Source organism: Camellia sinensis, chromosome 12 (assembly GCF_055761805.1).
Source record: "Camellia sinensis isolate YWXY chromosome 12, ASM5576180v1, whole genome shotgun sequence".
Lineage (NCBI taxonomy): Eukaryota > Viridiplantae > Streptophyta > Magnoliopsida > Ericales > Theaceae > Camellia > Camellia sinensis.
In genome coordinates, this window is record NC_138972.1 from 52766492 (window position 1) to 52838580 (window position 72089).

The 72089-nt window shown below is 41.3% G+C and overlaps 1 protein-coding gene across 4 annotated transcripts; it reads right to left on the minus strand.

The window, feature by feature from the left end:
• Nucleotides 1-20356: 20356 nt before the first annotated feature.
• On the minus strand, nt 20357-26043 carry LOC114311406 (protein RICE SALT SENSITIVE 3). 4 transcript variants are annotated; one of them, XM_082898590.1, is made up of 11 exons: nt 25653-26043; nt 24458-24547; nt 24063-24150; nt 23758-23799; nt 23474-23533; nt 22197-22638; nt 21500-21562; nt 21300-21413; nt 20967-21150; nt 20827-20876; nt 20357-20704 (listed from the first exon to the last, which is right to left on the minus strand). In XM_082898590.1, the coding sequence occupies exons 1-7, from the start codon at nt 25760-25762 to the stop codon at nt 21558-21560; spliced, it is 837 nt and encodes a 278-aa protein (XP_082754716.1). In that variant the 5' UTR covers nt 25763-26043; the 3' UTR covers nt 20357-20704; nt 20827-20876; nt 20967-21150; nt 21300-21413; nt 21500-21557. The 4 variants fall into 4 exon arrangements, with proteins under 4 accessions (XP_082754716.1, XP_082754715.1, XP_082754713.1 ...); XM_082898589.1 differs by having other exon boundaries at nt 21500-21615; XM_082898587.1 differs by having other exon boundaries at nt 21500-22638.
• Between the last annotated feature and the right edge of the window lie 46046 nt (nt 26044-72089).

Here is a 72089-nt window from a genome sequence, read left to right on the forward strand (position 1 = left end):
AAGTGCATGGCTAAAGAGTGGTTGGCTGGAATAAACCAACTCTTGTTACTCTTCAGCCGAAGTAAGTGCAAGGCTGAAGAGTGGTTGGCTGGAATAAACCAACTCTTGTCACTCTTCAGCCGAAGTAAGTGTATGGCTGAAGAGTGGTTGGCTGGAATAAACCAACACTTGTTACTCTTCAGCCGAAGTAAGTGCATGGCTGAAGAGTGGTTGGCTGGAATAAACCAACTCTTGTTACTCTTCAGCCGAAGTAAGTGCATGGCTGACGAGTGGTTGGCTGGAATAAACCAACTCTTGTCACTCTTCAGCCGAAGTAAGTGCATGGCTGAAGAGTGGTTGGCTGGAATAAACCAACTCTTGTTACTCTTCAGCCGAAGTAAGTGCATGGCTGAAGAGTGGTTGGCTGGAATAAACCAACTCTTGTCACTCTTCAGCCGAAGTAAGTGCATGGCTGAAGAGTGGTTGGCTGGAATAAACCAACTCTTGTTACTCTTCAGCCGAAGTAAGGGTATAATAAAAGACATTACAAGTGCAAACATACACATCAAAACCGGAGTAAGAGTTGCGTAAAATTTTCATTCAGAGAAAAGTCATTACAAGGGGGCTTAGTTCGGTTACAAAGAAAACAAAAAGTACAAAATCAAGAAAAAAGATCTTCGATTTCGGCGTCGAAGGCAGCATCGCCGTCGACCTGAAGACCGGTTTCGGGCGCGAGGACGTTTTCAGTCGGAAGAGTGGTTTCGGCCGGAACCACGGTTTCACTTGGTCGATCAACAGTTAGATCTTCCACCATGGGCTCCGACCGAACTACCTGGTCTACATTCACAACCGGGGTATCCTCAGTGGCAGAGTCTTCATCTGAGCCTGAGTCCTCAAGGAATTGCTGCTGCATCGCATTGGCGTATTCCAGCAGGGAGTTCGGTATAAAGTAGGCTGGAGGGTCGAAAACCTCGGTCTGAGGATCATGACCGAGCTTCTCAACGGCTCCCCTCCAGCCGCACTTAAAGAAAAGCTCCTTGGAAGCATTGCATTGTTGGGCGTAAGCATCCTCTGCCCTCTTGAAGCCTTGTTTTTCAGCTTCCTTTGCCCTTTCCTTTATTTCGACATCCTTCTTTCTTTCAAGTTTTAACAGCTCGCGCAAATACTTGTCCTTCAGAGCAATGGCAGTCTTTTGTTTTTCAGCTTCGGCCGAACTAACCATTCCGGTCAGTCGGCCGACCTCACCTCGGAGTTCGGTCAGTTCCTTTCTGGCCTCTTCCAGTTCGGCCGATTTCGCCTCTGCCTCTGCCGCTGCTTGCCTAGTCACTTTCCTCAGCTCCAGTACTTTCCTATGGGTGATTTGGTTTTTCTGAATGGCCTGACAAAGCAACAACTTCCCTTTAGCCAAAGAAAAAGTTGAAAAGAAAAAGAAACATAAACAGAAAAGTGACCGAAGTTACTAACCAGAATCATGGATTTAGTCGCAGACCGGATGGACTTGAGCTCGGTGGTTAACTGTTTTTGGTGATGCTCCATGTCTTTGGGCAGACACACACTCTTGGCCAGATTGATGGCCAACAGGTGGTCTTTCTCAGCAACAACCGAGTCTGTATCTAGAATGTCTCGGTCGTTGAAAGTAAGTTTTGGTGCCCAGCTGTCGATGGTTCGGTCGGAAGACTCCGGTTGGGGGCTTGGTGGTAAGCTCGGCTGAATAGCAGGTTCTTCTTCATCAACCAAAACTTGTTCGGTTTCGGCAGTTCGGGCACGTTTGGTTCGGCGGGAAGAGGATGGCTGTTGAGAAGGGAGGGCCACAATAGCAGGTTGCGATTGACTGGGAGGCGTTACTTCGGGCCTAGTTGTTTCGGTGAGAAGGGCCCTAACTCTGCTCCTCTTCACCATCTCTTCTTCAGCGGTTAGTGGGACAAGTCTTATTTCGGGCAAAGTTGGGTCCGGTTCAGGTGCTTCTTCAAGAAGGAAGTCAGTCACTCTTGCTTTTCGGCGACCGCTGTACCGGTAGGTCGGCTCAAAGTTCAGAAGCTTTGCCCAACTTCTTTCTTTAATTCGTAGTGCGGCTCGCAAAATTTCAAGGTTTGGATAACTATATAAGGAATGAAGATGGGCGAAATCTGCGAAAAAAAAAAAAAAAGAGAAGTGTTAGTTCGGTCAGTAGACTAAAAAACCGAGATAACATACAAGGAAGAAGACCGAAGTTAAATTACCAGGCTCTCCCTTTTTCCAGTTTATAGGTCGGCCAGGAATTTGGGCTTGAAAATCCTCAAAATTCCCAGAGACCCAGAAGAAGTCATCATCATTAAGGTCTTTGTCCGGTGTGTGCTTAACTATCTTCTCTCGGCGGCGGCGGATCCTAAGGTAATAGACCCACCCAGCATCTTTCGAGCCGATGGAATATTGATGGAATATTTCGGCAAGGCCAAGGTTTAAACCGGTTTGGTGGTTTAGTGCGGCTATTCCCATAATAATACGGTATGTATTGGTGGACAGTTGGGTGGGGCATAACCTAGTCTGCCTAAGGAACTCACAGATCAATGGTTGGACAGGAAACCGTAGTCCGGTTTCTATTATGGATTGAAGAGTAAAGGGGACGAAGCCTTCATTATCCCAGGGTGTGATGTCTTTTTCGGCCAAAACCAGCTGGACGTCGTCAGGTATTTGGTAATCTTTCCTGAATTCGGCTAGGCCGCCCGGGGTCTCAACTAGATACCTATACTTACCCATCTGATGTATAATTTACTTATAAGTTATATCGGTGCAAAAATCGTGCTCAGTAGCTCGGTTGAGCGCACACAGGAGTGCCTGGGAAACCTAAGTCTGCAAAGTAAAAAAAACAGAGGGGGGTTAAAGCACTGATCAACGGACCGTGCTACAATCTAAAAAGCAAGGTATAAAAGCCCTACTTCGGCCTCAAAAGACTAGTTCTATCTCGGTTCATCAAAAGGGTTGGTAGCTCGGCTTGAGCAGATTGCTCGTTAGACCGGTTTATCGTCTAGGGGCAGCTTTCTGAGTTCGGTCTAAACAACTAAGAAAGCTGGTTTAGCCCCAAGGCCTAAATCGGTTGTAGTGTGCGTATAGTTACTTCGGTTAAGCCTCTAGGGGCGGCTTTCTGAGATCGGTTTAGGAACCAAGAAAGCCGGCTTGGCCCCAAAAGCTTAGTTCGGTTGAAAACCGAGGTTCCTAGTTTGATATGTTCAAAACTCGGTGATCTTATTTCGGCTAGAGTGAAGTGAGACGTTAATGACTCTTTGAGCCTTTCAAGTTCTAGTTCGGTTATTGGCTGGAGTGATCTACTAATATTGGACAAACAGTATCCTAGTCCGGTTGCTATGTGATTTTGGATCTAAGACTGGTTTTTCTACATAATAGTTCTTACACATGAGTTCTTACTAAATTTTTCATAAGAGTACAAGAAGCAAAGCAGAAATGGAGGAAAACTGTTTTGCAAAAACATATAAAGTAAGAAACAAATACATAGAACATATACGAAAGCAAAAACAAGGAAGGAAAAAAGATTTACTTACCAGATTGGAGAGAAGAGGACTAGAAATGAAGACAGTGGCTGCAAGAGAAGAACAAAAACGCAGGTTGAAAAGGCAGAGGCACGAAGAGAGAAGAATGTGAAAAGTGTGAGTGAATGATTCGAGATGAAGGGATGTTTTGTGAAAAGGACGACGGCAAAAAGTGGCGGGAACTGTTCAAAATTCACGAAGTACGAAAGACGGCGTGACAGCCGTCTCAACCCATCAGAATCTGCCACGTGTCATTGGAAGGGGAAGCGTTACAGTCGCTATGATTGAAGAGACGTTTTGACCGGACATAGTGAAGCTCGAAGTAAAATTAGCTCGGTTGGAGAGCCCGAGGGTTTTTCGCTCGGCCGGAGAGGCTAAAGGGTTTTTAACTCGGCTGGAAAGGCTTAATAAACTCTAGCTCGGCCAGTAGACTGATAATCCCAATCATGTTGCACAGATGGAATTAAGGGGCAATTGAGAGGGTAATTTTTGGGAAAAATTGGGCCGAGCTGCGAGTTGGGCTTTGAGGCCCAAAACGCGAAGGACTAAGTAAAAAGGCCGTAAAGGATACTCCGGCCCAGGAGAGCAAGGTTACTCCGGCAAAGTTACTCCGGCCCAAGGAGGTGAAATTACTTCGGCTCACAAGTGATAAAGTTACTTCGGTTAGAGGATTGTAAATGTACTTCGGTCTGGGAGCAACTTGAAGTTAGACCGGCCTTGAAGTTAGTCCGGTCGCAGTATGTTCTGGGTAGGCCGGTTTCAGAATTAGTCCGGTGGCAGTTTGAAGTAAGTCCAACCTTGCATTTAGTCCGGTCGTAACATACTATGGGTAGGTCGGTCAGAACTTACTACTTGGAAGTTTGATCTAAACACACCAAGGTTGAACAGGGGCAGCCGAGGTAAGAAGTTAGAGGAGAAGACCGAGCTAAGGACAGTTCGGCCCTTTGTGGCTCGGCATAGCCAATTTTACTTCGGTCACATGGAAGTTCGGCCATGGAGAAAACCATCCCACTTGGTTTAAGCAGTGGGGGAGGGTGTAAAAGGATAAGCATTATCCTTAGGAGTATGAATCCTAGGAGGACTTTGCATGGAGAAATACAAGTCCTACTAGGATTGTGCCACGAAAAACTTATAAAAGCCCACAAACATCACCTTGGATGAGGTAATTGAACATAATTCTTTCTGAGAACATAGAGCTTTGTCTATTTGTCAAGTTTTCTGACTTAGCCATCGGAGAGGTTTCCGGCACACACCCGCCGGCTAGCTCACGTTTGTGTTTTCAGGTGACAAAGCGACGTCGTACGGAGGAGCGTGAACTTGGTCAACAGGATTATACGAGGAGAATTATTTCCTCCCCGTACAGATATAATATGTTCTCACCACAAAATATATTTCGTTTAATGGTACACACCATAAAATCAACTATCAAATATTTATTATAATCCTATATAATAAATAATAACAACTCCCAAGGTGGTTATTACTAATCACATTTTAAAAAAATCAAACAGTTAAACGTGAGTCATTAAACAAACTCATTTTAAATTAAATTTAAATCATGGGTCTCACCCATAAGTCAAATATGGTCCAATTATATACCAAAATAGACCCAACAAATTTATCTCAAATCATGGTCCGAACACCCAAAACTCAATTTTAAATTCTGCTATAAATTAAATTGAATACCAACCAGTCCGTGAATTTTCATAAAATAAATAATCATCATTAAATTTTGAAATTTTTATCCAACGTGCTAGACTCATATGGGAACAACATATAAAAATTTCATAATTTTCTGAGAACGGGAACTATTTTTAAAAAATACAAGATCAAACTATTTTCGCACATAATTTACACGGCAGTCAAATTCGAAAATTTGCTGAATTAAATTGTGCGTTGGTTATTTAAAAAAAAAAAAAAAAAAAAAAAAAAAAAAAAAAATTGGGTCATTACACAATCTTCAGTTTGGTGCCCCCCTTCGTCGTGATAAGTGCAACGGTACTTTTCATCATAGCCCCTCTGTGCCTCACCCAACTTAGCTAGCTACCGAACGTATGGCTCGTCTCGAATTTCACTAAGGATATGGTAGATGCGCTTCTTGAATACCATAGCGATGGCAGTGCGAGCTTTCAACTTTCTTGCCTTATCCTCTTCATCATTGAAACGTGGACTAGCCTGATTATTGTTATTGTAATTCTTGTTGTAGTTTCTGCCTTTTTTTTTTCCATTCTTTCCAACTGTGTTGATTTTGGCTGAAGTTTTTTTTGTCCGGCACTGCTGTGCAGACCTTTGCCTTTGTGCGAGCAACATCTTCTTCAACCCTTATGTGCTGGTTAACCCTTTTCATAAGAGCCTCCATGGTCAGGGAAGGCATCATTATTAGTGAGTCTCTCAATCTAAGTCCAGTTGGCATATCCCATTTATACTGGGCAATAACTAGGTTAGAATGATACTCGCCAATTTCATTGAATGTGTCCTAATATATGTTGTTATATGACTTCAAAGTCAAAGCCCCATGTCAAAAGCCAGTAAGTGATTAACCTCCTTGGGCGTCTTGTTGTTTGTTTTGAATCTTGTAACAAACGCCTCTGCAAGCTGCACCCAAAAGGCAATGCTACCTTCAAGCAGTTTTTCAAACCAAGTCAAGCCTAAATCCCATTGGCTTAATGGAAATAGGATGCACATCAAAACATCGTTTTCCCTGTGAATAGTTATGACTTGTCAAAAATGGCTAAGGTGCATGCAAGGATCTAACTTTTCATCGTAGATAGAAAACTTCAATTGGTTGAAGCCCACTAGAAAGGGTACATTCTCGATCTCTAGTGAGAACAATGTATTATACAATCTCGCTAGCTCCTTGTTTGCTGGCATATGAACAACGCGTGGCATTGGCATTGCCACCTCGATGCTGCCATACGTCTTGGAAGTCAACCTCTGCAAAGTTGGTACCCTTCGGGGATGGTTCGCTTGGGCTACATACCTTCTTTGCGCCCTTTCATCGAGGACAGTCCTCAAGTCCTCTAATATGGGCAACTTCGAGTAATAGGATAATGTTTGATGAGAATGTGAGAGGCGATAGCTACTCTCCTGTGAATAGGATCTCCCTGTCCTAGATCTCTCAAACCTTGAGTAATACGAACGTGACCTCAGAGAACGCAACAGAGATTCACCTGTCTTGTGGCTTCTCCTGCTACCAAAAAGCATTAGCGTAGGATGTCTATTATGGTCTCCAAAATAATGAGATTGGGTACGCTCATCACGGATTTTGACCCCGATGACACCTTTTCCCCTCACCTAGCGCCTCAGAAGCTCCATATCTTCTCCCATCATCCTTATTGTCTCGTCTTGCTCCTTGATTCTGTTCTCGAAACCTTAGGCATCAGACATTCTTCGCCACTGATGTTTTCTGGGGTTGGAGAACGTAGAGGAGAATGAAGGTGCTTCTCACACGCTTCTTTATGAGGTCCCTTTTTAGGTTGAGCGCCCAGATCTTGCATTGGATCAATAGGCGACAAATCTTTGCGCCTCTTGTTGGCCTTAGGAGTCTAGCGATCAACGGTGGAGGGTGGAAGATCTTCATTGTTCGCCATTAAAATCTTTTAGAAGAGCTTGATCAAAAGGTTTCTTTTGTGTATTTCCCATAGACAAAGCCAATTATACAAGAATGAAATAATCGTCGCTTGTATAATCCTCGTAATCAAGCTTGCACTCCTCCAAACAATGTCATATGACCTGAAACACGACCACTGGTGAGCTATCTAGCTGGTGTTTGTCGGAAAACCCCTCTGATGCCTAAATTACTTCAAGGAATCAAAGTAGGGAAAAGCTTTGTGAATTCGTGAATAAAGATTGCGATACCTAGATTAGGTTAATTCTAAGCTTTTATGCCTTCCAGAAGGTAGAATCCTAGTACGACTCTAATTCCTCCGCATAGAGTCCTACTAGCAATCTATTTCCTAAAGTATAATGTCCATCATTTAACACCCCTGATCACTACAAACCAAGTGAAATAACCTAACTCTTAGCCTGACAACCAGGCCAAGAACACCATTCTGGTTAATCAAGGACCAAGCAACACCGTACTGAATGAACCTTGCTTGTCTTTAAGACTACCGAACTACATGTTATGTCGTGCTAACTTTGAGTGGTGCGCCTCCATGCCAAACCACATATTTAGACACAAGAGTTAGCGCGGTTGTTTGGCGCGCTCACACAACCAATTCTACCTTGTCATAACCCACTAACTATTTGCCTGGTCTTCTAAAGATAGCTCCATCCTAAATCCATTTCAGCTCGGAAAGACATGGAGAGCAAGATCAAGCCAATTTAGCTTGGCCCAAACCCAAGACCCATGCAAACTTAGTTCGGTCCATTTGCACGGCGCAAACACAAGACTCATGTAAACTTAACTCAACATGTTTGCATGGCGCAAGCCCAAGGCTCATATAAACTTGGCTCGATCTATTTGCACGGCACAAATTATCCTCTCAGATTATACAAAAATGTATATTTAATTTGGGACCTTTTATATATAATTGAAAAGTGATGGCCTAAAACAAGTGCTTCACTGTTTTTTACGTGAGCCGCTCTTGCCTATTGGGTTCATGACTGATTCACAATTGATATTATTCTCGTAAAACTAGCAACTGATAATTTTTTTTAAAAAAAATCACGAATACCTCGAACAAAATGAATTTGACCTAACTTGTACGAGTACCTGAACAGTTAAAAAGTGACCTCTGAAAAGTTAATTGGGTCAATAAAAAGTTAACTCAAAATTTAGAATAAGATTTGTTTTTTAAAAAAATTGAATTATTCCCAAAGGCACGATAAGATACAATTAAAAAGTGATCTCGGAAAAGTTAATTGGGTCAATAAAAAGTCAACTCTAAATTTGGAATAAGATTTTTTAAAAAAACTCTTAAATTATTCTCAATGACACCCTAAGATACACCCTAAGTCTCGACTCTTTTACATAGTTATTGTGAGTTTTCTACCATTCCTCTTTTTGGAATTTTGTTTTGAAGTTTGACTATTTGAAGAACAGTGACATGCAAGCATAAAAAATTATTTTATACAAAATGATGTGATTTATTATAATCTTTTTATTTAAAAACATAATACATATCATTGTGATCATAGTTTACACATTTTTGAAAACTTGATATTCAGTTCACTAGATCGATTAATCCGAAAAATTAACTCCACCGTGCCCAATCAAAGATCATAATTTACACATGTCACTACCATATCATTTTAGAAGCAGATTTTGTATTAAAATTGTAGTGATTTAGCATTTTCTATAATTAAAATAAATATTTAAATTGAAGACAATATTATCGTATTTGAGACACTGAAAATAGCTGCTTGTCAGATTGAATTTATTTCGAAAGCATAAGGGACTGATCAAATTATTTTATCAAGCAAGTTAGCATGTTGGAATTTATTTTAAAAAATTCAAAACTACATTATTTAATATCTTAATAAATTTACACAATCTTAATTTATACATACACAAAATTATAAAACAAATAATTTAAATAATATTTTTAATAATTTTATTGAGTAATTCAAAACTTATTTATAAAAAGTATCAATAACAAATACACTCCTTAAAGTTTGTTTAAAATATAGGATTGTCTCATGTGATTTGAAAAATTATAAAATACCTCTTGTGAAAAAAATTTATTTAACAGAATTAATTAAAAAAATAGAATTCCTTACCGCTTTCCTATATAATGATAAAATTACTTGAAATATTAAGAAAAATATATTGTTTAGATTATTAAAAATTATTAATTGACTTGATAATTTATTAATAAAAAAATCTATTTATTATGAAATTAAAAATTTGACAAGATATAATTTTTAAAATCACAAAAAATAATTTATATTTTAAATAAATTTCAAAAATATATTATAATTTATCCTTATAAAAAAATTGCATGAACTCAATTGTTCATAGAGTTTGTGTAGGCCATTGAAATCTAACAGCAGTATCACAGTACTATTAAGAAGTGCGACAATGCTACGTAGCTCAAATTTTGTAGCTCAAAAGTGGCTCAAATGGCCAAAACGACGTCGTTTTGAGTACAGAACAACATAAAAATGGCCAAAACGACGTCGTTTTGGCCATTTGAGCCACTTTTGAGCCACAAAATTTGAGCTACGAGACACTTTCCTAAGAAGTGGCCTCAGAACAAAGAACTGTGCAAAAACAGGAAAACCAAACAGAGGTAGACTTCGGATAAAAAACACAGAGATAACCTTCGGAGTTCAGATTTTAAATTTCAGAGACCGAGTATAATTTGAATTATTTATTTAAATAAATTACAAATATACTTTTTGATATTTATTTAAAATACGAATTGTCTCCTGTAATTTGAAAAATTATAAATATTTCTCTGTCAGAATTTTTATTTAATAGAATTAATTAAAAAAGTGAAATTTTTAACTGTTCACATATACAATAATAAAAGGGAAAATTAGTCTAAGGTCTCTCTCCCATTTTTAGTAATGGAAGAGATCCACAATATTATTTTATAATGTCTAAGGTCCTTCAACTCCCACACTTATATATCACAGAGAAATTTGACTCTATGAAATATTATAAAATCATTACAGATATTTTTTTGTTCTAGGTTTCGATCAATCGCAACCATGGAAAGGGGCAGAGCCATGAGAGCAGCAGCGAAGGTAGTCGGAATCACCATCGTGAACGTCGATCTTTGCGGCGTCCCGTCGGTATCTCCAGCAAAACATCAAGTCAGCTTAGCCACTCACAGAGCCAGTCGTCCTATTTCATCTATCATTGCTTCTTCCGAAGAGGTGAATCGGAACATCTTGACAACTTTTCAGAACAATCCGATCGACGCTGCGTCGCAAAGGTTGTGTTGGAAGCTCGACGATTGGGAGTTGAAAGTTCTGTTGAGTGCTTCGAAAGTTAAAATCATAAATATGGCAAATATTTTTTGATTGTATAAATATATATATATATATAGAGAGAGAGAGAGAGAGAGGTCAGACTTGGGAAGAAGGAAATTGATGATGTGTACCCTTCTCTCCAGTAGAATCCCATTCTTTTTATTGTGTTTGTGAATTGTGATAATGTGCATATATATGAGTCAACTGATTTCTTGTAAAAAAATGATTTACTGTTATCATTTCAGTAGAATTTCGGTATTTATCCATTGTCAATGACAAACTCATGTACGGAATGGAACATTTTGTCAAGCCTGAAACAAGCAAATAGAAATCTCCTGCAACTTGGTTTGAATTATGGGAGAACCTCTCTTTTTGATCTCATAACTAGTAAGTTTCTCCCACTCTTCTTATCGAGAATACTTATATTCAATAATTGATATTTGATTCTACAGAATTCAGGTTGTAGAGCTGGTAATAATTGTTGATTTTGTTAAATTCGACTTCACAGAGAAAATTGGTGCAGAGAAATTCTCTAGACTTTTCAAAGAAATTTTCAAATTTCTCTGACCTTCCCTAGACTTTCCACTGCAAATTTCTCTGGTCTTCCCTTCTCTCCAAAGAAATTTTTTTCTCTGGCCTTCCGTATACTTCCCACTCTTCATTAGAATTAGGTAAGGATAGATATACCCTGGAAAATATGTAGATAAGTACAACAAAATTTTATTGAATTCATTCAAAGAAAATGATAGGAATTTCCCAAACAATTGTAGAAATTCTGAATTAATATCAACAATATAGCATATTCAAACAAGAGGAAGCACATTACAATTTCTCTGGAGAAAAGGGAAATTTCTCTGGAGAAAAGGGAAATTTCTCTAGAGAGAATGGAAGGTCGGAGAAATTTACAGTGGAAATTCTAGGGAATGTCAGAGAAATTGGAAAGTCTAGAGAAATTTTTCCCAGAATTTATCTGGACTAATTTTCTCTTTGAAGTTAAATTTTCTCTGGAAGTTTAGGGAATGACTTCTTCTCTTTCTTGTCTATGCTAAGGTATGGCAAGATCTTACTGTCAACCACTTCATCTTGTTGGACTTGACCTACAAAGAGCACTAGGATTAGCAAACAGAATTTTGATAGCAACCCTTCATGAAAAGATATTTGTAAGAGAACATATAAAATGCACGATGATGCAGAGTTTTCTGGATTGTGTGAATTTTCTTTGAACCATCTGAATTTTCTCTGGATGTCTAAATTTTCTCTAGACTATCTGAATTTTCTCTGGATAGAGAGAATTTCTCTGGATGTCTGGAGAGAATTTCCCTGGAAAGTTCAGAGAAATTCTCTGGATCAAATTTTCTTTGGATTGATGTTGAGGAACCTTAGACATTATGAAAATATTGAGTGTCCTTTATGCTATAAAATCTTAATATCAGGGACCTTAAAAAAAATTCCCATAATAAAATTATCTGAATTATTAATTAAAATAAAATTTTAATATTATTAAAAATTATTAATTAAATTGATGATTTATTAATAAAATGACATATTTGTTATGAAATTAAAAATCTTAGGGACACAATGTAATTTCTAGAACCACAAAAGGTAATTTGTAATTTAAAATCTCATGGAGTATATTTGTAATTTACTCTATTTATTTTATATTTAGATTGATTTAATAATCGTGATATTTTTATTTTATTATTTATTTCTTAAAAAATAAATCACAAATATATTTTTCAAATATATTATCTATTTTTTTAAATATAAATATAATAAAATAAAAATATTACAATTATTCATTCAAGTTAATATTTTTCATAGATAATACGCATAAAAAAATTTTACAAAATGAAGGATTTGTCTAATCAAAACGCGACTCGTCATAGAAATGAGTTGAAGGTACCATTATCCATTTAATAGTTGACCGTGCATACATTTAATAGTTGAACGTATCGCAACCTGGCAGCTCCTTAAATGAGGAGCTTCTCCAATGTCGGGGGAAATATTATGGTACATAATTAATTGAATAGGTGAAATTTTTAACTGTTCATCTATATAATAATAAAATTATGATAATACTATGTAATTCAAATTTTGTGGTTCAAAAGTGGTTTAAATGGCCAAAACGACGTCGTTTTGAGTACAGAACAACATAAAAATTCGTTTTGGCCATTTAAGCCACTTTTGAGCCACAAAATTTGAGTTACGAGACATTTTTCATAAAATTATTTGAATTATTAATTGAAATAAAATTTTAATATTATTAAAAATTGTTAATTAATTTAATAATTTATTAATAAAAAAATTATTTATTATGAAATTAAAAATCTTAGGAGACATATGTAATTTTTAAAATCATATGAAATAATTTGTAATTTAAGTAAATCTCAAATAATGTATTTGTAATTTAACTTATTTATTTTATATTTAGATTGATTTAATAATCGTGATATTTTTATTTTATTAGATTTATTTCTTAAAAAATAAATCACAAATATATTTTTTAAATATATTATCTATTTTTTTTAAATATATATAATAAAATAAAAATATTATAATTATAATTATCCATTAAAAAAATTTATAGATAATATGTGTTGGCACCATAAATCTGCAATTTTTTTGCAGGACACGTGGCATCCTCTTATTCATTTGAAATTTAAAAGAAATTATAGAGATGATGAAGAATATGAACGACAAAGTGGATGAGTGGAAGGACAAATTGAATGAGTGGAAGGACACATGGCAAGACGAGAATAAAGATGGAATAAATGGTTACAATTCAACGCGTGACAAAGTAAGAGTAATATGGGGAGACCATTCAAGTTTTCGATCCTGATCGTACACGTGGCAGTTAATATTAGTTGTAATGAGATCTGAGTAACAGTGGATCAACAAAGAGATACAAGGTGACATAGCTTCAACAGTTACTCACATTCAAATTCAAATATAGGAGGGAAGCCTAACTGCAAGTGATGGCGTTGTGGAACTACTTATAAGGTGGCATGATCAGCGACCACGGAGGAGCAGTTCAACGGTTTGAAGTAAAATTCGATAGTCAACTTTGAGGAGTATAAATAGCAGGGAAGACCTCAGAAAATGCCTCAGACTCAGATCCAAGAAACCAGTCTTACTTTACATATTTCGTTCCAGTTTTTATATTTCCTGTTCTTTACATTCGTGTATTTTATTCCTGCACTGCACTTCATTCATAGGAGTAGTTTCAAGTAAATTGTCGCTGTAAACCGTTACGAGGATGAGTTTGGATCATTGTAAGTTTTTCATACTAATGAAATGCTTCAATTGCTCTTTATATAACTGTTCTTATGCTTAAATTCTCCTAAATCAAGTCACCAAAAAAGGCCATCTTTATTGAGGCTGAAAGATCTACAACACAATCGTCTGATAATTGGTTGGCAATCAAAATTCTGTAAGGACTGATTGATTCTTACTGGCACGCTCATAATTACAAAAATAACCTTCGAAAGTCAAAAAATCAACAACATGCATAAAAAAAAATTTACAAAATGAAGGGTTTGTCTGATCAAAACCAGACTCGTCGTAGAAATGAGATGAAGGTACCACTATCCATTTTAATAATTGATTGTGCATGCATTTAATAGTTGAACGTACCACAACTTGGCAGCTCCTTAAATGAGAGCTTCTCCAATGTCGGGGGAAATAATATGTGTTGTATAAAATATTATTTAACAGTTGAACGTACCACAGCTTGGCAGCTCCTTAAATGAGGTGCTTCTCCAATGTCGGGGGAAATATTATGATACGAATTCAAGTCTTTTAAAAAGTGGATTATAATCCATCTTTCAGATTATAGCTCACTTCTTTGTCTCATAAAAAGTTGATTATAATAATTTTTTCAAAATAGCTCATAAAGTTATGATTAAAGTTTTCTAGCTGAAAATTGAGAGGCTTGAATGTTTCGAGTGTTAAAATGACGTCATTTTTGTCCTTTTTTTTTCTTTTATTTATTTACTTTTTTTTTGGGTTTCAAATAAAAAGAGAGAAACAGAGAGGCGAGAGAAAGAGACATTTTGGGTTCAAACAATTGTACAAAGCCTAGATAAATAATTTAAAATATTTAGTATCATCATTTAATATAAAAAAAAAAAATATTTGCAAATCATTTTAAATAGACATCAACAATAATTAAATTGATTTTACAAAATGTTGTGTTAGTAGATTCCAAAGAATCTCTCTCTCTCTCTCTCTCTCTCTCTCTCTCTCTCTCTCTCTCTCTCTCTCTCTCTCTCTCTCTCTCTCATATGCAAAGACTCATACCAACATAAATTTAAAAAATGTGTTCATCAAATTTATAAATGAAACTCTCTCTCTCGATATCACATATGCAAAGACTCATACCAACATAAATTTAAAAAATGTGTTCATCAAATTTATAAATGAATTAAGTTTCATAATGCATGCAAATAGAAAATGTAAGCTAATTGTTATTACAGTTCATAGGTTTGCATGCAAGTAAGAAATTAGAACGACCGACAACTTAATTTAATATTGATACAAAATTACAATGATAAAAACACAATTTATTATACCATTTTAGTGTATTTTCAAATTTCGTTTGGTTTGCATTTTCAATATTTGATTTTATCATTCTTGATATAAAAAAATGAGTGAAAGTTTAAAAACACTAATGTTCTGTACCAATTTCATTTTTTAATTCAATACTTTTTTTTAGAACTCTAGACATAGTTTAAAATTATTTGGAAAAAAAAAAAACATTTTACTAAAATAGTTCCACAAATGCATTTTAGACATTGTTTTTCTATTTTTGTCTTCAATAATAGAAAATAATTTTTGAAATGATATGAAATGGATCTCCTTTTTTTTTTCTTTTTTTTTTTTTTGAATTCATATTCAAATTGAAAATAGCGTCTCTTTTTTTTTTACTCTCATTTAAAAATTTTAAGCTACAATTTCCCTATAACACGTGCAAAAATACCCAAAAACACACTATAATTTTTTTTTTATAAAATATTAAATTTTGATTTGTTGTATATATAATGAGTACTTTATAAAATATAAGAAAAGTACCATCAACGACTTATTAAATATATATGGAAGTGTCCTTAGCATTATTGGCTTGAAAGATAGAAAATTCATTAAAAATGAAGCAGCAAAATAAAAATAACAATAACAATCAAGAACCTATACTATATGTGCATAGAAAAAAATAAAAAATAGATGACCAAATGAATAGTGTATTTTATTTATAAAGATCAAAATTATAAATAGAATAAAATATAAAATAAAAACAGGAGGCGATAATTATTTTAGTGATGGAATTTTTTATCTTCTACATACATTCTCACATATTTATATGGAAAATGTCTCGTACCTCAAATTTTGTGGCTCAAAAGTGGTTCAAATGGCCAAAACGACATCGTTTTGGCCATTTTTATGTTGTTCTGTACTCAAAACGACGTCGTTTTGGCCATTTGAGCCACAAAATTTGAGCTACGTAGCATTGTCGTATTTATATTCCATCAAGTGAATAAGTACATATAAATAAAAAGAGAAATATCATAAATAAACATATTTTATTATTAAACAAACTTTAAAAAAAAAAAAAAAGGGAAGTTGTGGAGCTTCAATACACAATTGAATTTGGTATTGACTTTTTTTTTAAAGTTAATTTTTAGCTTTCTTAGAATCTTTAAAAAAAAAATGGAAAATTACATAAAAATAGTTTTTTGGAGTGAAAAAGTTAAGTAATTTTTTAACTTTTTTAACTAATGACAAATAATTTTTAACTTTAGACTTATTTTAATTTATTAGCTTACATCAATCAGGATTTCCATGACCATCCCAAAGTATATTACAAATGGCAATTCTATGTACTTGAAACAAATTACTTAGAATTGTATCAAAGAAAAAAATAAATAAAAAATAGTGCACGGTTTGAATTTATTCATGAAGCCGTCATCCTATAATGAAAATGAACCATAAATCGTTTTCAAGCCCAAGCCCAGACTGAAGCACAGAGTTGAACTGTGACGGTCCATGGTGAACCACCCAGCCCAGGCTTTCGATACAAAAAGCCCTTTATCACCACTGGGCTTACTTACACTTGTTCATACAATTCAACTGGATTGTATTATACCGTACATTCGGCCCGTTAGAGCCCATCTTGCCTCTCATTTCGGTATCTTATACCTTTTCTGGGATAATTACTCACAGTAATATTACAAATCTATATTTAATTATTCAAAAATTATTAAAAATTATCATAGGATGATTCAAATTTATTTTACACATAAATTTCATACTACACAAATTTAATTTCAACCACACATCACTATTTTAGGTAGATTGGGGGACCATAAATCTGGGTCCCCAAACTTTTTCTTATTCATAGTCCTGTTATAAGGACTTGTGCATTATTAAGTCCCACAAATATTTATATAGACAAAAAAATCCTATCAATTCATCGATGAAAGTTAGTTATGTTAGAATCGTCACTAAAAAAGACTTTTTGTGACGCTTTTATGAATCTATCACTAAAAACTAACAATTAATGCCTCTAAAGAAGGGTTGAGTTGGGTTGGGTTTGAGGCTATTTTAGTCACAAAAAGATAAAATAGATTTTTTAGCCTAATAACTCACTTTCCAAATGAACCCAATGACTTTTTGTGACGATTTTTCAAATATGTTTTGAAAAAATTATAATTAATGATTTTTTTTTATAACGAATTTTTCAACTATTGCTAAAAACTAACAATGAGGGATACTTTTTATGAAAATGGCACGAAAAATAAAAAATAGGATTTTGTGGTAACAATTAAAAGTGAATAGGACTTTTTGATACACTTAAAAGTCAAGAGGACTTATTGGTGGTATCTTTTTAATAGGACTTTTCAGTCATTCCCTCATTTTTTATTTTTTATTTTTCTCTTTTGTGTGAATCATGTGAAAAAAAAAATAATTTTATTTTACAAATACACTTGTCATCTATTTTTTTAAAAAAATATATAATTATAATTATTGAATCAATTTAATTTTTTATTTATTTATGAATAATCTGCACATAGAGATTGACAAAATTAATAATTTAAAGGAAAATTACAAATATATCCCTTGAGATTTGTCTAAAATACAAATTTTTTATTGTCAGAGTTTGACTTTTAATTGTGTCAATATTAAAGATTAAATTACTTGATTACCCTCAAATACCTAAAGAAAATGACTCTTTTGTCCACATCTTCTTCATCCTAACTCTCTTTTTCTTCTTTTTTTTTCCTTTCCTTTTATCTTCACTTTTTTCATTCTTCCTCACTAGAACCAACACGGTGGCCACCCCTCCCCCTTCTCCCACCATTCAACTGTGACAACCATCATCTCCACCAACTCTTCAAATCGCTCCCTCACTCCTCTACTTGCCTCGTTACCTCTCCATCTTTCACCCCTTCACAACTACCTCATCACCTCCTCTTCATTTTTTTCCTAGTCCATATTTTTTCTGGGTACAAAGTAGGTATTTTAATAAATAAAAAAGTGACATTAGCAAAATTAATTATTGACCTGACCATTGACTAATAGAATGGGCTATTAGTCATGTGATTTTAAATCTCAAAAGGCAAAATGTATTTTCCAAAACCTGAGTGGAAAATTTGTATTTTAGAAAAATCTCGGGAGGTGTATTTGTAATTTATCCTAATTTAAATTAGAAAATTTTATAATAAGTCTACTTTTTTTGGTATAGATGACATAAAACCCAGTGATTGATATGTTTCGGTTTTATGAATGTAGCTAATGAAATATATTACTAAGAACTACAAATCATTGTTTTAAAGAATTTTTTTTTATTTTTACTCTACACTTTTCCATCTATACTTTCTGTCTCTATTTTCGTACGTTGATAGATAGACAAATAGGTGGATAGACAGACACGTTAGTAATATGATAGTTTAAATTGTTGTCTTTATGGATTCCAAAAAAATGGATAATTTTATTTACACAACCTTTTGGACTCATTACACTCATTCAAAAAAAAATTATTTTAATTTTAATTTTGTCTATTTACACTTCTCAATATACCAACTCTACCATTATCTCTACCCTTACTTTCTTCTCCTTACATCCATCTTCTTTTCCCTCTCTTCTCCATTCATTTTCTTCCTCCTTTCACCATCTTCAACTGCTATTGCAGCCATCTCCGACCATCACCGCCAACTTTTTTTTCCAACGGCGACATAATCCAATCATCATACCATTTGTGACGCACTCTGGCAACAACACCAGCGACAACACTCATCTTCTAAAATGATTGTTTGATATATTTTTTTGGTTTTTTAATTTATAACCATCCTGATGCACTTCAACGAGCATTCTCGTTTGAGTTTTTCTTTGGTTCTTTTGTATTTTGTTTTACGTTTTCATTGATGCAAGTTTTACAAACAATTCGGTATTGGTTCACTGAACACATGATCTTTAGTCGGTTATGGGGCTACCGAATATGCAAGATGTGCCCAGTTGTGGGATCCCAAACATGATGGGTCTATACAGATTGGCAATGGATGTGAGGATGTTTCAATCAAAAGCCAAACCGGAACATCATGTGAGTCGCCACTGCCGCCATGAGGGCAAGCGTAGCGTATGTGTACAAGTACAACAATCCATCTTTTGAGCAGGGGCACACATGTTTATATCTAACTCTTTCCTTCAAACAGTGTTCTTGAAACGGTGCAAAGAGGTTATTTGGTACAAATGAAATTGTATTGACACTATAAGGATAAAATGGACAACATAGGCGTTAGATTCAATTCCACCTGTATGCTTGTGTTGTTTTATATAATAATAATAATAATTATAGATATATAAAAGACCCATGTTGGAAGCTTGCTTTTTAGGCCCGGAAAAGTTTAGAGCTAACCTTGATTACCACATACATGCATGCGCACCCATACACACCATTCATCGTACACCACCCATAATCAAATCCTATGTACCACCCATAATCAAATCCTATGTAGTGTCTTAGAAACAAGGTGATCAAGTATGAAGGCTCAAGATAGAAAAATTGGAATGTACACAGACAAAGGCATTAACAAAGCCAGTCAGTCTATCATGTATCTATCTCTTCGGACAATGAGAATGTCAGAAATTCAAAATTCAAGTTGATATAACAATTTTGACCATTTCGTTGTTATCTAATTTACTAACCCCTTTTTACATCATATCGTACGGCAAAAAAGAAAAAAAAAAAACAAAAACAGAACACTCTATTAAAAACCTACTTTAACGGTCTCTTTCCTTTACACAGCTATAACCTAACCCATTTAGTGCAAACAACTAACAATTTAAAAACAAGACAATTCGTCATGCCTACACTACAAGAATTAACACTTTTGCCGACCAAAAAATTGGTCGCTAAAAGCCCATTTTTGGTCTAATTTTTTGGTCGGCAAAAGTTATCCGCGACCAATTTTTTTGATCGCTACTTTGGTCGCCAATTGAGGGTCGGCAAAAGTAATTCGCGACCAAAATTTTGGTTGGTCGGGAAAAGTTGGATTTGCCGACTAAATTTTTGGTCGCTAAATATATCATTACCGCGACTAATTTATTTAGTCACTAAAACACTTTGGTCGCGAAAAGTAATATTTTCCCGACCAAATATGTTTGTCGCCAAAAGCAAAAAATCGGCGACCAACTGTTTTCGTCGCCAAAAATTGAGGAATCGCCAACTAATAATTTAGTCGCCAAAAGGTAAGGAATTGCCGACCAATGATTTTAGTCGCAAAAGTGTAGAATTTGGCGACCAATTATTTAGTCGCCAAATGACATTAAACAATCAACGACTAATTAGTTAGTCGCCAAATCTCTTTTTTTTTTTTTTTTTTTTTAACAATCAATTTTTGTTTATAAACATTCAATCCAATATTGAACAAAATTCATTCAACCCAACCCAAATATAACATTAAAATTCATCATATTTTCCTGCTCAATCCCAAATTTTACAATCATTCCATTCAAAACATTAATTGAGACAAGTTTTAAATATTCATCCAATGAAAACCAATAAGTAATTGAACAAAAATTAAAAGGAAAATCAATGAAAAAATCCAAAAAAAATTCTAAAATAGGAAGGAATATATATTGTTTTGAAGCATCAGCCTTGTGCTTGATCGTCCTAAAGAACCACCAAGCATGTTCTTTTCATTCTCAAATTCATCCTTGAATGCATTTCATAAAGTCATCCACTGAATAACCTCCTTGTGACAGATAATGAGAGCAGTGAAGTGCTGTAAAATAAAATGAAGTAAGATGATTATAATGAGGTGCAGACTTTCTATTTGAAAACCAATGAGCTGAAAGAGCTCAAAATGGGAAGAAAAGATAAACACAACAACATTAGACAACTTGCCTTTCTCTTCTCATAGAATTCAAGTCTTACGTGGAAGAATTCTTCAAGAACTACAAATCAAAAGAATTAAATTGTAAATAACCTGAAAATTTGATACATGATTAGAGGTTAATCTGAACTGGTGTATAGTACAATCATACTCTGTTCAGGGGTTTCATATTTCTTAATCACGTCTTTTGGGTCGAATAGATGCATGTTGCTTGTGCTGATAGTTGTGAGTTTAAATTTCTTTAGCAAGCCCTCTTGCTTTGCCATGATCAAGTTCTCCTCGGACATAGTAACTTCAAAGTGTACGGTGGTGTCATCGTTGTGCTCTCTGTAATCCTGCAACCATTAAAATCTATCGTGAGACTCCAAACACCTCAGAGAGAGAGAGAGAGGTAAGCCATAGAGCTGATTGCTTCCACAATGACTGTGAATAGTATAAAGAATTTTAGTTAGCTTAAATACAGAGAGAGAGAGGTAAGCCATACTAGAAGATTCAGCCCCTCTGCTAGTAATCTAACTGCAGCCCCTCTGCTAGTATCAGCACACATTGCATAATCCCATAAAAGCTCATGATTATTACCAGGGTTGAGCCACACGAGCTGCAAGAAACTTGACATGGATAAGTTTTTAAAATGAATACATTCCACAAATTAATTGAATAAGGATCCCTTAATACGTGTATTACCTCTCCATCGATGGTAATATTGGGAGCCTTGGTGGACGGGGCCTGATCCATCGAGGACCTAATCTGTCCATTAATACCAAAGTAAATTGTGATTTTTATGCTTTCTCATGATGATCCTGCATACAGATAAACAAAAGACATGTAAAACAGAAACTAAAATTTAATCAAAATTTCGAAAGTTGAGTATCAAAATTTCAAAAGGAAAGCCATTCAAACCCCAATGCTCTTAATCATTGAAATCAAACTGCAATAAATCTAAAATCAAACTGCAATAAATCAAACTGCAAACAAAGACAACACACTTCATAATGAATTATTGCCCGCAAAATATGAACTATAGAAATCCACGAGAGAGAGAGAGAGACAGAGACAGAGAGGGCACAAGTATGATCATTGCATTAGTGAAATGAGGACAGGAAAGCCCAGAGAACAGAGGTTAGCAGTTAGCCTTTTACTGGTTTATCAGCTTCAATCTAATCTATGAACAAATTACCAAAAATAAAAGCTACTATGAACAAGTTAAAGCAGAAGCTAAAGAAAAACATGGGCCACAGCAATTGAATGGTTTTAGCCTATTGCAGTTGACACACTCGCATTACTTCTTTTTTTTTTTTGCTTTGAACTGGGACAGTTTGCACAAGTATTCAAAAATACAGAGAGAGAGAGAGAGAGAGAGAGAGAGAGAGGTAACCCATACTAGAAGATAGCAGTTGCTGCTCAAATGAAGTCAGAGTTGACTGTCCACTACTCCATGTACTAATGCAAGGTGTTGGGGCAGCAGAGCAATAAGTGGTAGATTGTACTAGTGGAGCTTCTGTGGTAGCCATTTGCAACTGATTTTGAAGATGAGATGAGTGTGTCCTTCCATGGTCAGAAGTGAATGGGGATAACCATGGAAGATCTGCTGAAGAACTAGTTGTTCCCACATAATTTTTAGAATTGGCATCATCAATAGGTTTCAAATTCCTGGGATTGGAATTTCCAGATGATATTAAGGAAGCAAACAACCCTCCGCTCATACCATAAATTTCACTGTTTGAAGATGAAGGGATGTTGTCTGGTAAAAAGACCATATCACCATTTTCTATCTCTCGAAACAATCTTTTCGTCTGATCCACAAATTCCATACTCTCAGGAATCTGCAGCAGCAAGAAGCAGTACCGTCAAAGAAACTAAAATTGTACTATGCACAAAATTAAAATAATAAAAAAATGAAATGTAAAGAAATTTGCACATGAGCTCAAGTTGAAATTGAGGTGTCCACATGAGTTTGATGAGATGAGACTATCCTCAGGTTCTTTATTACATAATCTCTAAATATCATATTTTTCATGTAGAAGGCAATGTATTTCAAGTATAACAGAGAGGTTACCATAAATCAATTAAGCTAAGGATGAATATAAATGCTTAGTATTGAACATGAGAATAAAAGCGCTGATAACAACAGCTGAAAATCAGAGAACAGCCATGCTGCCGTCAAAATTGAGGTTTCTATTAAACTTCTTCAATGTTAGAGATGAAAACTTTTTGGAAGCACGAAAACTTATGAACATTTACTCATCCTTAAGTAGGACGACAACACATAGATATCGGCTATAATGGCATGTCTATATTCTAATAACAATAGTCTTTCTCGTTATAATTTTGGAGGAAAATAATACATTGAAACAAACCATTTAGCCCATAACAATTGATATGTAAAGAGCACTAAACAAAATAAGGGCAGAATGAGGGTCTTTATGTTTCCTATTTGAAAAAAAAAAATGAAATTAGTGATCCCTGTCAGTAGCATTGCTTGTCATGAATATGAAGTCATATAGCTCAAATGGTTCAAGGGGTAACATTGTCTTAACTGTCTCACTCAAAAACTAAAGTTAAAATAAAAACCAAGAATTTAAACAAGTGCAAAACATGCTGGAAGAATTGCATAAAGAAGAAGAAAAAAAATGTCACAAAGGTAAACCAATTGCTAACCTTCTGGGTAGATCCAAACTGTACCACCCCTCGTGGTTCCACAGAGATTAGAACAACTGTCTGCAAAATGAGATTAAACAATCAATTGGTATGGCTTATGCCTTGTATTGAGATGATGACAATCAATTGACTCCCCTGGCCAGCATGTGGGTTGTCTGCCACTTTGGGTGTATTTGTATTCCGATATACCAAAAAACATAAAATAAATCTAAATCTCAACCATATCATAGTACACATGCTAATATTTTTCAAATTGGATATGCTTGAGAGAAGGATAAGGATACCTCTATTCCACAGGAAAATTGGTGATGAATCTCGGAATTATCCTGTAAATGAAAATCCAACTTCCAAATAAGTGGACAAAAACTTGCCAATGTCCTGTTTAACCAACTGATTTCCCTAAGTAAATAATAGTGAAGTTCAACAAAAAAATGATTGCTATTTTAACTTAAAAGATGTTTAATTAATGAAAAAATGGAAGCTACAGCATAGTAATCGACTCGAATGTTTCCCAGACACAAGTAGTTCAAATTCATCATGGTCAAAAGGGTAGTAAACAAAATTTCTAAAGTAGAAACATCATCAATACCTGGATCATATCATGATTATCAATAGAAACTACAGCATCAGGGAACATCCATCGGTGCGTATTAGTAAAAGCTGATTGGCCAACAATTCTAAATAACAAAATAATAACAACATCAGCCTCATAAAAGTTTGCTTTCAGTTTAGACGCGTCACTGAATACAAATTACAATAATTCTAGACACAGAACCAGACCACAGAAAATACTAGTGGAACAATGTGAGGGGAGCAGCATCGGGCTCCACCATCAGATGTGTATGGACATTATTATTTTCTGTGATTGTTACTGTGTCAATTATTGATACAAATTGTCTTCAAGATTAAAGTTTTAGAGAAGCTGAAAATTTTTATACAATTCATAAATTTCATAAGAAAAACTATAAACTTCATTGTGCATACCCATTGCCGAGGACGTGGACTTGCAGAAGCATGTTGTCGATAATGACCCCAACATGCTCTTCATAGTAAGCATCTTCCATAGTCAACAATCTGGTGATCATAGCATTTCATTGAACCATTAAGAATGAACACGATCTAAAAGAAACCTAAATCCCTAGAACAACTAAGGTTGTGTTTGGTTTATGGATTTGGAAAAGAAAAAGAAAAAGGGGTGTGAAATGTAATTATATTTAATTCACATTTCACCTACCTTTTTCCTTTTGCTTTCCAAATCCCTACCCAAATCGTTGAACCAATCACAGCATAAAGCAATCTGGAGCTCAACAAATTGACAGCTTTCTTATACTTTCAGGAGTAATCAGAGACCAATGCATTCTCTACAATGCTGAAAGTCATAATATTGAACTTCAGAGAAACTAGGAAAAAGGTTAGATCTCACACAAAATATCGTAATTGTGACTAATGGGATGGAAGGCTCAGGGTATTTATGCATTTAATGACTGGAATCTACTAAATTTAATCTTTTTTTTTTCCTTTTTCTTATTTTTTATTTTTATTTTTTGTTGATAATCCATTTAACCTTATTTTTGTAGTTAGCAAATTTGCAAACGTTCATTCTCTAATAAGACGGTGAATGACATAAACAAAAAGGAACCAAAATCCCAAGGCTTTTTCCTTAAACCCACTTGTATGAATCCAAGGAACCCACAAAAACAAAAGAAAACTGAATGACAAAAACAAAGGAGACAAAAAACAAAACAAAAAACAAAAGAAGAAAGAAAGATATAATAATATCCTATGGTTTTGATAAAATCCTAGACATCCATGCCATTGTAACAACAAGGACAAACAAAATCACAGAAATGGAAACTCATAAAAAAACTATATTAAGCCCACTTGTAGAAGTTACTAGTATTAGTAGACCATGAAAAGAAAAAGAATCAGAAGAAGAAGAAGACATAAAATTCAAAAACAGGAAAAGGAATATATAAACAGACATGAAAGAGTATGAAGAAAAAAGCACAAGAAAATAACATAAATAAACAATTGAAGTTCAAAATTCTTCAAACCACCATACCCAAAAACCAAAAAAACCCAAAAGAAAAATCACACAAACACACATGCACATATATACATGCATACAAGGAGAGAGAGAGAGAGAGAGAGAGAGAGAGAGAGATGAAGCCAAACTTACAAGGAATTTGTGTGATCAAAGCGCCAAAAAACACCATAAGACCATCCGTAATTGCGGCAGAGTCTCTGAAGCGCTTTGTGAACCTGGGAATCACTTTTCTTTCTGAGCATTTTGCTGATCAAATCCAAGAATTAATGCAAGCCCTTCTTCTCATGCACCGAAAAAAACCCACAAATCAAGCAACAATTGATTCAACCCAGAAAACCAACAAATAATCCACAAATTGCTCTTGCAAAAGCGGTCTCTGCAAAAGTGGGTCTGCCTCAAATTGAGAAGCTTCGAGTAGTTGAAGAAGAAAAGCAAAACAGTTGTTGTTGGGTTTGTTTTTCCAGAGTGAATGAACGGTCCCGAGCTCTTCTTATGCTTTCGAACGGTCCCAAAAGGCAGTTTCTACCGTGAGGAAAAAAAGAAAATAGATATATAAAGCGATCCAAGGACAGATGGAGACGATTTAAACAGAGAGTATGTCTTTGTAATTTTTTTTCCAAGTTTTCCAAGTTCAAAACCACGTCGTTTTTTGATAGGCGACCAAATTTTTTTTGTCGCCAAAAAATTTCATTTCTCCCTCTATGTTTCAAATTCCCCTCCCAAATTTTTGGCGACCAAAACACCATATTAGTCGCAGAAAAGGTACTTTCGCCAACAATATTTTTTAGTCGTCAAATCTCAATCAACAGCGACTAAAATATTAGTCGCTAAAAGTACTAATTTGGCGACTAATTTTTTTTGGTCGCCAAAATGTAACCTTTCCCGACCAAATTTGTAGTTGGTCACCAAAAGCATACCAATTTCTGCGACTAACTCATTTTTGGTCGCCAAAATGTGACTTTATGCGACCAACTCATATTTGGTCGCCAAAAATATTGATCATTCGCGACTAATTAATATTTGGTCGCCAAATGTCAATTTTTTGCGACTAAAATTTTTTTGGTCGGCAAAAGTGGTCGACAAATGTGTAAATTCTTATAGTGCTAGTTTATCAACTCAATATGGTCTCCACCCAATCAATTTCAACTTTATCAAAAGCAATTATATTTCTTGTCAACCAAAAAAACAAACAAAGCTTCATGATTTCCTTTTTTAAGCACTTGTAATTCAATCCAAACCACCTATACCTTCCAAATTTCTTGGACGAGCCCCACAATTGGATAAAAGCACTCCATACGTAGTGTTTGGTTTAATTTTTAAATTAACTTTTGGATTGAAAAAAAAAAATGTTTGGTTTACCATTTTGGAAAATTGTTTCAAAATTATTTTTTCTCTCTTCTCTCTCCTTTTTTTTTTCACATCAATCAATCATTTTTTTCTCTCTCCTCTTTCACATTCTACACATCAATTAATCAATTTTCTCTCACACTCATCTATTCAACTACTTCAAAAAATTTTAAATAAAAAAAAAACCCTTCAAATTATTCCAAAATTATTTTTAAAACTCATAACCAAACAAGTTTTCAATTTTCAAAACTCTTTCCAAAAATTTATCTTTCAAAACTAAACCAAACATACCCTATATTTTCTGTCCCCATTACAGAACACACAACAAGCCTCAAAATCTAGAGGGATAATGTTTATTCTCAATAGTAAATCCCTAGTAACAATTTTTTAAAGCAGAACATATAAGGTGACAAACAATAACAACCAATCAACTTTCTTAAAACTCTTCTATCCTTTCAAAGTTGTTTGCCACCTCATTAGAGGGGTAATTGTGAGTGATAAACTGGAGGATATATGTAGATTTCCTATTTTTGACCGCCCATAAGACTGGGGCACCTTGGGTAAATCATTCGATGATGAAAAGTTACACTTTGCAATCGTTCAAATCTTCAGAAAAAGGCTTCAGTTTTGAGTTTCTAAATCTCAACCTTACACCCCATTTTAACCAAAATTATTTTAGACCTTAAAACCCTCTTTTTCAAAATATTTTTCTAAATGTTTCTACGATATTCCGAGACTCGCATTTCATTTAAAATATTACACTTTTCAGTAAACCAAGTAGGGACAAAGTGGAAATAAGTGGGAGGGAGGTGAACACTTTGAAAAATATTTAAAAACATCTTATTTATAGGTTTGGAGTTGAAGGAAATAGGAGGGATGGAAGAAAACTAGTTTAGGAAAAGGTTAGGCATCAATCCTTAAGAAAGAAATTAGCAGCCTTCACTAAATTAGGCATATCTCTTTATATATCTAGAATTTAGATGTGAGGCTACTACCATTGGAAAGTAGACTTTCGAGACTTGAATTTAGATTCAAGAATCACTTGAAATCGAGTTCGGATGAAAGAGATATGCTCGTTTGAAATCGGGCTTGAGAGTAATCGTTTGTGGCCGGCCGACCACTTTTGTAGACGGTTGTACAAGTCATTGACCGGCCGCCCAGGTGTCCCGAGAGGCAAATATTTACCGCCAAGTGTCCCCATAGGCTAATTTTAGTGGCTGGTCGACTAGTTGTTCCAATAGAACAGATATTTAGCTGCCAGTTGTGCTAGTTATTCCCACAGGTGTATACACTACACCAGCGGTCTCTATACAAGTATTTCTGAGATAGTAACATGTTTTTCTATATATACTTGACCACCCCTCTTGAAATTAGGTTACAAAAAATTCCAAAGGCTCAGATTCTTGAAAATTTGTCTCTCTCTATCTTGCAACACACATACCCTATTGTAGACACCCCATTTTTGACTGTCCTCAAGACTTGAACGTCATCGTTTGAATACTCGATGATTATCCATGTTCGTGTTCGTTTTGAGTTTCTGAAGGTTTCAGCCCTGTGCCTTGCCTTGGAACCTCTTAACTTGTCTGTTTTGTGCTTGGTTGTGGACCCAGGGCTTGTGTATTTGCTTATGGGGGGAAGAGGGTGGCCTGCCGGCCAACCATACAACCCATCGGCCAGGGCTTGTTTCCATCGGCCATCAGTGGTGGCCGGTCGGCTACACTGATGGCCGGTTGGCCTCCTTAATAGCCGGTCGGCCACTTGTGTTGGCCGAGAGCCCTTTTTCTACTTTTTCAAATATTGTGGGTGCCAGTCGTGCCAGCTGGTGAGCACAGATTGCATCATCCATACACGTGTATGGAGGGATTGCACTAAGCTTCTAGCTTCTTCAAGAAGCTTGAAGCTTAGAATTCTATAAGAGAAAGGCTCTCTCCCCCTTTTCTAGGTTGACAAAAATTTCCAGAGCTGAAGTTTACTCTCTCTCTATATACCTCTCTCACTCACTCTCTATATTTGTGCCCTAAAGAGCATTCTTTTCACATTTGTGCACACAACCTTCTAGCCAAACACTCCTACCTTGTTGCTGAGGTCCTGGAGGGTCTTGTAGGAGCTTCAAAGTCTGGTTTTTGGCTCAAGAAAGTGTTGTTGTTGCTGTGCTTCAAGGGTGATCCCATTTCCCCTTTTTGAGCTTTGTTTTGGTTACTCTCTTAGCCACCTTTGCATGCTTCTTTTGGCTTAACCTTCAACTACAAAAACCTTTGTTTTAAAGTGTTTTAAATGGTTGTTCTAGGCCTTGTGTGAGTTGGAGGTAGTCTACCCCCTTTGGTGGCCTATTTTGCTTTACTTTATGCCATCTCTTAAGGCCTTTAAGATTACCTTTGTTTCGCCTCTTCACCACTGAATTCCAGAGGAATTTCAGTGCTGGAAAGGGTGTCCTAGGACCCAAAATGGGTGGGGGTGGTCCCCTCATTTTGTATCTTGTTTGCATGTGTTATTGGCTTATCAAGTTAGCATGTTTTTCTACCTTCATGGGGCCCTATCTTAGCATGTTTCAGACCTTGTTTTGCCAAGACATAGCTTTGTTTGGGGTTGGTTTGGTTACCTCTTGCACACTCCTTGCACTTGTAATGCAATTCCACTCACTAGCCTAGCATGCTTGCTACTTTGGCCTATGGTTCTAGCTCGTTTTGGCTCTATTTCAGTATGCTTTTTGCCACGATTTCACACGCTTTAGATCTGATTTGGGTGGTCTTGATCATGTATGCTTTGCTTTGTATAGCCATAGTGTAAAGCCCCCCACTTGCTTTGTGTTTTGGGTCCACTGGCATGCATTGCTTGGGCTATTTACATGATATAGCATCATTTGATATATGGTTTTAGAGCATGTTTCAATGTCATACCCTCGTGTGTATCACTCTTTCAATGCTTTGGAGGGTTATGCTTTATGCCTTAATCATGATCCAATTTGCATGCATGCTTGTCTAAACTCTTGGGCTCCATTTCAGCATGTTCTTAGACCTCAACTTGGCATGTTTGAGCTTTGTCCAGAGATGGTTTGGTTATTTGTGCTATGTATTGCATGCCTCTTGTGTGATGCCCTTAAATAGCCTTATGCTCTAGGCCCTCAAACATGCCTTGTTTGTGTTATTTGGATGATTTGGCATCATTAAACACTTGATTTTAGAGCATATAGCATTGTCATATTCTCATGTTTGTCACTCTTTAATTGTGTTTGAGAGTTGAGCATTGTGCCTTGTTTGTGGCCCAACATGTATGCATGTTTGTCTAGTCCTTTGAGCTTCAATTCCAACATGTTAAGGCCTTTGTTTTGGCATGCATGAGGGCTATTTAGGTTTGGTTTAGTTCATTGAGCATTGTATTGCATGATTCTAATGTTGTCTCTTTCACTTGTTTTAATGCTTAGGTCTCTAGACATGTATTGCATGCATTGTTTACATGTTGGAGTCTCATGTTTCATATCAAGATTAGCATGTTGTTTGCATGTGTGTTGCATTGCATTATGTTTGGATCGAATGTTAATCCAAACATGAGAAACGAGGGAAGTTTCATACTTAAAGTGATGAAACGTGCCTCATTTCTCGGTCCCCGACCTCTTGATCAGGTAGGATAGAGATGGAGGCTCTTATGTGTCATTTGTGTGCATTCATTCATTAACTTGTGCAAGCTTGGCTCTTTGGCCATTATGCATCGAGATGCATGATTGATGGCTCGAGAGTCGAGCACTAGCTCCTTTGAGCTTGAGACATGATAAGGAGTGTAGTTGCACACACATTTCCTTACAAATACACTGGCATGCCTCTGTTTGTGCTCAGTTGCAGCCAAAGGAGAAATTACAGGAAGCAGTGGCCGACCGGCCACCAAGGATGCCGACAGGCCATCATTACTGGCCGATGGCCACCATCTCTGGCCAGTGAGCCTTCAGCATGTGCCTAAGTTGGGTCAGAAGCATTCTGGGAGTTGGCATAATTTTCAGAGGTCCAAAAGTGTGCAAACAGAGGCATCATGAGGCACGGTAGTGAATTTCCAAGCGAAGCCGACTGAGCATGCATATCCCCCTTGCTTCCCGAGGCCATTTGTTTAAATTGCTTAGCTCAACTAGTTCATTAACTTAGTTATTTTGTAATTAATTAGTTAAGTGTTTAATTAATTAATTTGGTTTGTACTTAATTAACTTACAATAGTTAGTTGATTCAATTTGGTTTGTAATAATCAATTAGCTAAGTTAGTTAATTAGTTGATTTGTAATAGTTAGCTTAATTAGCATAGCTAGTTAGCTTTCATTTCATTTGGACCCTCCGTCAAGAGGGCAAATGTTGTAATAAGGATGCGTGCGTTTGTGCATGTCTTCCAACCCCACGTCTTTCTCCCCTTTATTTACCCGCTTTTGGTGGTTAGATTAGGGCATGTTTCGATTAGCATACCTTATGCTTTGCATGCGTGCATCATTCATTTGTCTTGCATGCACCGGGCTCGACGAATCATTCAAACTGCATTGTATTTCAATACACTTACTTGAATACGTGTTTCAAAGCATGTTATCAATTGTTGCATTCATATGCCATTCTAGATAGCCGAGCCTATTTTAATTGCATTTTTGCATGTATTGCATTTTTGCATGTGTTGCATTAGGCATCTTAACATAGCTAGGATCATGCATGATTACTAACTAGCTTCTTTTTTGGCTCAGAGTACACTGTGAGTGTTTACGCTTTAGCATCCTTGCATGTGTGCAAGTGACTGCCATGATAGCATGCTTGCCATGAGGCTATTTGCTTAATTGCTATAACTGCATGAATGCCTGTGGATGAAGGGTTGATTGTCTGAATTGAAACAACTCGATGATTGTGAGTTTTAAGCCACTTGAAGTGGCAAAATCATGTTTTTCTAAGCCCACTTGAGGGTGGCAAATCCGCGCTTTAACGTACTTGTGAATAGCACTTTCAAACCACTTTAAAAAACAAACATGAGTTGTTTTGTTCCAGTCCACGTGATTGAGTCTATACTTGTATGCTGTGCGCATCACATGATAAGTTGGATTAATACACCGGAATAAGAACACATGTGTTTTCTAAAACAACATATCATGTTAGTAGAGGCCAATCCTTTGATCGGGCAAGCGGGGGTACTCATTTCAGGACCTTCCCCTCTTATACCCAAGTTCCCGAGCCGGGGCAACTTTGGTGATGACGGACACGTGACCTTAGGCACAAGTCAGGGTTTCCTAAATTTTTCAAAACAAAACATTTAGGTTGTGACTCTGTAATCTGGCAAAGCAGTCCATATTTGGCACTTCTTGATTAAAATCGATTTTTCAAAATGATTTGCCGGATTTGGACTCTTTGGTGATTTATCAGTCTTATATTGCACTTTGTGAGACTAGATATAGAACCGTGACAGGAGTCCGAACTATAGTAGCTAGAACACAATTCGTGCCCTCGTGTGCAGAGCAGAGTTCGGGCGGTCTACAGTTTCTGGCGACTCTACTGGGGATTTAGAGAACTTGACTCGAACTCATGATATGTTGTTTTGTCTACACTTCTGTGTTTCTTTGCATTGCATTTGCATTGGTGCACCTAGGACACCGTATTTTCCATCTGCTATTCCTGAGCAGTTTGTCGGAGGCTTGCTTGAAAAAGCATGCCATAAGGCAGATCGGTTACGGGCTCTGCCATGATGGGAACATAAACCTCGGTTTTACTGAGGCACCCTTTTTGACCATTCGACCTAGTTGTATATCGGAAGCCATAGTGACCATTCCAAACTAGGACAGGTTGCTTACCCGATTGTAGGTTGTTTGAAACCGCTACGTGCGTAGCGAAACCCTAGCTCCTGACAAAATAGGACAGGGAAACCCTACCCCAACATAGGGGTGTTTTGGCTCTCACTTGCTTGCTTTATGCTTTTAGAGTGTGTCTCTACAGGAACACATGTATTAGTTCGCAAGTCTGGGTATCCGTCTAAGGACATCAGTATTTGGGGTATCAGATTTGAGGCAGGATTTTGGGGCAGAATTCAGTAGAGAGCACAGTCATTCAGCTAAGCTCATATCTGTTTTCGCGAAATCAAGCTGAGGTGCTGTCTGCTTTCTCTTTTGCTAGGTAGTCCTGGAACTATAGCTTCAAAAGGCTCCAATATCCCCCGAGTACACCGGACTTGTGTTGATAGACTTTGTCAGGTTAGGGATTCAGTTCAAGGACAACCCGTTTTCCTTCGCCAGTGGTAAAGCAAAGAAGGGCCAATCAGGGCTCACCGATTCATCTGATCCAACAGTCACCAGTCACATCACCTTTGTTCAAACTCAGCAGACTGTGATGGCACAAGGTTCGGAAGAAGTTGTGGTCGTGATAATAGCGTTAAACTAGGGAATCGCCAGGCAGGATGAGACCCATACCGAAATACAACGCCCATCTGGGGCACCTACCACACATCAAGTCTCGGAACCCCAATCATCTCAAACCCATGAACCCACTACTTCTAAGCTGATGAGAATGATTGAAGATCTTTAGAGAACAGTGGCAGATCTGGCCTTTGGGATATTGGCTCCGTCATCACCCACTTCACATGCCAGAAGTTTCACGCCAAAAGGCTCCCCAATCTTGGGACGAGTTGCATTGGAAGAAGGCCAATCCCTTGGCACAGTGGAGGCGAGTGGTAAGAACAAGGTAGGGGCGGGCATTGGTCCCCATAAACACCTCGAGTGGGCTGTTGAGGCTTTGAAAGTCAAGGGGCTGAACAAACAGCAAGTGATTGCAGTTATTGCAAAGACTGTGGATGATACTTCCGCCACTCAAGTCGGGGGCAGTTTGAATCGAGGGGCAAGCCGGGAAGAGGGCCGTCATACCAGAAACGTTCCTTTCAGCTCTAATCCTGCACTCGGAAGAGATCAACAAACTAAGTCAGCACCTGCCAACCCCTTTGCTAGTGTATCCAGTAAAAATCTGCAAACCTCTAAGTACCAACCCCGAGGTCGAAGGGTCTTCCATGCCCTCTATATGCCTTTGTCCAAAGCTCTCCAAATCCTCGTTGGACAAGGCCATCTTAAACCCCTTGAGCCTCGGCCTCTCCCGGATCCCCTTCCAGCTAAGCATAATGCTGCCAAGTACTGTGCCTTCTATCAACAAACTGGTCATGGCACTAACAGTTGCTTTCGTCTTCGCCACGAAGTACAAGATTTGATTGATAACAGGGTCATTGCCGCACCAGGTCCTGCAAAGTCTATCGGCACTTGATCCATGAATTTATGGGGGATAATGTGATGTGATCGGGGGATGAACCACCTGCGGATGGCGCTCAGTTTACTCCAGATGTGATGAATGGCACACACCGTTTTGAGCAATGTGTAAATGTTGTTTATTATACTTTCTGACTTGGGTATTGAGTCAGCCTTTTTTGTGCTGAGTCAGTCGAGTCGGTCTTGTTGTATCGAGTCAGTCCTGTTGTGTCAGAGTCGGGTGATTTCAGGGTGTTACCTCGGACATCACTATCTTGTTTTGTGTTTGTCTTTTACACTCTTTCTTTTGAGTCTGTTTCTTCCTTGGAGCCAGTTATGCCAAAAAATCTGAATGAAACAATAGTGATTTTCACCCCTTTGCATTTGTTTCTGCCTTGAGCCAGTTGTGCTAGAAGATTTGAATGAAACAGCAGTGCTTTTCACCTACTTTTCTGTGCCTTGAAATCATTTTATTGACCTAAGTTTTTCAAAACTTTTCGTACACTGTGGTGAAAACAAAGAGGAAGGAATTCCTCAAGATTTGCAAAAATTTGATCAATTAAGAGAAAGAGAGGCATGCTAAGTCCTTAATGAATGAGATCATGCTTGTTAATGTGAGTACTGAGAAGGATCCTGGCTTGATCTAGATTGGTTCTACAATGTCTTCACGAGCGACTAGTCGCTTTCTTAAAAGATTTCAAAAAATATTTTGCGTGGTCCCGCGAAGACCTGTGTGGAATCGCTCTTGAGATTGTGCAGCATAGGATCACTCTCAGCTTCGACCCCTTTTGCTTTCAAACCTTGAACCTTAATTCAAAATGTTCAACGGTCAACCACAAAGGAGGCCCGTCAAGCCAGATTCGAAGCAGCCCTTGAACTAAGGGTAAGAAGGTCAGATCAAGAAGATCAGATGTTATCAAAGGAAGCTTGCGAGGCTAGATCAGAAGTAACCCTTGAACTAGGGGCAAAAAAATGTCAGATGTGTTCGAAGAGTCAAAGATGAGTCAAATCAATGAAGATCGGCAAGAAGGCCAAATTCCAGCAGCTGGAAGAAGAAAATTTATTGCTGAAAGACAATCAAGTTCCTATCCGCAACATTAGGGGCAAATTCAGACCCGATTGGATAGACTCCTACATCATCAGCGAATAGTAGCCATTCTACTAGATTCAGATGGCTTCGAGATCTTAGAACTAATCAACATGGACAAGTTAAACTTTTACCCTTGAGAGGCTCACTGGGCTGAAAACCTGGAAGGGTGACCCAAGCAAAAGTTAGAGCAAATGAAAAAAATGAAAAGAAGAAAAAAAAAACAGAAAACAAAAAAAATGAAAAAAAGAGCAAATGAAAAAAGAAAGAAATGAACAAAGAAAAGAAGAAAGAGAAGAAATGAAAAGAAAACAAAAACAGAGCTCGTAAGGCCGAAAACCCAGAAGGGCAGCCTTGGCAAAAGTTAGAGCGCAAAAGGAGAGGTTAATACTCGAGTGTACCTTAACCCCGAACTACGTAAGGCTTGATTCCCATTTTTTGGATACGTAGGCAACTTCATTTTGAAGTCCAGCCGTAAAACACTTCAAATTCAACTATCCTGTCCATGAGATTAAACGGGTCATCTTTGTCTTCTCTGTATCCGAGAGTTCGGTTGTGATTGACACTTTGAGAACTAGTTACAATGTGTTGCGGTGCTATTCAAACAAAGGGCAACTTTCCGTTGCCATACAGTCTGCTACGGTGCTATTCAAACAAGAGGGAACTTTTCATTGCCGTGCAGTGCCATTTAGACAAGGGGCAATTTTTCATTGTTTTGGATCTGAGGTTGTGCATCTCAAGAGTAAATTCTATGTTGGTCGAGTAGTGGCCATTTGTAAAAATACTTTTTGAGAATTTTTAATGAAGTTGACTGATTCTCTCGAAAATTATCCATTTTTTACCAAAACTGGACCATTTCTTGGACCCAAAAAAGAAAAATTTTCAGTGCTCATAGCCTGACTTACATGATTTTGAATCAGAAAAATGAACAAGCATGTTAATCTAACTCTCATGTTGGTCAAAAATTGTTTTAGTAGAAAACCAAAACAAATGGTCAAAATAACGAACTAGGGGCACAGTTGAGTCAGGCTTCCTGCCTTTTTCCCGTTGTCAACATACTTGCCAGAAAGGACACTCTACCTGCTAGAAAAGGGCACTACTGAAGCTAACAGCAGAGGGCTGAAAGCTCTCTCGACCTCCAAGCAACGAGGTATCTGTAGGCACCCCATTTTTGACCATCCTTAAGACTTGGACGTCATCGTTTGAACACTGGATGATCATCCATGCTCGTGTTCATTTTGAGTTCCCGAAGGTCTCGGCTGCGCGCCTCGCCTTAAGATCTCTTAACTCGTCTGTTTTGTGCTTGGTTGTGGACCGAGGACTTGTGTTTTTACTTCTGAGGAAAGGGGGGGTGGCTTGTTGGCCATCCCCACACCCCATTGCCTATGGCATGATGCCATCGGCCTTGTTTCCTTGCCATCGGCCATAAATGTTGGCCGGTCGGCACTTTTGTTGGTCGGTCGGCACTTATTTTGGTCGATTGGCCATATTTTCTGGCCGAGGCCTTTTCTTTGCCTTTTTCAGGCATTGTGCATGCCAGCTGTGCCAGCTGGTGAGCACAGACTCTCCCCTCCATACACGTGTATGGAGGGATTTGAACCAAAACTTAGCTTTTCTAAGAAGCTTTGAATTTGATTTCCTATAAGAGGGGAGCCTTCCCTCCCTTTCTAGAGGTTCAGCAAAATTGATATAGAAGATATATATATATCTCTCTCTATATCTCCCTGTCTCTATATATTTGTGTGTGTGTTTGTGACCTAAAGTGTGTTTTTGTTCATACTTTTGCACTAGAGCACCTAGTAGAATACCTTCCTTTGGTTCCTGAGGCACTAGGAAGTTGGTTTCAGAGTTCTTGGGCTGGTTTTGATCCAAGGGAGTGGCTGGCATTGTGTTCTTGAAGGTGTTCTTCAAGGCTGAGCAACAAACCTTTTGTTTCCCCATTTTGGCTTAAGCTTTTAGAGCTATTTGCATATTGTTTCAAGCCTAACTATAAACTGAAAAAATTTCTATTTTTATATGCTTAAGATGATTTTTTTAAGGTCTCTTTTGGGTTGGGGGTTGTCTACCCTCTCTTAGACCTTGTTTGGCATTATTTTGGGTCATCCTTTTTGGCCTTTGTTCTTGCTTTGGCTTGACCTTTCTACCACGGAAATCCAGAAGATTTTCAATGGTGGAAAGATGGTTTTGAAGTCTTAAATATGAGAGGGACACCCCCCTCTCCTTGTGTCTCATATGCTAGTATAAATGGCTCATAATAGTAGCATGTTTGCTTAGCATGTTTTGGTTCCACTTCAGCAACTTTTTGGTGTTATTTTAGCATGCTATACCTCTGTCCAAGGTTAGTTTAATAGCCTCTTGCATGCACCATGCACTTGTAGTGCAATCCTCTCATTTGCCTTAACATGCATCTTGCATTTGGACCATCATTCTTGCATGTTTTGGCTCAAATCAAAGAAGCTTTTAGTCATGTTTTACCATGCTTAAGCTCTGTTTCATGTTGTTTTAGTCATGCATGCATTGTTTTGTAGAGCCGTTGTTCAATCTAGCTTTTTAGCTTTGAGTGTCCAAGTCATTAGCATGCATTACTTAGACCATTTTCATGATTTGACATCATTTCATATTTGATTTCAATCTATGTAGTGTAGCCATACACTTGCATTTGTCATCCTTTCAATGCTTTGAAGAGTTGGTGTTTTATGCCTTAAGAGTGGACCATTGTGCATGCCTCTATATTTAGGTCTTTAGGATATCATCTCAGTGGGTTTTCGAGCTTATTTTAACATAATGTAGCTCTGTTTTTTTCATTGTTTAAGTCATGTCATGCTTGGTTGTAATAGGGGTAGTGTAACACCCATTTGTAGCCTTACATGCTTCATGTTTTGTGCTCACCTTTCTAACATGTTTTGGCCTCATTCCATGCATGTTCTAGCCTTGTCTGGGCTTGCCTTGGGACTATTTTAAGTCACATTGGTCCTTTGGGGCTCACTTGTTATGGCCATAGTGTAAACCACTTTGCTAGCCTTAAGCCTTGAGCTTTATTGCATGCTATACTTGCTTTGTTTGGTTGATTTGGCATCATTCCTAATATCATTTCAGAGCTCATCTCATTGCCGTATTATCATGTTTGTCACTTCTTGCCCATGCTTGAGAGTTGTATCCTTACGCCTAGGTGATAGGCCATTACATTCGCATACTTATTGTGCATCTCATTCCATCATTTCTTGGCACTTTGGCCACTGTTTTGGTATGGCTGAGGCCTATCTATTTTCAGTATAAGTCCATGGATCATGTGGTTTGTGTATTGTTGTATGCTTATCGCATTGCATGTTGTTGCATACTTATTGTTGGTATCATTGTTGCATGCCTATCACATTGTATGTTTGCATATCTAGGTTGCATAGTCGTATTGCATACTAATTGTATATCATGTTGTTTACATGTTAGGTTGCATTGCATTGCATTTGTCATGCTCATGCTACATTGCCTTTCATTTCCATGTTGCATTGTACTTGGTTGCATGCATTACATTGTGTTTGGTTTGGGGTGTCAAACCAAACACGAGGAACGAGGAATGTTTATACTTGAAGTGACGAAATGTGCCTCAATCCTCGGTCGTCGACGCTCTTGATCAAGCATGATAGAGTTCTAGACATTCATATGTTTTTGTTGCATTCATTCCACATTGATTTGCACACTTGGCTCCTTTGGCCATCATGCATTGAAATGCGCGATTAATGGTCCGAGAGTCGAGAACCATACTCCCTTGAGTTCATGACATGATAGGAAGGGTGGTTGTGCACACATTGCCTTAAAAATGCATTGCCATGCTCTGTTTGTCCCCTGCTGCAGCAAAACAGCATTCTGCAGGAAGATATGGCCGGCCAGCCATCTTCAGTGCCGATCGACTAAACATTGTTGGCCGAGATCCTCACAAATGGTCGATGACCAATTCCGCATGGCCGATGTTCCTATATTTTGGCCAGTGACATCCCACAGTGCTCAGGGAGTGGTTCAGAAGCATCCTTGGGACTTTGTGCAGTTTTCAGAGGTGTAAAACAGTGCAAACAAAGGCAACATGTGGCATGGCAACGGGTTTCCGAGCAAGGCGATCGAGCATGAATCATTCAATCATTCCAAGGCGGAGCTGTGCCGACCTCTTTAGTTTCATACCTTAGTTAATTTGTTTAAATTAGTTAAGGGTTTTGTAATATTTAATTAGCTAAGGTAGATAATTAATTATTCGGTTTGTATTATTTATTCGGACCCTCCGTCGAGAGGGCGAATTTTGTAATAAGTGTGCGTGAGTGTGTGAATGTCTTCCAACCCCACGTCTTTCTCCCTTTTACTTACCTGCTTTCAATGGTTAGTTTTAGGTCATATTTCAATTAGCATCCTTATGCTCGTATGTTTGCATCATTCATCTGTATTGCATGCACCGGGCTCGGCGCATCATACTAACTGTATAGTATTTCAATTCCAACTTGAATACGTGTATCGAGTTGTCGCATTTCACATGTCATTCTTAGATTGGCCGAGCCTATTCTAGTTGTATTTTTGCATGTGTTGCATTAGCCATCTTAACATGAACTAGAATCATGCATTTGATTACCAACTAGCCATTGTTTTGGCTCGGACTACTAGGTAAGCGTTTACGCTTTAGCATACCGCATGTGTGTAAATGTCGCCATGATAGCATGCTTGCCATGAGACTATTTGCTTATGTGATATAACTGCCTGAATGCCTATGGGTGAAGGTTGGACTACCTGAATCGGAACAATTCATTGAATACGAGTTTTAAGCCCACTCTGCGGGGTGGCAAAAATCATGTTTTCTAAGCCCACCCGAGGGTGGCAAATCCACGTCTTAGCCTACTTGCGAGTAGCACCATCAAACTATTTTCAAATAAACAAACATGAAATGTTTTGTTCCAATTTAGGCAATCTGATCTATACTTGCGTGTTGTGCGCATCACATAGTAATTTTAGGCTAATAACCAGAATAAGAACACATATGCTTTCAAAACAAAATATCATGCTTAGTACAGGCCGATCTTCGATCGGGCGAGTGGGGGTGCTCATTGCATGACCTTCCCCTCTCGTACCCAAGTTCTTGAGCTGAGGCAACTTTGGTGATGACAGACACGTGGCCTTAGGCAACGAGTCAGGGTTTCCTAAATTCCCCCAAAATAAAATATTTAGATGGCAACTCTGTATCTGGCAAACCAGTCCATGTTTGGCACTTCTTTCTTAAAATCAGTTTTCCAAAACGATTTGCCATATTTGGACTCTTTGGTGATTTATCAGTCTTGCATTGCACTTTGCGAGATCATATTAAGAATCGTGACATTTGAGTCCGAACTATAGTAAGCCCAAATGAACAAAACGGGATCCCCCCCCCCCGGGACGTTCGGGCGCGTCTACAGTTTCTGGCGACTCTATTGGGGAGTTTAGAGAGCTTGACTCATGATATTTTGTTTTGATTACACTTATGTGTCTCTTTGCATTGCATTTGCATTGGTGCGCCTAGGACACTGTGTTTGTCGTATGCTATTTTTGAACGGTTTGCCGGAGGCATGCTTTGAGAAGCGTGCCATAAGGTTGACCGGTTGCGGGCTCTGCCACGACGGGAACACAAACCTCAATTTTCACCGAGGCATCCTCTTTGCCCATTTAACCTAGTGCATATTCGGAATCCATAGTGACTATTCCAAACTAGGACAGGTTGCTTACCCGAATAAAGGTTGTTTGAAACCGCTGCGTGCGTAGTGAAACCCTAGCTCCTGACAAAATAGGACAAGGAAACCCCACCCCAACATAGGGATGTTTTGGCTCTCATTTGCTTTCTATGTGCTTTTAGAGTGTGCCTCTACAGGGAATGCACGTATCAGTTTGCAAGTCTGGGCATCAGGCCTAAGGGCATCAGTGTTTTGAGAATCAGTTATATCTGCGGGTATCAGATTTAGATTTGAGCCAATGATTTTGGGAATAGTGATCAGTGGTTGAGAACAGTTCATTCAGCTTGTGTTTGCCAACTGTGTGTTGTCTTTATTTAAGTTGTTGTGCTGTCCATTTTTCTGTTCATTGTTTCCTTATTATTGCTATATTTATCTTTTTGCAAGGTAGTTTAGCACCATTGATTCTGACCAGGCAGATATCTCCCGAGCACTCTGGGTTAGAGGTCGTAGACTTAATCGATCTAGGGATCTGATAGACGAACAAGCAGTGTTCCTTTCTTTACCCCCGGTTACCAGACGGAGGTCAAAAAGGCGCAGTGTATCGGTATAGCGGTCGTTAGATCAGTGGTCTACCCCACCAGTGAACAGTCAGTCTGAGGTCTCAGTTTCCATTGCAGGGATAGATATACCAGTTATTTAGCTAGATCAGCATAACATGGCAGGAATGGACGAGATGATGCGTCTGCTCCAAGAAAGTATGAGAACTATGCAGCAGGATGCTGTCCGTCAAGCAGAATTTGTCAAACAACAGGCTGAGGTCATGGCCCAATAGGCAGAGTTAATCGTCAGGTTACAGCAGCAAACCGGAGCATCTGCTTCACACCAAGTTCCTCCCCCACCAAGAGTTCCAATACCCGAGGAGACACCAAATGTCCAGGAAGATACGGACGTTCCGACAAGGCCAACTCTGCCCCCAATCCTACCCCAGCTATCCAAAACACCTACCAACCTACCGGATTCTCCATTTGAGTTTGAAATGGACCCCACAGCATTGAAAGTGAGCAAGCTTGAAAAGCTGTTCAAGAAATCTCAGGGTGTGAAGTCCATTCCAGATATTGAGGATAAGTACACCGACTCGGCCGTGACGCTGCCAGATCGGTTTAAAATGCCGCACATCGACCGCTTTGACGGGTCTGGGGATCTTATGGTGGATTTACGGTTATTTTCGGATATACTGAGGCCGATGGGCCTCTTCAGATTACAGAAGCTTTCTTTATTTGACCGAACCTTGTCGGGTGTAGCGGCCATCTGGTATGCAAAACTGGAAGATTCCGTCAAGAGAAACTGGGAGGAGATGGCCGAGGCCTTCATAGCTCAATACTCCTATAATACACAGATTGAGGTCACAACCCGTGATCTTGAGATGACTAGGCAAGAGCCGATGGAGAGCTTCTCCGATTTTGTGACCCGATGGAGGGCCAAAGCCTCGATGATAACCATCAGGCCTGTGGACAAGGATCAGATACAGATGGTTGTGCGCAACCTCCAGCCCAAGCTTATGCAGAAGATGATCGTTCTCCCCCTCTCCACCTTTTCAGATCTATACGAGATAGGGGTGCCGATCGAAGACGCGATGAAACAAGGGCTCATTGATCATGAGAGAGAACAACTCAAGAGGGCATTTAACCGTAGTACAAATGCAGGCACAAGCAGTGCTGCAGATGCCAGCGCTTCGGATGTGTGTATGGTTACCACCACCATTACCCTAAGAACCCTTTCAACTACACAATTCACCGGTGCGTCCGGAAATAGCTCACAAACAACCAAATTCGCACCCCGAGGCCAAAAAACCTTCACCCCGCTATACATGTCTCCATCCAAAGCTTTGGGGGTTTTGATTAGGAAAGGGCACCTAAAACCCCTAGAGTCGCGACCCTTACTAAGTAATCTCCCACCAACCCATAACCCGGCGAAGTATTGCGCCTTTCACCAACTGCCCAGTCATGACACTGACCAGTGCTTTAGATTGCGTCATGAGATTCAAGATCTCATCGACAATAGGGTGATCGTGCCTCCGAAGAAACCAAATGTCACAACCAACCCTCTTCCACCACATAACTGAGCTCCACCTCCCAAACGCATCAATATGATCCAAACTGGGGTTGTGTCATACGACCCTAGTATATATATCACCCATTCTCACCTACCCAAGCCGGAGGTGTTCATTCCTGACAACACTAACTTATGCGTGTTGGACATCTCCCAAACCCAACCTGAGACGACGGTGGTAGCTATCGAAGATAGAAGTGGGTCGACTGCGGGAGCAGATGAGAATGATTATACAGAGCCTGAGGAGTCATCAAGCTTCATATATGTAGACACCCCATTTTTGACCGCCCTTAAGACTTGGGCACCACTGATGGTTTGCTCGGTGTTGAGAGATGTGCAGGGCAAAGATTCAATTTCTTTGGCAAGGAGAGAGGCAAATCCTTCAAAACACTTTGTTTAGGGATTTGAAGTTGAAGAAAAGAGGAAAGGAGAGGAGAAAACTGGTCTGGGAAAAGTTCGGCATGAATCCGGGTAGAAGCAAGTCGAGCAGCCCTCGCTGAATCGGGCTTATCTATCTGTACACTTGGAGTTTAGCTATGGGGCCACCACCGTCGGAAAGCTTACTTCCGGGGCTTCATTTTGCACTCAAGAATCTCCTAGAGCCAAGTCCGGGTGGGGGAGATATGATCAGTTGAAGTCGGGCATCATCCCGGTTGGATCGAATCTGCGCGGCTTCACGGAAAAGGGCATAACTTTTTGCACAGAAGGAATTTTAATGCAAGGTTTGCGCCATTGGAAAGCTAACTTCCGGGGCTTCAATCTGGACATCCACCGGCACTTTTTTGACCTCACCGGCCACCCATCGGCACTCTGTTTGTGCCGGCCGGCAATTTATTGTGCGGACCGGCCATTTATTGTGCCGACCGGCACTTTATTGTGCTGACCGGAAATTTTTGCTAGCCGACGACCTTCCGGAGCATTCTGCAGATTGAGTGGATTCCAGCTGTACCAGCTGGAATGCACAGAATTGATCCCCCACGTGCATGTGTGCTTGTTTTGCACCCTTTGCACACCTTTGGCCCCTTTTCTTGCACCCTTTGCTCAAGGCTTCTTGAGGAAGCCTTGACCCCTTTTCTTGGCTTCCTCAAGAAGCCTACCAGCTGTCCAAGCTTCTCCAATAAGCCTTGAACCCCTTTGACCCTTTGAAGCTTGTCTTAGAAGCTTAGCATTGCTTATATAAGCACCTCTCCTCCTCCTTTGTTTAGGTTAGAGACTTGAGGCAAAAAAACCAGAGATATACCATATATATCTGATATACATACATACAAACCTCCATCTCTCTCTATATCTCTCCCATTCAACCATCAAACACCCTTGTTCTTGGGCCATTTCTTCATCAACTCATAGCACAAGGCATCCAACGCCTATTCCAACAGCTTGAGGCTGTTCTCCAGAGCTTAGGAGCACCTAAACTTGGTCCAAGAGGTGCTGGTTCATTGGTCTACAAGGGTGAGTCCTCATCTTCCCTTTTCTAGCCTTTTTTGCTTCATATCTAAGCCATAGTTGCTTGCACTTTTGGGCTCCGACTTAAACTTCAAATCATCATATTTTGAGGTCCTCTTCATGTTTGATTGAGGACCTCTTGCTGTTTGAGGATAGTAGCTAGCACTTCCTTCTTTATCTCTCCTTTAGGCCCTAATCTTGCATGTTATTTTTGGCCTATGTGTAATCTGTTTTTGAGGATGTAGTAAACTGTAGATAGGCTTATTTTGAGCCCTTCTTCAACATTGAAGAAGGGCTCAACACTGTTTGGGACTTCCATGTTGTACTCCCCTTTATATCCTCTTTTTGGTCCCATTTTTGTATGTCTTGGCAGCCCCTGATGTTGCTGTTTTTGGACCTTTCTCCGAACTAAAAGTGGCTTCATTTTGATCTCCTGAACATGTTTTATTTAGGGTCTTTGGCTGTTTGATGAATATTTTGTGTACTTCATGTTATAGCCCTTTTGTGGCCTTAATCTTGTATAAATTGTTTGCCATGCTTTTATCTGTTTTTGAGCCTTGCCATGAACTGTAAATGTGCATATTTTTGGCCCCTCTTCAATGTTGTTGAAGGGCCCTAACCCATTTGGGGTTTGCAGCTGTGAGTTGCTTCATAATCTCATGTTTAGGGCCATTTTCGCATACTAATTTTGCCCCGTCTTTGCTTGCTGTTTGGCCATGTTTTGTACTAGAAAAATGCTAATTTTGAGGCTGCCTTGCTTCTGTCTTCATGCTCCATGTCCATATTATGCATGCTTTGTATAGCTGTAAGCCATTTCGGGTGCCTAATTTCGCATTTCGGGAGGAATTCCATGCATCGGGCGTACTTTCGCCTCGTTTCGGGGCTGTTTTGCCCCTCATTTTGCTGCTGAAATCCCATTGGCATGTTTTCATATCATTTCCATGCCATTGCATTGCGTATGCCATTGCCTCGGTTTGCGTGCCCGTGTGCACGCATTTCGAGGCACTCCATTTTCATTCATCGGCCTCTTATGTAAGTGTGGCTGAGGCTCTCTCATGTTAGTATAAGTCCATGTTGCATTCTATATGCCATTTTAGCCATTGCATTGCATATGCCATTGCCTCGGTTTGCGTGCCTGTGCGCACGCATTTCGAGGCACTTCATTTTCTTCCATTGGCTACTGTTTTAGGCCTATTTTAGAGTTGCCTAATTCATGTATAATTCCATCTTTCCATCTATTTGCATTGCCATATGTATGCTTGTATGCTTGCATAAGTGTCTTGCCACGCCATGTTGCATTCTTAGCTTGTATGCCTAGGTTGCATTGCATCTTGCATGCATTCCTTGTCCCTTGACTTGGGTGATAGGGATTGGGAGTTTTGTTTATTTGGTTTGCATTGCATTTGAAATGAAAGTTGCATACTTGATTCCTTGGGCCATCATGCATGGAAATGCGCGACTGGTGGTCCGAGAATCGAGGCACATGTCCCTTTGAGTCATTACAATGACAAGGGACATGGTTGGTGCATACATGCCTTGAATTGTGCTGCCATGCTTTGTCTTGCCCTCTGTTGCTGTGAGTTGCAGGTTCTGCAGGCTTTATTTGCCGACCGGCAGTGTAAGGTGCCGGCCGGCAATCTTTCCTCTGCCGACAGACTCTATTTTGTGCCGATGGCCATACCACACTGCCGGTGGCAGTTTCATTCAGCCGGTGGTACTCCCCAGTGTCCAGGGATGCAGTCCTGAGGTTTTGACAGCCTCCAGAGGAGCAGAGGAAAGAAAACAGAGGCAGCTTGCGCATGGCGGCGCATTCCCCAAGGCGTTTACCCCGAGGCGTTTACTGCTTTTCTTAGTCTATTTTAATTTGTTAATTAAATTAGGCAATTTGTAACATTTAATTAGCTTCCGTAGTTAATTAATTTGTAATATTTATTCGGTTCCTCCGAGCGAGGGCAAACTTGTAATAAGTGTGGGTGCGTGTGTGTATGTCTTCCAACCCCCACTTCTTTCTCCCTTTTATTTACCTGCTTATGATGGTAGATTAGGGCACATTTATTTTAGCATACCTTATGCTATGCATGCGTGCATTCATGCATTTGTTGACATGCATCAGGCTCGGAACATCACGCTAACTGCATTTATATTTCAAATTCTAAACCGAATATGTGATAATTGTGCATTTTCACATGCCATGTTTAGGGTTAGCCGAGCCCGCCTAGATTGCATTTTTGCATGTGATGCATTAGCCATTTTTAACATGAACTAGGGCATGCATGTTTGCTAACTAGTTTTCTGTTTTGGCTCGGAGTACAATGTAAGTGTTTTCGCTTTAGCATCTCGCATGCGTGTGAATGTTAACATGACAGTATGCTTGCCATGCGGCTAAATGCTTATGTGATATAACTGCTTGAATGCCTGTGGATGGAGGTTGAATTACCTAAATTGGAAGAATGCATTAAAACTGCGATTTTTAAGCCCACTAGATAGTGGCAAAACCATCTTTTCCAAAAGCCCACTTGAAGGTGGCAAAACCTGCATTTTAGCCTACTTACGAGTAGCAAACCATTTTCAAAACAAACATGAAATGTTTTGTTCCAATTTGGGCGATTTGGTCTATACTTGTTTGCTGTGCGCATAACATAGTAATTCTAGGCTAATAAATGGAATAAGAACACGTAAAGTTTTCAAAAACGGATATCACGGTTAGTAGAGGCCGGTCTTCGGACCGGGCGAAAGGGGGTGCTCATAGCTGACCTTCCCCGATCGTACCCAAGCTCCCGAGCCGAGACAACTCCGGTGATGACGGACATGTGGCCTTCGGCACCGAGTCAGGGTTTCCTAAATTCTCCCATAAAAAAATATTTAGGTGGCGACTCTGTATCTGGCAAAGCAGTCCATGTTTGGCACTACTTTTTCAAAAATCTGTTTCTCAAAACGATTTGCCAGATTTGGACTCTTTGGTTCAGATTAAGAACCGTGACACAAATCGAGTCCGAACTGTAGCACGAGGCCCACGCGGGCGCTGTTACAGTTTCTGGCGACTCTGCTGGGGAATTTAGAGAGCTTGACTCGAACGCATGATATCCTGTTTTGATTCCATTTATGTGTCTCTTTGCATTGCATGTGCATTGGTGCGCCTAGGAACACAGTGTTTGCCATCTGCCATTCCTGAACGGTTTGCCGGAGGCTTGCCTTGTCAAGGCATGTCCATAAGGCTGACCGGCTATGGGCTCTGACAGCATGGGAACCCAAACCCCGGTTTTACCGGGGCACCCTTTTTGACCATTCGACCTAGTGCATATTCGGAATCCATAGTGACCATTCCAAGCTAGGACAGGTTGCTTACCCGATTATAGGTTGTTTGAAACCACTGCGTGCGTAGTGAAACCCTAGCTCCTGACAAAATAGGACAGAGAAACCCTACCCCAACATAGGGGTGTTTTGGCTCTTTTTACTTGCTATGTGCTTTTAGAGTGTATCTCTATAGGAATGCATATTTCAGTTTGCAAGTTTGGGCATCAGGCCTGTGGGCATCAGTATTTGGGGAATCAGTTTTACCTGAGGGTATCAATTTTGGGACAGATATTTGGGGAGCAGTGATCAGTGTTGAGCACAGTCATTCCACTATGATCATATCCGAGCTGAGATGCTGTCTGTTTTCTCTTTTGCAAGGTAGTCCTGGAACCATAGCCTCAGAAGGCTCCGATATCCCCCAGGTACATTGGACTAGTGCTGATAGACTTTGTTAGGTCAGAAATTCAAGTCAAGGGCAACCAGTGTTCTTTTGCCGAGGCAAGGCAAAGAAGGGCCAAACAGGGCTCATTGGTTCATCTGATCCGACAGTCACCAGCCACATCACCTTTGTTCGGACTCAGCAGACCATGATGGCACAGGGTTCAGAAGAATTTGTGGCCGTGATAGCAGCGTTAAATCAGGGAACTGCCATGCAGGCTGAGACCAGTATTGAAACGCAGCGCCCACCTGGGGTATCTGCCTCACATCCAGCTTTGGAACCCCAGCCAAACTTTGACCCACTTCCGCCGGTTGAAGATTTGCAGTGTCTGAATTCTCGGGAAAGGTTGACTCAAGCTCAGGTGCTCAGACCCCTGGTGCAGCCTACTGAGAGGCTTCGACCCTTTCATGTTAATGAGCTCAACCCGACTACAGTGAAGATTGCGAACCTTGAGAAGCAATTCAAAAAGGCCCAGGGCCTTAACTCCATTCCCGACATTGAGGATGGGCACACCGAGGCTGCCGTTCGGCTCCCAGACAGATTCAAAATGCCATGTATTGACCGTTTCGACGGGTCTGGAGATCCAATGGTACATATCCGACTTTTTTTGGATGTCCTAAAGCCGATAGGACTGACTAAGCCACAGAAACTCTCTCTATATGGAAGAACCCTGTCGGGTGTAGCAGCCACTTGGTACACTAAGTTGGAGGACAAAGTGAAGCAAGATTGGGAAGAATTGGCTGAGGCCTTTGTTGATCAGTATTCCTACAATACCCAAGTTGAAATGACCATGCAAGAGCTTGAAGCAACTCGCCAAAACCCAACAGAGCCTTTTGTGGAATTCATTGCAAGGTGGAGAGCAAAGGCAGCACAAATGACAGATCGTCGCCCTTCTGAGAAGGATCAAGTGCAGATGATGGTCCGAAACCTTGAGCATGATATGTTGCAAAAGTTGATAGTCGCTCCACTATTCACTTTCAAAAGTTTGCATGAACTGGGGGTTCAAGTCGAGAATGCGTTCAACAGTGGGATCATTCCCAGGACAAGGGAACTGACAAGGAAGGTAATTTCAAGGAGTACCAACGCTGGTAGTAGCGCTATTCCCAAACCCACCGAAATCAATGCAGTCGCCACAGCCAACCCTTTTGCCAAACCAAGCCTACAAACAGCCGGTCCAGCCCGAGCTCAGGGCAGAACTTTCACTCCCCTCTATATGAGCCTGACTAGCGCACTAAAAGCCTTGATGGAAAGAGGGCATCTCAAACCCCTCGATCCTCAACCTCTGCCTAACCCACTTCCAGCCAGACATAATCCCTCCAAGTACTGTATGTACCATCAGCAGCGCGGTCATGGCACCGACCGTTGCTACCGCCTTCGTCATGAGGTCCAAAATCTCATCGACAACCGGACGATAGCTCCACCTTCAGCCCCCGATGACCAAGTACCTCATCCACATCTCAATCTGATCCACACACTGGCCGTCCCTTACGACCCCAGCGTATACATCACCCCGGCCCATCTACCCAAGCCTGAGATGTTTATCCCGGAAAGCATGGACTTATGCATGATGGGTGCATCTGAACCCCAATTATCTCAAACCCATGAACCCACTACTTCTGAGCTGATGAAAATGATCGAAGATCTTCAGAGAACTGTGGCAGATCTGGCCTTTGGAATTTTGGCCCCGTCATCAACCGCATCACATACCAGGGAGTTCATGTCAAAAGGCTCCTCAGGGCGGGCTGCATTGGGAGAAGGCCAATCTTTTAGCAAAGTGGAGGCAAGTGGTAAGAACAAGGTAGGGGCAGGCATTGGCCCCCATGAACACCTTCGGTGGGATATTGAGGCTTTGAAAGCTGAGGGACTGAACAAAGAGCAAGTCCTCGTAGTTGTTACAAAAGCTGTGGATGACACTTTCGCCATTCAGAATGAGAGCAGTCTGAATCAAGGGGCAAGCCAGGAGAAGGGCCTTTGTACGAGGAATGTTCCCTTCAACCCTAATCCCATGCTCGGAAACGATCAGCAAACCCAGTCAACGCCTGCCAATCCCTTTGCTGGTGCGCCCAGTAAAAATCCACAAACCTCAAAATATCCACCTCGAGGCCAGAGGGTGTTCGCACCACTGTACATGTCTCTATCAGCGGCCTTTAGGATCTTGATTAGAGAGGGGAATTTGAAACCCTTAGAGCCGCGACCACTGCCAGATAGACTTCCTTCCTCCCATGATCCGACCAAGTACTGTGCCTTTCATCAGCAAGTCGGCCATGTCACTGATGGTTGTTTCCGTCTTCGCCACGAAATACAAGATCTGATTGACAATGAGGTCATCGTCGCACCAACTCAGAAAAGTCTATCACCACTGGATCAGTGAACTCGGGGGATAGTACGAATATGTGATCAGGGGATGAACCACCTGTGGGTGGCACTCAGTTTACTCTAGATGTGGCGTTTGGCACGCACTGTTTCGAGCATTTTACGAATGCTAGTTTTTGTGTTTTCTGACTTGGGTATTGGGTCAGTCTTCTCAATTTGTATTGAGTCAGTCTTTTCATACTGAGTCAGTCGGGTCTGTCTTGTTATATCGGGTCAGTCCTGTCGAGTCTGTCTCATTGTATCAAGCTAGTCCTACTGAGTCTGTCTCGTTGTGTCGAGTCAGTCCTGTTGAGTCTGTCTTGTTGTATCGAGTCAGTCTTGTTGTGCAGAAGTCGGGTGATTCCGGGGGTGTTACTTCGGATATCACTATTTTGCTTTGTGTTTGTCCTTTTGAGTCTGTTTCTGCCAGGGAGCCAGTTGTGCCAACAGATTTGAATGAACAGCAGTGATTTTCACACTCTTGTGTTTGCTTCTGCCGTGTGCCAGTTGCGCCAGAAGTATTGAATGGAATGACAATGCTCTTCGCCTGCCTTTTCTGTGCCTTGAAATCATTGTATCGACCTAAGTTTTTTTCAAAACTTTTTTTGAACACTGCGGTGAAAACGAAGAGGAAGGAATTCCTCAGGATTTGCAAAATTTTGATCATTTGAGAGAAAGAGAGGCATGCTAAGCCCTTAATGATTGAAATCATGCTTGTTAGCGTGAGTACTGAGAAGGACTCTGGCTTGATCCAGACTGGTTTCACACTATCTTTAGCGCGAGCGATTTGTCGCTTTCTTAAAAACTTTCAAAAACAAAATGTTTTGCGCGGTCCTGCGAAGACCTGTGTGGAATCGCTCTTGAGATTGTGCAGCCTAGGATCGCCCTCAGCCTCGAAACTCAACCCCTCATTTTCAAACCTTGAACTTGGATTCAGAAGGTTCAACGATCAACCACGATGTGAGGCCTGTGTGGCCAGATTCGAAGCAGCCCTCGAACAAGAGGCACCAAAGTCAGATCAAGAAGATCAGATCAAAGGAAGCTTGTAAAGCTAGATCAGAAGCCCTCCTTCAAACTAAGGGCAAAGATGTCAGACGTGCTCGAAGAGCCGAAGATGAGTCCTCTTGCAAATCAACAACCACTCTCCTGGATACGGATGGCTTCAAAACCCTAAAACCATTTGGCATGGATTTGTGACACTTTTACCCTTTGAGAGGCTCGCTGGGCCGAAAACCCGGAAGGGCGACCCAGGCAAAAGTTAGAGCAAAAGAAAAATACAAAAAAAGAAAAAAATGCGAAGAAAAGAACAAAAAATAAAATCAAAAAAAAAATGAAATGAAATGAAAAGAAATTAAAAGAAAAGAAATGAAAAGAATTGAAAAAAAAAAAGAGAAGAAAAACAAAGCTCGCAAGGTCGAAAACCCGCATCGGGCGCCTTGGCAAAAGTTAGAGCCTAAAAAGGAGAGGTTAAATACCCGAGTGTACCTTAACCCCGAACTACGTAAGGCTTGATTCCCATGTTTGGGATACGTAGGCAACTTCATTCTGAAGTCCAGCCACAAACACCTCTAAAATCAATTGTGTCCATGTAATGGTTTTGATCATCTTTGCCTTCTCTGTATCTGAGAGTTTGGTTGTGACCTTCACTGTGAAGACTGACTACAATGTGCTGCGGTGCCATTCAAACAAGGGGAAACTTTCCGTTGCCATTCAATGCGCTACGGTGCCATTCAGACAAGGGGCAACTTTCCGTTGCCATTCAACGCGCTGCGGTGCCGTGCAAACAAGGGGCAACGTTCCGTTGCCATGCAGCTTCCCTCCAACAAGGGGCAATTTTCCTCCAAATCCGAGGTTGTGCGTCTCAAGAGTGGGTTCCGTGCTTGTTAAGCATTGGCCGTTTGCAAAAATAATTTTTGAGAATTTTTACTGAGGTTGACTGATCCCTCGAAAATTGTTCCATCTTTTCCAAAAACTGGACCATTTCTTGAACGCAAAAAAGGAAAATTTTCAGTGCTCATAGCCTGACTTGCATGATTTCAAATCAAAAATCGAACAAGTGTGTTAATCTGACTCTCATGTTGGTCAAAATTGTTTTAGTAGAAAACAAAAACAAAAAATGGTCAAAATAATGAACTAGGGGCACAGTTGAGTCAGGCTTCCTGTCTTTCCCCCGTTGTCAGAACATACTTGCCAAGAAGGGCACTCTACCTGCCAGAAAAGGGCACAACTGAAGTCAACAACAAAGGGCTAAAAGCTCTCTCATCCTCCAAGCAACGAGGAATCAAGTCAAGTGCGAAGCACAAACTGGAAAGGATCAAGATATTCCACTCCCTCATCGGGACAGATCTGATCACGTCCAAACTCCCCAGCGGAGCATCGTCAACCGATGTCAATTGCAGATCTGCTGCGCACCTGGTCGCATTGCAACCCCTCTGTGGGAGAAATTCACTGTTGTGAACAAGAGTCTGGTAAAATACCAGGGGCAAGAGCCCACAATTTCCAGCTTATCCATCAACCACCCAGGGGAGGGATGAAAAACGAGAGATTAAAGAATAGAGAGATGTGCGCTGAGAGAAAAAGCGAGAAAAAGGTTTTGAGAGAAAAACCGAGCTTGAGGGCCGAGTGATGTGAGAATCACAAATAAGAAAGGGTGGGAATAATACCCGGTGAAACAGGCTCCCTGTGCACGTCTGTGTGTCGTGTCTTTTGTTTTGTTTGTCTCGATTCTTGCTTTGAGTCGTTCCGAGCGTGTCTCGACGTGTTTAGGTTGTTTACCTTTTGCTTTCCGTTGTTGAGTCTTTCTCGCTGTGTTCAGTCGTAGGCCCAATACCTGGTCGAGAACTCATTTTCTCAATTTCAAAAAATGATTTGTTGTGTGCTCAGAGTGCTGTGCCATTCTCCACATTTGTGCAAAAAAGGGAATTTGTTCTTTCGAAAACTGCAGGGTCCACCCCCGATAAGTGTGAACGGTGAAACCAGGACCTATCTGAAGCTATGATAGTTCCAGACTACAAAGCAAAAGCAAAAGAGCGAAAATCGAAGTATCTGAGTTTGTGTTAACTTCAGAAAATTCCGTGATTGTACTCCGGACGTACCTCTTCAGGGCCTTGTCAATGCTCTGAAATATGAGTGTACCTCTACCTCAGGCGCAAGATCAATCTTGCATTGTGATGCACGTTCCAATTGCATTGTTATGCACCCACTTCACTAGCATTGTTATGCTCATTCATTGCATTGATTTTGCACATCTATCCAGCATTGTCATGCTCATTACATTTGCATTGTCATGCACCTTTTCACTTGCGTTGTCACGCACTTTCCACTTGCATTGTTATGCACGCTCTCTTATTCGGAAACACTGGGATACGTCCTTATGCTTTCCCTTCTCATTCGGAAACTCCGGGATACGTCCCTATGTTTCTCCTTCTTTCCGAAACACCGGGATACGTCCCTATGTTTCTCCTTCTTTCCGAAACACCGGGATACGTCCCTATGTTTCTCCTTCTTTCCGAAACACCGGGATACGTCCCTATGTTTCTCCTTCTTTCCGAAACACCGGGATACGTCCCTACGTTTCTCTCTCTTTCCGAAACACCGGGATACGTCCCTATGTTTCTCCTTCTTTCCGAAACACCGGGATACGTCCCTACGTTTCTCTCTTTTTCCGAGACACTGGGATACGTCCTTATGTTTCTCTCCCTTTTCCGAGACACTGGGATACGTCCTTATGTTTCTCTTCCTTTTCCGAAACACCGGGATACGTCCCTACGTTTCTTTCTCCTTTTCTGAAACACCAGGATACGTCCCTATGTTTCTTCTCCTTTGTCTAATCCTTGGGATACGTCCCTAACCCTTGGGATACGTCCCTAATCTTTGGGATACGTCCCTAACCTTTGGGATACGTCCCTAATCCTTGGGATACGTCCCTAATCTTTGGGATACGTCCCTCATCTTTGGGATACGTCCCTAACCTTTGGGATACGTCCCTAACCTTTAGGATACGTCCCTAATCCTTGGGATACGTCCCTAACCTTTGGGATACGTCCCTCATCTTTGGGATACGTCCCTAACCCTTGGGATACGTCCCTAATCTTTGGGATACGTCCCTAACCTTTGGGATACGTCCCTAATCCTTGGGATACATCCCTAATCTTTGGGATACGTCCCTCATCTTTGGGATACGTCCCTAACCTTTGGGATATGTCCCTAACCTTTGAGATACGTCCCTAATCCTTGGGATACGTCCCTAACCTTTGGGATACGTCCCTCATCTTTGGGATACGTCCCTAACCTTTGGGATACGTCCCTAACCTTTGGGATACGTCCCTAATCCTTGGGATACGTCCCTATGTTTCTCCCTCTTCAGTTAAAACCGTTCGGAATACGTTCCAATGCTCACACCATTCCGAAACACCGGGATATGTCCCTATGTTTCTCCCTGTCCCATTTCCCCACACAATTTCAGTGCGTTTGGAATTCATCTTAGGTTGCATTGTCATGCACACCTCTTCACTTGCGTTGTCACGCACATTCCACTCGCATTATTTTATCAAACCGGCTTCGCGAAAGCGTATAAGTCCAATGTTCAAACCGGCTTCGCGAAAGCGTATAAGTCCAATGTTCAAACTGGCTTCGCGTGGCGTATAAGTCCAATTATCAAAGTCTTCCTGCATATCATTTGCATCCTGCCCCTGAACTACGCTGGTTTGATTCCTTGCAAAGGGATACGTAGGCAGCCTGTGGGCACAACCATTTATTTACCAGTATTTTGTTTGTTTGTCCAAGTCTTCGGCCTTGTCAAAAATGGGTCGTCTCTGGGCTTTGACATTCACTCCCGTCATTGTTATGACTTTCGAGTTCTGTCAAAGAGGGGCAACTGTAGACACCCCATTTTTGACCGCCCTTAAGACTTGGGCACCACTGATGGTTTGCTCGGTGTTGAGAGATGTGCAGGGCAAAGATTCAATTTCTTTGGCAAGGAGAGAGGCAAATCCTTCAAAACACTTTGTTTAGGGATTTGAAGTTGAAGAAAAGAGGAAAGGAGAGGAGAAAACTGGTCTGGGAAAAGTTCGGCATGAATCCGGGTAGAAGCAAGTCGAGCAGCCCTCGCTGAATCGGGCTTATCTATCTGTACACTTGGAGTTTAGCTATGGGGCCACCACCGTCGGAAAGCTTACTTCCGGGGCTTCATTTTGCACTCAAGAATCTCCTAGAGCCAAGTCCGGGTGGGGGAGATATGATCAGTTGAAGTCGGGCATCATCCCGGTTGGATCGAATCTGCGCGGCTTCACGGAAAAGGGCATAACTTTTTGCACAGAAGGAATTTTAATGCAAGGTTTGCGCCATTGGAAAGCTAACTTCCGGGGCTTCAATCTGGACATCCACCGGCACTTTTTTGACCTCACCGGCCACCCATCGGCACTCTGTTTGTGCCGGCCGGCAATTTATTGTGCGGACCGGCCATTTATTGTGCCGACCGGCACTTTATTGTGCTGACCGGAAATTTTTGCTAGCCGACGACCTTCCGGAGCATTCTGCAGATTGAGTGGATTCCAGCTGTACCAGCTGGAATGCACAGAATTGATCCCCCACGTGCATGTGTGCTTGTTTTGCACCCTTTGCACACCTTTGGCCCCTTTTCTTGCACCCTTTGCTCAAGGCTTCTTGAGGAAGCCTTGACCCCTTTTCTTGGCTTCCTCAAGAAGCCTACCAGCTGTCCAAGCTTCTCCAATAAGCCTTGAACCCCTTTGACCCTTTGAAGCTTGTCTTAGAAGCTTAGCATTGCTTATATAAGCACCTCTCCTCCTCCTTTGTTTAGGTTAGAGACTTGAGGCAAAAAAACCAGAGATATACCATATATATCTGATATACATACATACAAACCTCCATCTCTCTCTATATCTCTCCCATTCAACCATCAAACACCCTTGTTCTTGGGCCATTTCTTCATCAACTCATAGCACAAGGCATCCAACGCCTATTCCAACAGCTTGAGGCTGTTCTCCAGAGCTTAGGAGCACCTAAACTTGGTCCAAGAGGTGCTGGTTCATTGGTCTACAAGGGTGAGTCCTCATCTTCCCTTTTCTAGCCTTTTTTGCTTCATATCTAAGCCATAGTTGCTTGCACTTTTGGGCTCCGACTTAAACTTCAAATCATCATATTTTGAGGTCCTCTTCATGTTTGATTGAGGACCTCTTGCTGTTTGAGGATAGTAGCTAGCACTTCCTTCTTTATCTCTCCTTTAGGCCCTAATCTTGCATGTTATTTTTGGCCTATGTGTAATCTGTTTTTGAGGATGTAGTAAACTGTAGATAGGCTTATTTTGAGCCCTTCTTCAACATTGAAGAAGGGCTCAACACTGTTTGGGACTTCCATGTTGTACTCCCCTTTATATCCTCTTTTTGGTCCCATTTTTGTATGTCTTGGCAGCCCCTGATGTTGCTGTTTTTGGACCTTTCTCCGAACTAAAAGTGGCTTCATTTTGATCTCCTGAACATGTTTTATTTAGGGTCTTTGGCTGTTTGATGAATATTTTGTGTACTTCATGTTATAGCCCTTTTGTGGCCTTAATCTTGTATAAATTGTTTGCCATGCTTGTATCTGTTTTTGAGCCTTGCCATGAACTGTAAATGTGCATATTTTTGGCCCCTCTTCAATGTTGTTGAAGGGCCCTAACCCATTTGGGGTTTGCAGCTGTGAGTTGCTTCATAATCTCATGTTTAGGGCCATTTTCGCATACTAATTTTGCCCCGTCTTTGCTTGCTGTTTGGCCATGTTTTGTACTAGAAAAATGCTAATTTTGAGGCTGCCTTGCTTCTGTCTTCATGCTCCATGTCCATATTATGCATGCTTTGTATAGCTGTAAGCCATTTCGGGTGCCTAATTTCGCATTTCGGGAGGAATTCCATGCATCGGGCGTACTTTCGCCTCGTTTCGGGGCTGTTTTGCCCCTCATTTTGCTGCTGAAATCCCATTGGCATGTTTTCATATCATTTCCATGCCATTGCATTGCGTATGCCATTGCCTCGGTTTGCGTGCCCGTGTGCACGCATTTCGAGGCACTCCATTTTCATTCATCGGCCTCTTATGTAAGTGTGGCTGAGGCTCTCTCATGTTAGTATAAGTCCATGTTGCATTCTATATGCCATTTTAGCCATTGCATTGCATATGCCATTGCCTCGGTTTGCGTGCCTGTGCGCACGCATTTCGAGGCACTTCATTTTCTTCCATTGGCTACTGTTTTAGGCCTATTTTAGAGTTGCCTAATTCATGTATAATTCCATCTTTCCATCTATTTGCATTGCCATATGTATGCTTGTATGCTTGCATAAGTGTCTTGCCACGCCATGTTGCATTCTTAGCTTGTATGCCTAGGTTGCATTGCATCTTGCATGCATTCCTTGTCCCTTGACTTGGGTGATAGGGATTGGGAGTTTTGTTTATTTGGTTTGCATTGCATTTGAAATGAAAGTTGCATACTTGATTCCTTGGGCCATCATGCATGGAAATGCGCGACTGGTGGTCCGAGAATCGAGGCACATGTCCCTTTGAGTCAGTACAATGACAAGGGACATGGTTGGTGCATACATGCCTTGAATTGTGCTGCCATGCTTTGTCTTGCCCTCTGTTGCTGTGAGTTGCAGGTTCTGCAGGCTTTATTTGCCGACCGGCAGTGTAAGGTGCCGGCCGGCAATCTTTCCTCTGCCGACAGACTCTATTTTGTGCCGATGGCCATACCACACTGCCGGTGGCAGTTTCATTCAGCCGGTGGTACTCCCCAGTGTCCAGGGATGCAGTCCTGAGGTTTTGACAGCCTCCAGAGGAGCAGAGGAAAGAAAACAGAGGCAGCTTGCGCATGGCGGCGCATTCCCCAAGGCGTTTACCCCGAGGCGTTTACTGCTTTTCTTAGTCTATTTTAATTTGTTAATTAAATTAGGCAATTTGTAACATTTAATTAGCTTCCGTAGTTAATTAATTTGTAATATTTATTCGGTTCCTCCGAGCGAGGGCAAACTTGTAATAAGTGTGGGTGCGTGTGTGTATGTCTTCCAACCCCCACTTCTTTCTCCCTTTTATTTACCTGCTTATGATGGTAGATTAGGGCACATTTATTTTAGCATACCTTATGCTATGCATGCGTGCATTCATGCATTTGTTGACATGCATCAGGCTCGGAACATCACGCTAACTGCATTTATATTTCAAATTCTAAACCGAATATGTGATAATTGTGCATTTTCACATGCCATGTTTAGGGTTAGCCGAGCCCGCCTAGATTGCATTTTTGCATGTGATGCATTAGCCATTTTTAACATGAACTAGGGCATGCATGTTTGCTAACTAGTTTTCTGTTTTGGCTCGGAGTACAATGTAAGTGTTTTCGCTTTAGCATCTCGCATGCGTGTGAATGTTAACATGACAGTATGCTTGCCATGCGGCTAAATGCTTATGTGATATAACTGCTTGAATGCCTGTGGATGGAGGTTGAATTACCTAAATTGGAAGAATGCATTAAAACTGCGATTTTTAAGCCCACTAGATAGTGGCAAAACCATCTTTTCCAAAAGCCCACTTGAAGGTGGCAAAACCTGCATTTTAGCCTACTTACGAGTAGCAAACCATTTTCAAAACAAACATGAAATGTTTTGTTCCAATTTGGGCGATTTGGTCTATACTTGTTTGCTGTGCGCATAACATAGTAATTCTAGGCTAATAAATGGAATAAGAACACGTAAAGTTTTCAAAAACGGATATCACGGTTAGTAGAAGCCGGTCTTCGGACCGGGCGAAAGGGGGTGCTCATAGCTGACCTTCCCCGATCGTACCCAAGCTCCCGAGCCGAGACAACTCCGGTGATGACGGACATGTGGCCTTCGGCACCGAGTCAGGGTTTCCTAAATTCTCCCATAAAAAAATATTTAGGTGGCGACTCTGTATCTGGCAAAGCAGTCCATGTTTGGCACTACTTTTTCAAAAATCTGTTTCTCAAAACGATTTGCCAGATTTGGACTCTTTGGTTCAGATTAAGAACCGTGACACAAATCGAGTCCGAACTGTAGCACGAGGCCCACGCGGGCGCTGTTACAGTTTCTAGCGACTCTGCTGGGGAATTTAGAGAGCTTGACTCGAACGCATGATATCCTGTTTTGATTCCATTTATGTGTCTCTTTGCATTGCATGTGCATTGGTGCGCCTAGGAACACAGTGTTTGCCATCTGCCATTCCTGAACGGTTTGCCGGAGGCTTGCCTTGTCAAGGCATGTCCATAAGGCTGACCGGCTATGGGCTCTGACAGCATGGGAACCCAAACCCCGGTTTTACCGGGGCACCCTTTTTGACCATTCGACCTAGTGCATATTCGGAATCCATAGTGACCATTCCAAGCTAGGACAGGTTGCTTACCCGATTATAGGTTGTTTGAAACCACTGCGTGCGTAGTGAAACCCTAGCTCCTGACAAAATAGGACAGAGAAACCCTACCCCAACATAGGGGTGTTTTGGCTCTTTTTACTTGCTATGTGCTTTTAGAGTGTATCTCTATAGGAATGCATATTTCAGTTTGCAAGTTTGGGCATCAGGCCTGTGGGCATCAGTATTTGGGGAATCAGTTTTACCTGAGGGTATCAATTTTGGGACAGATATTTGGGGAGCAGTGATCAGTGTTGAGCACAGTCATTCCACTATGATCATATCCGAGCTGAGATGCTGTCTGTTTTCTCTTTTGCAAGGTAGTCCTGGAACCATAGCCTCAGAAGGCTCCGATATCCCCCAGGTACATTGGACTAGTGCTGATAGACTTTGTTAGGTCAGAAATTCAAGTCAAGGGCAACCAGTGTTCTTTTGCCGAGGCAAGGCAAAGAAGGGCCAAACAGGGCTCATTGGTTCATCTGATCCGACAGTCACCAGCCACATCACCTTTGTTCGGACTCAGCAGACCATGATGGCACAGGGTTCAGAAGAATTTGTGGCCGTGATAGCAGCGTTAAATCAGGGAACTGCCATGCAGGCTGAGACCAGTATTGAAACGCAGCGCCCACCTGGGGTATCTGCCTCACATCCAGCTTTGGAACCCCAGCCAAACTTTGACCCACTTCCGCCGGTTGAAGATTTGCAGTGTCTGAATTCTCGGGAAAGGTTGACTCAAGCTCAGGTGCTCAGACCCCTGGTGCAGCCTACTGAGAGGCTTCGACCCTTTCATGTTAATGAGCTCAACCCGACTACAGTGAAGATTGCGAACCTTGAGAAGCAATTCAAAAAGGCCCAGGGCCTTAACTCCATTCCCGACATTGAGGATGGGCACACCGAGGCTGCCGTTCGGCTCCCAGACAGATTCAAAATGCCATGTATTGACCGTTTCGACGGGTCTGGAGATCCAATGGTACATATCCGACTTTTTTTGGATGTCCTAAAGCAGATAGGACTGACTAAGCCACAGAAACTCTCTCTATATGGAAGAACCCTGTCGGGTGTAGCAGCCACTTGGTACACTAAGTTGGAGGACAAAGTGAAGCAAGATTGGGAAGAATTGGCTGAGGCCTTTGTTGATCAGTATTCCTACAATACCCAAGTTGAAATGACCATGCAAGAGCTTGAAGCAACTCGCCAAAACCCAACAGAGCCTTTTGTGGAATTCATTGCAAGGTGGAGAGCAAAGGCAGCACAAATGACAGATCGTCGCCCTTCTGAGAAGGATCAAGTGCAGATGATGGTCCGAAACCTTGAGCATGATATGTTGCAAAAGTTGATAGTCGCTCCACTATTCACTTTCAAAAGTTTGCATGAACTGGGGGTTCAAGTCGAGAATGCGTTCAACAGTGGGATCATTCCCAGGACAAGGGAACTGACAAGGAAGGTAATTTCAAGGAGTACCAACGCTGGTAGTAGCGCTATTCCCAAACCCACCGAAATCAATGCAGTCGCCACAGCCAACCCTTTTGCCAAACCAAGCCTACAAACAGCCGGTCCAGCCCGAGCTCAGGGCAGAACTTTCACTCCCCTCTATATGAGCCTGACTAGCGCACTAAAAGCCTTGATGGAAAGAGGGCATCTCAAACCCCTCGATCCTCAACCTCTGCCTAACCCACTTCCAGCCAGACATAATCCCTCCAAGTACTGTATGTACCATCAGCAGCGCGGTCATGGCACCGACCGTTGCTACCGCCTTCGTCATGAGGTCCAAAATCTCATCGACAACCGGACGATAGCTCCACCTTCAGCCCCCGATGACCAAGTACCTCATCCACATCTCAATCTGATCCACACACTGGCCGTCCCTTACGACCCCAGCGTATACATCACCCCGGCCCATCTACCCAAGCCTGAGATGTTTATCCCGGAAAGCATGGACTTATGCATGATGGGTGCATCTGAACCCCAATTATCTCAAACCCATGAACCCACTACTTCTGAGCTGATGAAAATGATCGAAGATCTTCAGAGAACTGTGGCAGATCTGGCCTTTGGAATTTTGGCCCCGTCATCAACCGCATCACATACCAGGGAGTTCATGTCAAAAGGCTCCTCAGGGCGGGCTGCATTGGGAGAAGGCCAATCTTTTAGCAAAGTGGAGGCAAGTGGTAAGAACAAGGTAGGGGCAGGCATTGGCCCCCATGAACACCTTCGGTGGGATATTGAGGCTTTGAAAGCTGAGGGACTGAACAAAGAGCAAGTCCTCGTAGTTGTTACAAAAGCTGTGGATGACACTTTCGCCATTCAGAATGAGAGCAGTCTGAATCAAGGGGCAAGCCAGGAGAAGGGCCTTTGTACGAGGAATGTTCCCTTCAACCCTAATCCCATGCTCGGAAACGATCAGCAAACCCAGTCAACGCCTGCCAATCCCTTTGCTGGTGCGCCCAGTAAAAATCCACAAACCTCAAAATATCCACCTCGAGGCCAGAGGGTGTTCGCACCACTGTACATGTCTCTATCAGCGGCCTTTAGGATCTTGATTAGAGAGGGGAATTTGAAACCCTTAGAGCCGCGACCACTGCCAGATAGACTTCCTTCCTCCCATGATCCGACCAAGTACTGTGCCTTTCATCAGCAAGTCGGCCATGTCACTGATGGTTGTTTCCGTCTTCGCCACGAAATACAAGATCTGATTGACAATGAGGTCATCGTCGCACCAACTCAGAAAAGTCTATCACCACTGGATCAGTGAACTCGGGGGATAGTACGAATATGTGATCAGGGGATGAACCACCTGTGGGTGGCACTCAGTTTACTCTAGATGTGGCGTTTGGCACGCACTGTTTCGAGCATTTTACGAATGCTAGTTTTTGTGTTTTCTGACTTGGGTATTGGGTCAGTCTTCTCAATTTGTATTGAGTCAGTCTTTTCATACTGAGTCAGTCGGGTCTGTCTTGTTATATCGGGTCAGTCCTGTCGAGTCTGTCTCATTGTATCAAGCTAGTCCTACTGAGTCTGTCTCGTTGTGTCGAGTCAGTCCTGTTGAGTCTGTCTTGTTGTATCGAGTCAGTCTTGTTGTGCAGAAGTCGGGTGATTCCGGGGGTGTTACTTCGGATATCACTATTTTGCTTTGTGTTTGTCCTTTTGAGTCTGTTTCTGCCAGGGAGCCAGTTGTGCCAACAGATTTGAATGAACAGCAGTGATTTTCACACTCTTGTGTTTGCTTCTGCCGTGTGCCAGTTGCGCCAGAAGTATTGAATGGAATGACAATGCTCTTCGCCTGCCTTTTCTGTGCCTTGAAATCATTGTATCGACCTAAGTTTTTTTCAAAACTTTTTTTGAACACTGCGGTGAAAACGAAGAGGAAGGAATTCCTCAGGATTTGCAAAATTTTGATCATTTGAGAGAAAGAGAGGCATGCTAAGCCCTTAATGATTGAAATCATGCTTGTTAGCGTGAGTACTGAGAAGGACTCTGGCTTGATCCAGACTGGTTTCACACTATCTTTAGCGCGAGCGATTTGTCGCTTTCTTAAAAACTTTCAAAAACAAAATGTTTTGCGCGGTCCTGCGAAGACCTGTGTGGAATCGCTCTTGAGATTGTGCAGCCTAGGATCGCCCTCAGCCTCGAAACTCAACCCCTCTGTGGGGACAGAACATGCTGCAAGCACGGGAACGGAAGGTGCTGTGGACACAGGAATAGTTATGACAGAGCCGGACAGGAGTCTATCGGCTGCCGATGGCATGTGGTGGGAAGATGACGACCTATGTCTTGCCCACACAGATGAGGACTAGGGGAGTAACCAGCCGGATGATACCTGGTACAATGGCAAAGTTGATCACATGACTAGGAGCGGGCGGTATTTCAAGCCCCCGCACTTAGATCAACCAGAGGCGTCCGGAAAGGACAAGGAGGTGGAGAAGCAGAAGGATAAATTGCTCGAAGAGGAGGCTGTGCTGAAACAGCTGAAGAAAATACAAGTAGACATCTCCATCTGCGGACTACTTATGGCTTCAAGAGTACATAGAAAAGTTGTCCTTTCTGCTATGGACAAGGCCAAACTTTCAATAGATACCACGCCTGAACAGCTGGTAGGATTGGTTTTTTCTGGAGGAGCTTCCCCGACGTTGACCTTTTCTGACAAGGAACTGCCACCTAAGGGCGCAAACCATAACAAATCACTCTACATCTCCGTGGAATGTAGAGACAAGTGGATACCGGTAGTTCTTGTCGACACGAGATCCGCCATTAACGTGTGCCCGTCGAGGACGGCATATGCCACGGGTTGAAGATCGCGGACTTTGTGCCAACTGCCCAGGTGATAAGGGCTTATGACAATACTAGCAGAGAAGTGATGGGGACTGTGCAGATTCAAACCAAGGTTGGTCCAAGACGTCACGAGATTGACTTTCATGTCTTAGACGTTCCCCCGAACTTTAATCTACTCCTAGGGCGGCCGTGGCTACACCAGGTAAAGGCGGTCTCTTCCACCCTGCATCAAATGTTGAAGTGCCCCCACGGGAAAGGAGTGGCCATTATTTTTGAGAATTCGTCAATCCATCCGCCGCTAGAAGTGTCTACACCGGTTCTGGAAATCGAGCACGGCACGGAGGATGTGTTCCTACCAGGATTTACCCTAGCCGAGGCCCGGGTCGTACAGAACATTTTGGTTGTTGATGAGGGGTTGTATGTTAGTGCACAGTCTGTGTACCTCATGAACAAGCTCCAACATATCCCTGGGATGGGATTAGGAAAGAGGCCGGAAAGGCATTGCAGTATCGGCCGAAGTGCCGCATAACCCGCATACCTTTGGTTTGGGTTATCTGCCCACCAAAGAGGACTGGGTAGGAAAGGGCAAAGAAATGGCTGGGAGAGCCAGAGCCAAGCAGGCCGGGAGGCATTTTGAGTTGATGCATTGGCCTATCCAGGGCACCCTGAACAGACACTTCGTCCGAGAGAGGGAAGACTTTCCATTCTGCGGCTTCCCAGAGCCATGGTTGAATGTCGAGAAGAGACGTATGCCGAGTTTTGAGATCTTCTTCGACTTACAGTTGTCCGGGGATGATGTTGCCGAAGAGTAGATAGACCCATCAGCTGAGGTTGAGCAGTGTAAGGAAGTGGATTTCGAGAGCACCGAGATTGAAATGGGGGTAGCACTGGCTTGTCTACTATCAGATCCTCTGATCGTACATGAGTGCTTGGGGGATGTCCTCTCAATGTCCATGATTGGGAATGAAATGGCTGCGAGCCTATCTTCAAGCATTCTGGATGCGTCCATCGCACCCTCCCTCGTCTGGCAGTATGAGGAGGGATTCTTATCGAGCAGCACCGGGTCAAGTAGTGAGCCAGACTCTGATTCCACTAAGTCTGCAGAGTCGAAATCTGGTTCCAGCTCGTCTGAGTCTGAGTCTGGTATTCCTGGGGGTGACAACCCAGATGCCATAGTCCTATCTAGGTCGTCTTTTCTTTTTCCTTTAAGTCTGTTGTAATAGAAGAATCAGGCAACTTGGAAGTGATTAATGAGAATGAAATGGCTGTGACTTTTGAGTATTTTTCTGTGCATTTGATTTATTGCATTAATTCAAACTTTCAAAATTTTGATGAAAACGACGAGGAAGAAATTCCTCCGGTTTTGAAATATTTGCTAGAGCAAAAGCAAGAGAGGTTTGTAAAACCGCTGGTTGATGAAACCACCCAAATTAATGTTGGTACTGAGAAGGAACCGCGGCAGGTCCAGATCAGGTCCACGTTGTCTTCGGAGGAGCGTGAGCACTTAGTCGCTTTATTAAAAGATTTCAAAGATATTTTCGCGTGGTCCCACGAAGACATGCCTGGGATCGATCCTGAGATTGTACAGCATTGGATCCCTCTTGACCTAGAGGCCCGACCTGTAAAGCAGAAACTCAGAAGGATCCGCCCAGACTAGGCTCTCAAGATCAAAGAAGAGGTCACCAAGCAAATCGACGCAGGGTTCCTGCTGGTATCTGAATACCCAACTTGGTTGGCCAACTTAGTTCCAGTATCGAAGAAGGATGGCAGGATTCAGGTATGCGTGGATTTTAGGGATTTGAATAAAGCCAGTCCGAAGGACGACTTTCCTCTGCCACATATCGACGAGTTAGTGGACTTCACTGCGGGGCATGCATTGTTTTCGCTCATGGCTGGCTTTTCAGGCTACAACCAGATTGTGATAGCACCCGAAGACCGGGAGAAGACTACTTTTACCACCACGTGGGGGACCTACTGTTACAGAGTGATGTCGTTTGGGCTGAAGAATGCTGGAGCTACATATCAACGGGCCGTGACCACGATATTACATGACATGATCCACAAAGAGGTTGAGGTGTACGTGGACGACATGATTGTCAAGTCCAAAGAAAGAGAGGGCCACTACACCACCTTGCAAAAGTTCTTCCAAAGGATCAGAGAATTTCGGTTACGGCTGGATCCTCATAAATGTACGTTTGGTGTTACAGTAGGGAAAATGCTGGGGTTCTTGATTACACAGAGAGGTATCGAAGTCGACCCTTCCAAAATCAAGGCCATCTTAGAAATGCCACCACCAAAGACTGAAAAGGAGGTGCAAGGCTTTCTGGGTAAAGTGCAATACATAAGACGGTTTATTGCTAAATTAACCTTGACTTATGAACCACTCTTTGGTCTCCTGAAGAAAGGAATGAAGTTCCAATGGGACAGCCGATGCCAAGCTTCTTTTGAACAGATCAAGCAATACTTACAAAACCCACCCGTGTTGTCACCGTCTGAGTCGGAGAAACCGTTGATTTTGTACCTTTCAGTAGTTGAAACTACAATGGGCTGCATGCTTGCACAAGAGTCTGAGGATAAGGTGGAGAGAGCTATCTACTACCTAAGCAAGAAGATGCTGGATTACGAGACCTGTTACACTCCGTTGGAAAAGGCTTGCTTAGCCTTGGTATGGGCTACCAGGAAGCTGCGGCACTACCTGTTAGCTCACTCTGTAATGTTGGTTTCAAGATTAGATCCCATCAAATATCTCTTCGAGAAACCAGCACTTACGGGTAGGCTAGCTCGTTGGTTGCTTCTGCTTTCCGAATTCAATCTGAAGTATGTGACGCGCAAGTCAGTGAAGGGGAGAGCGATAGCGGAGTTCCTAGCCGATCACCCAGTTGAAGGGGATGAAGCAGTTGAGTACCTATTCCCAGACGAGGCCATTCTACATGTCGAAGAAGAATTTTGGACGATGTACTTTGACGGAGCGTCAAACCAATACGGGTATGGGATAAGGGTGTTGCTGATAGCACCCGATAATTCTCGTATTCCTCTAACATTCAAACTCCAGTTCAAAGTCTCGAACAATGAGGCAGAGTATGAAGCGTGTATTGCTAGACTAGAAGCAGCTCTGGAACTAGGAGCAAAATGGTTGGACGTCATTGGGGACTCGAACCTTGTTGTATCTCAAGCAAAAGGAGATTGGAAAGTCAAAGAAGAAAAGATGATAATATACCACCAGACCTTGGACTTGCTAATTCCTCGATTTGAGAAGCTGAACGTCGCTCATCTACTAAGAGAGAACAACAGGTTCGCAGATTCACTAGCAACTCTATCTTCTATGATAGACATCCCTTTTGGAGTCCGGATGCGTCCAATCATCATCGAACAGAAATTTGCGCCAGCCTACGAGCTAATTGCTGCCATAGATGAGGTACAAGATGAGAATCCTTGGTATTATGATGTTTGGAACTTCTTGAAAAAAGAAACGTATCCACCAGGGGCAAATGCCAAGGACAAAAGGGCAATTAGAAGAATGGCTGCTCAGTTCATCGTCTGCGGGGGAAAATTGTATAAGAGAGGTCATCTCGGGATGCATAAGCTGTGTGTTGATGCTGAAGAATCGAAGCGCCTGATGGAGGCCATCCATGGAGGAGAGTGCGGAGCACACATGAACGGGGTGATGCTAGCCTGAAAGATCCTCAGACAGGGTTATTACTGGTCCACCATAGAGGAGGATTGTATTGGCTTTGTTCGGCGATGCCACAAATGTCAGATCCATGCAAATCGCATGAATATTCCGTCGTCGAAGCTGTACAACATGACTTTGCCATGGCCATTTTTCAGTCTGGGGGATTGATGTGATCGGGGCTGTCACTCCAAAGGAGTCCAATGGGCATGAGTTCATTCTAATCGCAATAGACTATTTCACAAAGTGGGTTGAGGCCCAATCTTATGCGGTGTTGAAGGCATCGCATGTTGCGAAATTCATCAGGAACAACATCATCTGTCGCTATGGGGTCCCGAACGAGATCATTTCAGATAATGGCTCCCACTTCGAGAAGGAAGTGATCGACTTGTTGGAAAAATACAACGTGGCTTTTCACAAGTCATCTACATATCGGCCACAGACCAACGGAGCAGTTGAGGCCGCCAACAAGAACATCAAACACATTTTTCAGAAGATGGTGGAAACCTACCGGGACTGGCCAGATAACTTATCATTTGCTGCTCTGTGGGGCTACCAGACGTCAATTAGAACTTCTACTGGAGCGACTCCGTATTCATTGGTTTATGGGATGGCGGCCGTTCTACCTATCGAAATTGAAGTTCCGTCATTACGGGTACTGGCTGAGTGTCAGATAGTTGAGGCAGATTGGCAACAAAGTAGGTTCGAGGAACTCATGCTCTTTGATGAGCGAAGACTGAAAGCACTGTACCATGTTCAAGGTTATCAACGCAGAATTACCAGGGCTTTCAACAAGAAGGTTAAATCCAGGAATTTGAAAGAAGGAGATTTGGTGCTCAAAGACAACCGAGCTCTCATCCACGACCCTAGGGGCAAGTTCAGACCTAATTGGACTGGTCCTTACATCATCAAGTCTATCTGGTCAGGTGGAGCTGTGGTTCTAATGGACCTAGATCGCCTAGAGTTCTCCCAACCGATCAACATGGACAAGTTGAAGAAATATTTTCCCTGAGAGGCTCGCTAGGCCGAAAACCCAAAAGGGCGACCTAGGCAAAAGTTAGAGCACAGAAAATTTGAAATTATAAAAACTGAGCTCGCAAGGTTGAAAACACGTAAAGGGCGGCCTAGGCAAAAGTTAGAGCGTAAAAGGTGAGGATTAATACACGAGTGAACCTGAGCCGAACTACGTAAGGCTTGATTCCCATGTTTGGGATACGTAGGCAACTTCGTCCTGAAGTCCAGCCATAATCACTTCCCCGATCAACTTTGTCCATTTGATCATCTCGGTCATCTTTGTCTATTCAGCATTCAAGAGTTCGGTTGTGATCTCCGATGTAGTGCTATTCAGACCAGGGCAACTTTCCAGTTGCTGGAATCCGGGTTTGTGCATCTCAATGACAGATCTCAAGCGTGTCCAGTTCTGATCCATATCGAAAACGGTTTTGACAAGTTTTAATAAAAGTTGATTTTGCTCAAATTAATCTTTTTTTACAACTTAGACCATTTTTGGACCAATCGGAAAATTTTCAGTACCACAACCTTCAATTTTATTGATTTCAATACAGAGTTCTCCTGCTCTTTAATACAAATTGAAGTTGTTTTTCATTACATTCATAAAGAAAACTTGAAAGTTTTGATTAAAGCAAATAAATTCGAGACATAGTCAGGTGTTCCCGCGTCCTCTCTCAGAGCTGGTCGAAGCCTCTGATGCCAAGCTGGGCCCAATCTGTGCCTCTTCATTGAGCCAATCTAAGCACTCATCAGAGAGAGTGTAGTTGAAAGTAGGAGCGTGGGCCAGAAGCTCTCTCGTCCTCCATGCTACGGCATACCGAGCTAGCTGCGCGCCTCGGACCGCAAATGTAGCGGGGTTCTCAATCCCCTCCTCTGGGCAAGTCTGATCATGTCCGAACTGGCACCGGAATCGGAACGAAAAGTAAAACACGCAGTGTGTCAGGCCAATCAACTGGATCCCGAGCTGACGGGTCATGCTATAGCTCATTGCTGGTAAATTGAGCCAAGGGCAACGCCAAGCAATGCGATCCGCGGACAAATTGCACATCCAGCTGTACCACCGTCCTTCATCTGGAGCATCGACTAGACGTTGTCGGGAGAAATAGCTGCTAGCTGAATATGCCGGACACGAGTCGACAACTCTCAACTTGTCCATCAACCACACCTAGGGAGGGATGAAAAATGAGAGAATAAAGAATAGAGAGATATACGTTGAGAGAAAAAGTAAGCAGAAGGTTTTGAGAGAAAAATCGAGCCAAAGGGCCGAGTGATGTGAGCAATATATGTGAGATGGGGTGGGAAAAATTACCTGCAATAGTAGTGGACTCCCTGCAAACCTAGTTGTCTCCTGACGATGAAAAGCGTCTAAGACCATCAATGTCTCGGCCAATGTCATGATGATGCAACTTTTGCCCTTTTCAAGCCCTCGGCGACCTCAATCAAACGAGTGCTAAACCCGCCGGAGCCTGGGGCTAGTAAGAAATGAGATAGCATGCATAAGTAGAGCGCATGTCGTCGATAACCCTGCCAATGATGGTCGCCGCGGTCACCAGCATCAGAAAATCGACAAACCAAGCTCAGAGTGTCCAACTCTCCATCATGAATCAATAACCGAGCGTCATGCACAGTATGGCCACATATCCTTCCTAAGGCTTAGACGTGGCCGAACCGGAACTGAGGCAAGATTTTCTAGTCGCGCTCGGATTCCATTAAAGCTTGGAAATGCTCAAAAGTGGGACACAACTCTTCACCGCCAAAACTATAGATATGTGTTACCGGATTTCAAAACCTTGCCGTGACATGGAGGAACAGAAAATGTAGCGGGGAGCGACTCAGCGTGAATAGTGCATTTATACCGAAACCCCGGAAATTCAGCCTTTTTGAGCCATCCAACTTGGCAATCCAAGTTGTGAGATTTTGGGCAAGAAACTCTTCCATTTGGTGCAAATCAATGTTGAAATGAGGAAAACTACGAAGCTGAGGCTTTTATAGAAGATAAGGTGTTGAGTGGAAGACAGCTGTCAACATTCTGGAGGTGTTTGCCATTTTTGGCCTATCGGCCAAAAATAGTGCCGACCGACCATCCTTTTTGGCCGATCGACTAAAAATGTTGGTCGATGGCCATTTCTTGTGGCTGATGGCCTTTCCCTTTGGCCGATGGCCTTCCTTCTTGTTCCCTGAGTTGTTTATGTATTGAACATGCTGACAATTTGTGACTGGCACCACTTCCAATGCCTTCTGGTGATGATTTTGCAAAGTCACACCTGCGTTACTTCGATTTGTTTATCGCGTTGTTGTACATTTGCTTATTGAGTTGTATTTCACATTCTTTAAGTCTTTGCTTTGCTTATCGAGTTGTATTTACACTTGGTTAGCTTATCTAGTTCTTTGTTTTGATTATTGAGTTGTTTTTGTCGTTAGTCGGTTCACTACCTGATTATTACGATGCAAGTGCTTAATTTTCAAACAAAAGTTCAATCTCATTTACATTATTATGTAATGTGATGCGATGCATAGAATGTACAAATGCAACACTCTTTGAACAAAATAGTTGTTTCATTTCTATCATGTCTTTTGCAAAAAGTACATAATTTTGAGGAAAGTAAAACCGGTCTGAGGCAGTACAATGTGCTCAAACTACCAGTAAAAAGAAAAGTAAAGCAAAAAAAAAAAAAAAAAAAGAGGAGAAAAACAACAAAATGTCTTAACAGAGCAAAGAAAAGAAAAAGCAGCAGAATGTATGGATCAATATCGATGGCCTCAAGTGTGGGAGTCGGTCCTGGTCCTCTTCCTAGACGAGGGTCCAGGGTCACCACCGCCATCTCTATAGTCAGAATTTGAGCTGTCTCCAGCCTCGCCCTAGGACGACGCCGCCTCCTCGTTAAAATCATCGGGGGAGGGCTCTCACGAACTGCTCCCAGCATGAGCGTGCCTACGTCTGCCCCGGCTATGGAATGTCATCCCCTGTCTGGCTCCCCCTCCTCCTCGAGCAGGAACAGATGGTCCAGCTGGAGCACCTCCCGCGGCCGGAATCTGAAATAGGGCCTGAAAAGGACAACTGGCAAATGCATCAATTATGCTACGCAAATCAGAGTATGAATACCGAATACAGTGTATAAGTACAGTGTATGAATGTTGTGAGCAGTGTATCAGTACAGAATGCAGTGTATGAGTACAGTGTATGAAGGCCGTGAGCAACGCTGTGAGCAGTATGTGGGTTACAGTGTATCAGTGTCG

Excerpts from the sequence above, each read along its gene's own strand:
- LOC114311406 (XM_082898587.1), bottom strand. The coding sequence starts at position 25,762 with ATGCTCAGAAAGAAAAGTGATTCCCAGGTTCACAAAGCGCTTCAGAGA. Across the intron at positions 24,548-25,652 it reads TTTGATCACACAAATTCCTT|ATTGTTGACTATGGAAGATG; the intron begins GTAAGTTTGGCT and ends TATGATCACCAG. Across the intron at positions 23,800-24,062 it reads ATAATCATGATATGATCCAG|GATAATTCCGAGATTCATCA; the intron begins GTATTGATGATG and ends TTTCATTTACAG.